The sequence below is a fragment of the Salvelinus alpinus genome, chromosome 21 (genome assembly GCF_045679555.1).
Source record: "Salvelinus alpinus chromosome 21, SLU_Salpinus.1, whole genome shotgun sequence".
Classification (NCBI taxonomy): Eukaryota; Metazoa; Chordata; class Actinopteri; order Salmoniformes; family Salmonidae; genus Salvelinus; species Salvelinus alpinus.
In genome coordinates this window covers 16938181-17005641 of record NC_092106.1, presented here as the reverse complement: position 1 = coordinate 17005641, position 67461 = coordinate 16938181, and the positions used below count along the sequence as shown (strand labels likewise).

General features: G+C 42.4%; 2 protein-coding genes and 3 pseudogenes across 2 annotated transcripts in view; 2 read left to right on the top strand and 3 right to left on the bottom strand.

Moving 5' to 3' along the window:
- The first annotated feature begins 7757 nt into the window (after positions 1-7757).
- Positions 7758-12186, top strand: LOC139547516 (olfactory receptor 10A6-like; annotated as a pseudogene).
- Positions 12187-12484: 298 nt separating this feature from the next.
- LOC139547515 (olfactory receptor 6N1-like) lies at positions 12485-13417 on the bottom strand. The gene has a single exon (XM_071356381.1). The coding sequence runs from the start codon at positions 13415-13417 to the stop codon at positions 12485-12487; it is 933 nt and encodes a 310-aa protein (XP_071212482.1).
- Positions 13418-27584: 14167 nt separating this feature from the next.
- LOC139547514 (olfactory receptor 8I2-like) lies at positions 27585-28387 on the bottom strand (annotated as a pseudogene).
- A 6069-nt stretch (positions 28388-34456) lies between these two features.
- Positions 34457-50384, top strand: LOC139547513 (olfactory receptor 11A1-like; annotated as a pseudogene).
- A 12924-nt stretch (positions 50385-63308) lies between these two features.
- LOC139547512 (olfactory receptor 6N1-like) overlaps positions 63309-67461 on the bottom strand; it is a 6517-nt gene continuing 2364 nt past the window's right edge. Inside the window, exons 2-5 of the mRNA XM_071356380.1 lie at positions 64174-64306; positions 63767-63832; positions 63525-63651; positions 63309-63476 (exon numbers count right to left, since the gene is read on the bottom strand). Coding sequence (XP_071212481.1) covers positions 63309-63476; positions 63525-63651; positions 63767-63832; positions 64174-64306 — 494 coding nt within the window. The remainder of the gene's footprint in view (positions 63477-63524; positions 63652-63766; positions 63833-64173; positions 64307-67461) is intronic.

Here is a 67461-nt window from a genome sequence, read left to right as displayed (position 1 = left end):
TCAGACTGTATCCTACCCATCAACTCAAGATGGAACTTTGTATCCATTCACTGATTGTTATAAAAAACTGCAAAATTTACCTGAGCTCTATAGACTGGTCTTCCCTTGCTGTCTGATCCTGCTAAGACATGATGAGAATAGTGTTGTGTACTGACTGTGCACCATGACAGTGAAGCCTGTAGAGCTGTTTATACCGTGTCAGTGTGAAAAGTAGGTCATTATATAGGGAAACTGACAGATCAATAACGTTACATTGCTATACTAACTCTAATAAAAACAACCACTTCGGAAGAAAATTCATAATTTCATTCATGCAATAATAATAATATGCATGTGAAAGTATGGTTGAATATAGGCTACACATTTAGAGTGATATAACACGCATAAACAAGATACAAGAAATACCGAACAGAAATATCACATTCTGAATTTCTGAAAGTCGAAATTACGTTTTTTTTTAAACAGTTTTATGGTGGTATGAATGATTGTTTTAGAAATGGCACAAAGTAGGCTATGTATAGCTTCAGGCAGTAAATCAAATGATTTACACTTGTCATTTGACAAACCTTGAGTTGGATTGACATATTGACCAGCCAACCATTGATTGTAGCTTTGTTGGCCCTTCCCTCTCTGATGTAGTGGTAGTATTATGCTTTTTTTCTTCTAGCACAACAGGATGGAAAATAGCCTACTATACAGAGCTACATTGTTTCAGTATCGGGTTCAACGGAAGTGCAAAGTTCAATAAGAGACAACTCAAACTAGTTTGTAATTATTTTATTTCAGTGCCAGGGTTAGCTATGTCTGTTTTGCAACAATGTTTGTTTTGCAACAATAGAGTAGCACATACAAGTGCAAGTAAAATGAAAAGGTTTTCAAATTCTCTGCATTGAGTTTCTTGTTAAAGTTACATATTTTGTAGTAATTCACCTGTATTCAACCACCACTGGGGGATCTAGCCTTGAATGGATAGAACCTCTAACAAAGATTTAATTCTACAGTCGTGGCCAAAAGTTTTGAGAATGACACAAATATTAATTTCCAAAAAGTGTGCTGCTTCAGTGTCTTTAGATATTTTTGTCAGATGTTACTATGGAATACTGAAGTATAATTACAAGCATTTCATAAGTGTCAAAGGCTTTTGACAATTACATGAAGTTGATGCAAAGAGTCAATATTTGCAGTGTTGACCCTTCTTTTTCAAGACCTCTGCAATCCGCCCTGGCATGCTGTCAATTAACTTCTGGGCCTCATCCAGACGGATGTCAGCCCATTCTTGCATAATCAGTGCTTGGAGTGTCAGAATTTGTGGGTTTTTGTTTGTCCACCCGCCTCTTGAGGATTGACCACAAGTTCTCAATGGGATTAAGGTCTGGGGTGTTTCCTGCCCATGGACCCAAAATATCAATGTTGTGTTTCCCGGGCCACTTAGTTATCACTTTTGTTTTATGGCAAGGTGCTCCCTCATGCTGGAAAAGGCATTGTTCGTCACCAAACTGTTCCTGGATGGTTGGGATATGTTGCTCTCGAAGGATGTGTTGGTATCATTCTTTATTCATGGCTGTGTTCTTAGGAAAATTTGTGAGTGAGCCCACTCCCTTGGCTGAGAAGCAAGCCCACACATGAATGGTCTCAGTGTAACGATCTTCGTCTTCATCGGATGAGGAGTATGAAGGATCGGACCAAAATGCAGCGTTGTAAGTGTCTAGGATCATTTATTATATCAGAACATGAAAAATACAAAATAACAAAGTGAAGGAAAGAAATGAAAATCGAAACAGTTCTGTATGGTGAAAACACAGACACAGAAAACAACCACCCACAAACAAAAGTGGGAAAACAGGCTACCCAAGTATGGTTCTCAATCAGAGACAACGAATGACAGCTGCCTCTGATTGGGAACCATACCAGGCCTAAACATAGAAAACAACACCTAAACATACAACATAGAATACCCACCCACATCACACCCTGACCAAACAAAAAATAGAAACATACAAAGCAATCTACGGTCAGGGCGTGACACTCAGGATGCTTTACTGTTGGCATAACACAGGACTGATGGTAGCGCTCACCTTGTCTTCTCCAGACAAGCTTTTTTCCGGATGCCCCATTCAATCGGAGAGGGGATTCATCAGAGAAAATGACTTTACCCCAGTCCTCAGCAGTCCAATCCCTGTACCTTTTGCAGAATATCAGTCTGTCCCTGATGTTTTTCCTGGAGAGAAGTGGCTTCTTTGCTACCCTTCTTGACACCAGGCCATCCTCCAAAAGTCTTTGCCTCACTGTGCGTGCAAATGCACTCACACCTGCCTGCTGCCATTCCTGAGCAAGCTCTGTCCTGGTGGTGCCCCGATCCCGCAGCTGAATCAACTTTAGGAGACGGTCCTGGCGCTTGCTGGACTTTCTTGGGTGCCCTGAAGCCTTCTTCACAACAATTGAACCGCTCTCCTTGAAGTTCTTGATGGTCCGATAAATGGTTGATTTTAGGTGCAATCTTACTGGCAGCAATATCCTTGCCTGTGAAGCCCTTTTTGTGCAAAGCAATGATGATGGCACGTGTTTCCTTGCAGGTAACCATGGTTGACAGAGGAAGAACAATGATTCCAAGCACAACCTTCCTTTTGAAGCTTCCAGTCTGTTATTCGAAATCAATCAGCATGACAGAGTGATCTCCAGCCTTGTCCTTGTCAACACTCACACCTGTGTTAACGAGAGAATCACTGACATGATGTCAGCTGGTCCTTTTGTGGCAGGGCTGAAATGCAGTGAAAATGTTTTGGGGGGATTCAGTTCATTTGCATGGCAAAGAGGGACTTTGCAATTAATTGCAATTCATCTGATCACTCTTCATAACATTCTGGAGTATATGCAAATTGCCATCATACAAACTGAGGCAGCAGACTGTGAAAATTAATATTTGTGTCATTCTCAAAACTTTTGGCGACGACTGTACATATCCAAATGATGCTGCGTACTATTTTGCTCAACGTCACTGTCGGTGTGATGGAAGGGTTAAAGTCACACTCACAGGCTCTATAGTTTAATTTGTGAGCACTGGACTGGCCTCATCCTCTCTCCACTCAAGTGTTTGCTCATGCAATGAAGTTTCATCTTGCTTGTGCACACCATATCACACCCGTTGTACTTTTGAATCAGATTTGACACCATAGTAATCAGTGATGAGTTGGATTTGCCCCAAACATAATTACTTTCTATTCAGGACATACAGTGCTTTCGGTAAGTATTTAGCCCCCTTGACTTTTTTCAAATGTTGTTACGTTACAGCCTTATTCTAAAAGTAAATTGTTTTCCCCCTCATCAATCTACACACAATACCCCATAATGTAACGTCTGTTTTCCTCCTCTTCTTCTGAAGAGGAGGTGTAGGGATCGGACCAAAATGCAGCGGGTGATGAATACATGATGAATTTATTTAGACAAGACGAAAACACGAAGTACACTTGAATAAATTACAAAATAACAAAAGACGACGTAGACGACCTGAACATGAGAACTTACACAAAACGAAGAACGCACGAACAGGAACAGACTAGACAAACGAAACAGTCCCGTGTGGTACAAACACTGACACGGAAGACAATCACCCACAAACAAACGGTGTGAACAGCCTACCTTAATATGGTTCTCAATCAGAGGAAACGTCAAACACCTGCCCCTAATTGAGAACCATATCAGGCAACACATAGAACCCAACATAGAAACACATAACATAGACTACCCACCCAGCTCACGTCCTGACCAACTAAACAAAGTTAAACAAAGGAAAATAAGGTCAGGAACATGACACATAATGACAAAGCGAAAACAGATTCTTAGATTTTTTGCAAATATATACAAAAAAAACAGAAATATGACACTTACATAGGTATTCAGACCCTTTACTCAGTACTTTGATGAAGCTCCTTTGGCAGCGACTACAGCCTCGAATCCACTGCTATTTTCAGGTCTCTCCAGAGATGTTCAATCAGGTTCAAGTCGGGGCTCTGGCTGTGCCACTCAAGGACATTCAGAGCCTTGTCCCAAAGCCACTCCTGCGTTGACTTGGCTGTGTGATTAGGGTCGTTGTCCGGTTGGAAGGTGAACCTTTGCCCCAGTCTGAGGTCCTAAGCCCCCTGAGAAGGGGGCTCTGGATCAAGTTTTCATCAAGGATCTCTCTGTACTTTGCTCCGTTCATCTTTCCCTCAATCCTAACTATTCTCCCAGCCCCTGCCGCTGAAAAACATCCCTACAGAATGATGTTGCCACCACCACGCTTCACCATAGGCATGGTGCCAGGTTTTCTCCAGACGTGACGCTTAGCATTCAGGTCAAAGAGTACCAAAATCCCATAGAAACACATTCATAAATGGAAAAAGGAGAGTCTAAAAATAAATCATAAGGAATAAAATTTTGTAGTGTCTGTCCTATATCTAGGAGATATAAGAAAGCTCAGGAAAACCTTTTTTTTATGACATATTTAACCCCTTTTTTGGGTAAGCACAAAACCACTTCCATTCATTTTTTAAACCCAGTACCGGTGACAATCAGACGAGTCCCGTGACACTTGTGGGGGCCATAGAGCAAAATCTCCCCTTTCCACAGTGGGGTCACATTAGTTTGTAGCCCACACGGTTCAGACGCTAAAACAGAAGTTGGCACATCGATTGTACCGACTTCAGATGAGTCCACTGACACTTCTCATCTTTCCATAGAGTGGTCATAATAATTTCAAGGCCAAATCTTTCAGACTCTAAATAAGTTTTCGTGAGAAGACCGATTTTCGGGATGTCTCATGGTCTGACAAACAGTGCCACCTTTCACCGCAGTCGTGAAAGTTTGACATCAGTGGATGTGGTGGATTGAGACGAATCAAATTTCACGTTGGTCTCTGTAATTACTCTGGCTGCTTCAGTGCTAAAGTTGTATTACAAAAGTAGTTTGAAATGTTTTGTCAAAGTTTAGAGGTAATTTTTTATATATTTTGTAGTGACGTTGCGCAAATTGGAAGCTGATTTTTTTCTGGATCAAACGCGCCAAATAAATTGACATTTTGGACATATATGGACGGAATTAATCAAACAAAAGGACCATTTGTGATGTTTATGGGACATGTTGGAGTGCCAACAAAAGAAATTCGTCAAAGGTAAGGCATGATTTATATTTTATTTCTGCGTTTTGTGTTGCGCCTGCAGGGTTGAAATATGCTACACTCTCTTTGTTTACTGTTGTGCTATCATCAGATAATAGCATCTTATGCTTTCGCCGAAAAGCCTTTTTGAAATCTGACATGTTGGCTGGATTCACAACGAGTGTAGCTTTAATTTGGTATCTTACATGTGTGATTTAATGAAAGTTTGATTTTATATCTTTTTTTTTTATTTGGCGCTCTACATTTTCCCTGGCTATTGGCCAAGTGGGATGCAAGCGTCCCACATACAGTGGGGCAAAAAAAGTATTTAGTCAGCCACCAATTGTGCAAGTTCTCCCAGCAGCTACAGGCTGCTGCCTACATTGAGACCCAATCACTGGCCACTTAAATAAATGGATCACTAGTCACTTTAAATAATGCCACTTCAGCCTTTTACATATCTTACATTACTCATATCACATTTACTGTATATACTGTATTTTATACCATCTATTGCACCTTGCCTATGCCACTCGGCCATCCCTCATCCATATACTTATACTGTATGTACATATTCTCATTCACCACTTTAGATTGTGTTTATTAGGTAGTTGTTGGGGAATTGTTAGGTTACTTCTTAGATATTACTGCACTGTTGGAACTAGAAGCACGAGCATTTCGCTACACTCGCATTAACATCTGCTAACCATGTGTATGTGACCAATACAATTTGATTTGATTTGAAAGTAAAGATACCTTTTATAGTAAATGACTCAAGTAAACGTGAAAGTCACCCAGTAAAATCCTACTTGAGTAAAAGTCTAAAAGTATTTGGTGTTAAATATACTTACATTTCAAAAGTAAAGGTATAAAACATTTCAAATTCCTTATATTAATCAAACCAGATGGTAACATTTTCCTATCTTTTTTATTTACGGATAGCCAGGGCACAGCAGGTTGGTGGCATCTTAATTGCGGAGGACGGGCTTGTGGTAATGGCTGGAGCGGAATAGGTGGAATGGTATCAAAATCAACAAACACATGGAACACCATCGAAAGTGTCATTAAAAACTTCACCATGCTCAAAGGGATATTCAATGTCTCCTTTTTTTTACCCAACTACAGGGAGGTTTTCCAATGCCTCGCACAAAGAAGTAGATTCTTTGTGCGAGGCATTGGAAAACCTCCCTGGTCTTTGTGGTTGAATCTGTGTTTGCTCGACTAATGTAACTTACAGATAATTGTGTTTGTGGGGTGCAGAGATTAGGTGGTCATTCAAAAACACAATTATTGTACACAGAGTGAGTCCATGCAACATATTATGTGACTTGTTCAGCACGTTTGCTCCTTAACTTATTTAGGCTTTCCAAACTGTAACAAAGAGGTTGAATACTTATCGACTTAAGACAGTTCAGCTTTTCATTTTTCATTAATTTGTAAACATTTCTAAAAGCATAATCCCACATTGTCATTGTGTAAAATCTCTATTTAATACATTTTTAATTCAGGCTGTAACACAACAAAATGTTGAAAAAGCACTGTACGTATATGTATGCATGTATTATTATTATTAAATGGGGGGGGGGGGGGTTGTAGACCTATGTCTACACCACAGCTGTTTTGACTCTGTCTTACTGTCTGGAATAAATCAGAGGGGGAGACAGGCAAGTGGGACAAACAGTGAGCAAGGTGGACACAGGGAATGAACCCTGGTCTCTGGCAGGGAGTTGTATGTGGCTTATGATGATGAGTGTTACCACACTACAGCTCTGCATGACTAGCATCCTGTTTAATTACATTTACATTTAAGTCATTTAGCAGACGCTCTTATCCAGAGCGACTTACAAATTGGTGCATTCACCTTATGACATCCAGTGGAACGGCCACTTTACAATAGTGCATCTAAATCTTTTAAGGGGGGGGGGTGAGAAGGATTACTTTATCCTATCCTAGGTATTCCTTAAAGAGGTGGGGTTTCAGGTGTCTCCGGAAGGTGGTGATTGACTCCGCTGTCCTGGCGTCGTGAGGGAGTTTGTTCCACCATTGGGGGGCCAGAGCAGCGAACAGTTTTGACTGGGCTGAGCGGGAACTGTACTTCCTCAGTGGTAGTGGTAATTCGCACACTACGATTGGAGTGTATGTAACTGTAACAGTAGAGCAAAAACTAGTAAGCAGAGACAGTGTGTCAATTGTATTTGCTAATCAAAATGTGAATATTATTGAACTACAGTAAGGATGAATAATGTTTGCTGTATGTTCTGATCAATGTCCATTACAGTCACAGGTAACAATGTTTTTCCATGGTGATGCCTAGGGGGTATGTCACGTTCTGACCTTAGTTCTTTTTTTATGTCTTTGTGTTAGGTTGGTCAGGGCGTGAGTTGGGGTGGGTAGTCTATGTTCTATTTTCTATGTTGTTTTATTTCTATGTTTGGCCTGGTATGGTTCTCAATCAGAGGCAGCTGTCGATCTTTGGCTCTGATTGAGAATCATACTTAGGTAGCCTGTTTTCCCCATTTTGGTTGTGGGTGTTTATTTTCTGTTTAGTGTCTGTTTCACCGTTCAGAACTGTTTCGTTTTCTCATTGTTGTTATTTTTTGTGTAGTGTTCAGTTTGCTATTAAAATATGATGAAAACTTACCACGCTGCATTTTGGTCCTCTTCTCCTGCACCAGACGAGAATCGTTACAGGGTAATAACTTTGAAGAGTAATACTGTGGCAATAATGCAAACAGTCTTGATAATCGATGGCAATTCTAAGTATGAAGCAATTATGAGATGTCAATAAGAGATTGATCATTTTTGTATTTATTTATTTCACCTTTATATAACCAGGTAGGCCAGTTGAGAACAAGTTTCACCTGATAGACACTGTTATCCTAGTCTGTGAACCAAATATATCTAGAAATACTTCTATAGGTATTATTAGGAAAATGGAGAACTCAACGCAATTCACTTAATTTATCCTAGCTGGATATGAAGACAGTGGACACCTAAAGTAGGCCTACTTGTGTTTCATTATATTAACTGTCTTATACGTCTCCATAGTTTTTGCGAACACAGCGCTTATTGTGGTTATATGTATGGAGAGACGCCTTTCTACATGAATCCATGTATCTGTTTCTGTGCAGTTTGTTTGTAAATGACTTGTATGGGAGCACTGGTTTGTTTCCTGCTCTCATGACTCATTTGGTTTCAGATGACCATACAGTTTCCACTGTGTACTGTTACCTACAAATATTTTGCATATACACACATGGAACTATTGAATTCAGCAATTTGTCCTATGACAGGTACCTTGCTATATGTTATCCACTACAGTATAACAACATCATGACACTCAATAGGGTGTGTATTTTAATTTGTGTAATATGGTTGTACTCTTTTGCTAAAAGCATCAAAACACTGTCTTTAACCATTAATTTGCAATTGTGTGGGAACGTTAGACAAAGTGTAACTTGCCAGTTCAACTTCAAACACGACAGTTAATAACATCTATGGACTCTGTGGTATTATTTTGACTGTCACTGTCCCTTTAATTACTTTTGTGTTCTCTTATATTAAGATTCTGACTATTTGTTTGAAATCGTCCATCGAGACCAGACAGAAAGCTTTCAGCACCTTCCTTATCTGGCCTCGCTGCTCAACTTCTCTTTTGGCTGTTTCTTAGATCTGCACCAGAGTAGATTTGATAGGCCTACTGTACGAACGATTTTCCAACAGTATTTTATCAGTGTACTTTCTGTCGTGCCAGACACATTTAAGTACTCTTAGTCTAGTAAACTCGACGAGAACCACCGGATTGTACTCTGAAAGATCCATTCTAAAGAACATTTCCCTATCAAACGACCATTGGTACGTCTGATGTACCCAATATAACAGAGGCCGCTGAACAAGCCACAACTTCGAAAGACTTTGATCTCTGGTGGACAAACCACAGGTTTCTGTCGAATTACTCCCCAGACGGACCGGTAATTTCAACAGAGAGACAACAAGACATACACACGTAAATATGTATATAGCAATTCTTATTGAATGAGCGGCCTTTCATGTGCAAAGTATTCCTTTGTCTCTTCTCCCACTCTTTCTTATTTGTGTGTTTATATAATTCTGTGTGATTATTTAGTTAGTAAATAAATAATTAAGCCAATTTGTATATCGTTGATTCATCATTTATGCTAGGTTCGTGCATTTTTTAAGTCAACAACGTTCAGAATGAGACTGAAGTTAAATAAGAAATAATGAATTGACTGTGACTGATGTAAGAGATCGGTATATCTTTAAGAGTTAATTAGTGAAAATGGTAACTCGTTAAATAAACTTTTTCAGTGGTGCCTCAGATTACTAATTAATTAATTGTTATATGGTTAATTTAAACGCGTAATAATGAAACGTAGTTAATTGATTTTATAAAATAACAGTCAAACACATTAATGACAGCAAAGACACATGTGCGCATTCTTACTAAACATTGACACGAGAGTTTCAAACACAAAACAATGAATAAATTGACAAAACTAGTAAATGGAATGGAATAAACCAAAACTTGTTTCTCACAAGTGTATCAAAGGTTGTGAGTTCTGCAAAAGACATGGCTACTCCGACATTGAGAACGGTAAATGACTGGAATAATAATATATTCAATGCATTCACAGAAAGTACCGTAACCAAATAGACATTGCAGATGAGTAATTATGGGAATTGACAGTAAATGCAGGCTACTATTAGTGAAATTTGTAATGTGGAATTAATAGACATAGCAAACAATGCACACAATGAATACCCACGAAATGGCGGGAGAGAGCTCATTCTGGAGAGAGACGTGCCTTCTTCGTCTGAGCCACAATCCCCATATTCTTGGACCGTGGCAACCCTGCGGCCTCCTCATTGAGACAGTGTCTCATGTACCATGAAAAATATATATATATTTGTGACTATTTGACAAGAATAAATAGAATGTTTTTAATATAGACCCATTTCTGCTTACAATTTTCCATAAGGCACTCAGAATGTGGGGGGGGTCACGTCCCCCCCATCCCCAGTGAAAGTTGTGCCCCTGCCTATCGTCATCTTCTGTGATTTACAAATATTACAAGAATAGAGTAATTGTAGCAGACTTTCAGAGCACGAAAACACTTGAAGGCATCCCAAATGGTACCCTATTCCCAGTATAGTGGACTATTAATTTTATAGCGTGAAATTGATAGAACAAATCTGTGACTCCTTCTGTAGTTAAGAACTTTCTAAAGAAGAATAACAACATGGAAAGCTACTCTTTCAATATATATTATTCCCACTGGGTGCTTTATTCTTAATTCTGTCAAACAATAATGTCAATAATGATTGTGTTTACACAAATTCTATTTTTTTTAACATTATTTATAACGCATCTTTGTGTTTATAACCAGGCCTCCTCAGTGTATCTCAAAATAAATGGATAGTCACAAACACTTTGGAAGAAAATTCATAATTACATTCATGCAATAACAATAATATGCATGTAGAAAGTATGGTTGAATGTAGGCTACACATTTAGAGTGATATAACATGCATAAACAAGATACAAGAAATACTGGACAGAAATATCATATTGTGAATTTCTATTTAATTTAATCACTACATTTTTTTGAATCCAAGTTTATCATACTGTATATATTATATATTCATATTCTGACAGTTAATTTATGTTTTTTTGCTGTTTTATGGTTGTATGAATGATAGTTTTAGCAATGGCACAAATTAAGCTATGTAAAGCTTCAGGCAGTAAATCAAATGATTTACACTTGTCATTGGACAAACCTTGCATCTTGAGTTGGATTGACATATTGACCAGCCAACCATTGATTGTAGCTTTGTTGGCCATTCCCTCTCTGATGTAGTGGTAGTATTATGATTTTTTTCTAGTAGCTTAAATAACAGGATGTAAAATAGCCTACTATACAGAGCTACATTATTGCAGTATTGGGTTCAACAGAAGTGCAAAGTTCAATAAGAGACACCTCAAACTTGTCAGGTTTTGGCCAGGACTGTTCTGGTTTTTTGTCACTAGATGTCCCCATTGCACCTTTTTTGTACCTTTTGTTTTTCCCTTGCTCTAATTATTGTTTGCACCTGTATGTCGTTCCCTTGTTAGTATTTAATCCCTGTGTGTTCCTCAGTTCCTTGCTCAGTGTTTGTATGTTAGCACCCAGCCCCAGCCCAAGCCTTGTTGTGAACATATATTTTTCTCTTGTTGGATTTTCCAGAGGTTCTCTGGTTTTGTTCTTTTGTATTTTGTATTAGTCTTTTGAGGTTTGTTTTTCCCTTGCTGTTTTTACCACTTTGTGGATTTTCTTTGTATTTTGGAAGATATCTATTTTTTATTAAACCACCATCTCTAGTACTGCTGTGTCTGCCTCATCTTCTGGGTTCTGCCGATTTAGTGACTGTTTCTCGCACCGGGTCCTGACAAAACTAGTTTGTAATTATTTTATTTCAGTGACAGGGTTAGCTATATTTGTTTTGCAACAATGTTTGCTTTGCAACAATAGAGTAGCACATACAAGTGCAAGTAAAATTAAAAGGTTTTAAAATTCTCTGCATTGAGTTTCTTGTTAAAGTTACACATTTTGTAGTAATTCACTTGTATTCAGCCACTCCTGGGTGATCTATTGTATTCAGCCACCCCTGGGTGATCTAGCCTTGAATGGATAGATCCTCTAACAAAGATTTCATTCTATATGTAAAATGCTCACCTGCCATGCAAGTTCACCAAGTTTAAAAATGTAACTTTATTTTGATGGGGCAGTGCGGTTTTGAGAAAACAAGATCTACCACAAAGTTATTGTGAAGTATAGTATAGTATAAAGATGGCGCACAAAAACATGGCAGCTCTGCTTCTAGCGCCTAAGCAACTTTGCAGTATTTTCTTGTGTTATTTCTTACATTATTGGTGTTATTACATACAGTCAGAAATAACTTTTGGATTTCAGAGTGGTGGTAACTCACCAACATTACGACCAGGAATATGACTTTCCTGAATCGGATTCTTTGTTCGTACCCCCCAGGGCAATTGAACATTCCACGATATGTGCCTATGAAAATCACAACTCATAGGTTGGTAGAAATGGTAATATGAATAGGCACATCAGATGTGTACGTTTTAAAATCTACACAGATTGATGAGTCGAAAGAAAAGACTACGCTTGGTTGACCAAGATTTTTTGGTCACTTCTAAAACCAAAGTTGCGCCACTTGCGAAAGGTATCAAGAAATAGGGAGCCATTTTACATTGCAACAGTTTTGGCAGAATTTACCTTTTTTTTTATTGACTTCTGATATGAGGAAGTCTCCCTGTTGTGTAAGATCATGTAACTAACGTTTCATATCAATGATTTTATGTGCATTACACTCTCTAAAAACTGCCCGTCGAATCTGCTTGAGGTTAAGTCCATATATGAGAGGGTTAAAGACAGGTGGTATAACAAGGAATTGTACAGCCATTGCGTTACGCATATTTAGCGTAATATTTACATTATTCCACCCTTGCAATGTGTCAAACATGGTCACTGTGATGAAAATAACAATTGTTATTAAATGTGGCACACATGTCTGTGTGAACTTAATCCTTCCCTTAGCTGACTTTACACAAGTCCTTACAATCTGACAGTAAGAAAATACAATGAAAAGTATCTCTAAAACATGAACCAATATCATACATTTGTTCAAAAACTGATTAATGGTAATGGGTAAACATGCATGTTTCAGTATAGATGGATTGTCACAGAAGATCTTATCAATACGAGATCCACACAAAGGAATTCTGGCGGTTAAACTAAGTGCTATGAGTGATATAAATAAAGGATAACACCAAGAAAATAAGAGTAACTTTCTAACAGTTAAAGATGTCACAATGGTATGGTATAGTAGTGGTCTGCATATTGCCACATACCTATCGTAAGACATCACTGTAAGAGTAGAAATTTCACACATGACAGATGTGTATATTACATAGGCTTGAGTCAAACATCCACCATAAGATATCACCTGAACATCTGACTGAAGGTCCAGTAACAACTTGGGGTAGAAACCAGATGTTCCATACAATCCATTGACACATAAACTACACAGAAAGATATACATGGGCTCATGGAGACCTTTCTCCTGAATGATTGTTATGATCAGTGTCAAATTCACAGTGATGATGAGAAGGTATGTGATAAGAGACAAGATAAAATAAACCGATTTGTTAAATGTCTCTTGTAAGCTAAAGAGATAAAAGAACTTGACTTGGGTTGTGTTCTCCATAGCTTTTGCTAATTTTCTTCCTCTGGTCAATGCAAAAATTCTTAGTCCTTACAAGGCTTCAGTGTGTATGGAGGTGAATGAATTCAAGTGTGAATCATTTCATTCTGTTTAGGCTCAGACTAAACAATAGTTTTAACAAAACTAATTCAAATCCTCCCTCAAACTCTTATTTCTCAACAAAAAAGTTCCCAATAATACTGGTGCATGATCAGACTTCTGAGGTGTGAAAGAAAGAAAAAAACGTGTATCTATGAAATGTCTTCTGCTGCAAAAACTTGTCCTGTTAGCCTCTAAATATACCATAGTGTATGCTCACATGGGATTGGTTGCATCACTGCCTGTTATGGCAACTGCTTGGCCTCCGACCGCAAGGCATTACAGAGGGTAGTGCCTTGCGGTCGGAAGTTATGTGTCAGACGTTATCAATGACCACAAGGAGATGTTGCATGATTGTCAAGGGGATGTCACATGATGGTCGTTTTCAGGATGTTCTCCGGACTTGTCTAGTTCCCTCTAAGTTACTATGATGTCACTGAGGAGCATATCATGAATTTCTCAGGACTTAAATTTGAGTCATTAGGACATTGTGTGATCAAATCAAATCAAAGTGTATGAGTCACATGCGCTGAATACAACAGGTGTAGATCTTACAGTGAAAAGCTTACTTACAAGCCCCTAACCAACAATGCAGTTAAAAAAATATGAGTAAGAAGTAAGTAAGAAATAAAAGGATCAAGTAATTAAAGAGCAGAAGTAAAATAACAATAGTGAGACTATATACAGGGGGTACCAGTACAGGGTCAAATGTGCGGGGGCACCGGTTAGTCGAGGTAAAGGAGGTAATATGTGCATGTAGGTAGAGTTATTAAACTGACTATGCATAGATAATAACAGAGTAGCAGCGGTGTAAAGGGGGGGGGGGGGGGTGATGCAAATAGTCTGGGTAGCCATTTGATTAGATGTTCAGGAGTCTTTTGGCTTGGGGGTAGAAGCTGTTTAGAAGCCTCTTGGACCTAGACTTGGTGCTCCGGTACCGCTTGCCATGCGGTAGCAGAGAGAACATGGCGATTTTTGGGCCTTCCTCTGACATCGCCTGGTATAGAGGTCCTAGATGACAGGGAGCTTGAGCTCGGTGATGTACTGGGCCGTACGTACTACCCTCTGTAGTGCCTTGCGGTCGGAGGCCAAGCAGTTGCCATACCAGGCAGTGATGCAACCAGTGAGGAATCTCTCAACGGTGCAGCTGTAGAACCTTTTGAGGATCTGAGGACGCATGCAAAATATTTTCAGACTCCTGAGGGGGAATAGGTTTTGTCGTGCCCTCTTCACTACTGTCTTGGTGTGCTTGGACCATGTTAGTTTGTTGGTGATGTGGACACCAAGGAACTTGAAGCTCTCAACCTGCTCACTACAGCCCCGTCAATGAGAATTGGGGAGTGCTCGGTCCTCCTTTTCCTGTAGTACACAATCATCTCCTTTGTCTTGATCACGTTGAGGGAGAGGTTGATGTCCTGGCACCACATGGCCAGGTCTCTGACCTCCTCCCTATAGGCTGTCTCATTGTTGTCTGTGATCAGGCCTACCACTGTTGTGTCATCGGCAAACTTGATGGTGTTGGAGTTGTTCCAGGCCGTGCAGTCCTAAGTGAACAGGGAGTACAGGACTGAGCACACACTCCTGAGGGGCCCGTGTTGAGGATCAGTGTGGCAGATGTGCTATCACCTACCTTTCCCACCTGGGGCCGGCCCGTCAGGAAGTCCAGTTTCAGAGGGAGGTGTTTAGTCCCAGGGTCCTTAGCTTATTGATGAGTTTTGAGGGCACTATGGCTTTGAACTCTGGACTGTATTCAATGAATAGCATTCTTACATAGGTGTTGCTTTTGTCCAGGTGTTAAAGGGCAGTGTGGAGTGCAATAGAGATTGCATCATCTGTCGATCTGTTAGGGCAGTATGCAAATTGCAGTGGATCTATGGTTTCTGGGATAATGGTGTTGTGAGCCATGACCAGCCTTTCAAAACACTGCTACGGGTCGGTAGTCATTTAGGCAGGTTACTAGTGTTCTTGGGCACAGGGTCCCAAGAGAACGTCCCTGCAAACAAAAATAAGTTAGGACATCTCTGGAATCCCACAAAATGGTCATCTAAAGTTGTCAGAACGTTTCGTCATGGGCTGCTTAAGGCTGTCTAGTTCCCGGTTTGTCCCAGGATGATGTGAAATGGTTCCTTGGAGTTCTAGTTTCCGGATTGTCCCAGGGATGTCCCTGAGTATATTTAAGACGTTCTTGGGAAGTTGTCATGGTCCCCTTGAGGTTTTTGCCACGAGATGCTCCCAGGTGTCCCAAATCATTATAAAATCAATGGTATGGTTGTTCAGGTAAGTGGTACGCTGGTCAGCTAAAAATAGTTTTCAAATCTTTGACAGGATTACTTAGTACTGACTTTTCATCATGATTTGAACTTGGGGTATACTGATGTTTCTGCTTTGCCACAAAGTCTGTTGAATTTCAGAAGTCCCCCCGCTGCACATCCATTACCTATAATACATCTCTGTGCAGCAAAACAGTGCCAGCTTCAAAGTCATTTTAGTTATCTGTATAACGTATACCCGGAGAGTCAGGAAGCGGATACAGAATGTATGTTTAATAATAATATACATGAAGAAAGTACAAAAGAGGAGAAGTGTACTGAACGTAACCAAAAATGCCTCACTGCGGTGGCGGTCCACCAGATCCTTCTGACGGCGGGCTGGAGCCTCATGTGAGCGGCGTTCCACACCTCTGCTCGCCGGAACCACTCATCGACTGCAGGGGCCGCGGTCTGGTTCAGAGTCCTCGGAGCCAAGGCCAGATAATATCCCAGAACGCACTGGAAGGGAGTCAACCCGGTGTAGGTGTGACGAAGTGAGTTCTGTGCGTAATACACCCAGAGAAATTACTGGGGCATCTCACCCTACCGGTCCTGGCAGTGATTCCTCAACAACCTCCCCAGCTCTTGGTTGGTCTTCTCAACCTGCCTGTTAGACTGAGGCCTGTACCTGGATGTGAGGCTTACCGTGGCCCCCAGCTTCTCCATAAAGGCTTTCCAGACCCGCAGCGTGAATTGGGGACCACAGATGGAAATAATGTCCTCCGAAAGATCATTGAATACATAACGAACATGAGTTGACATAGTGGGCGATGTCCTGTGCCAAGGTGGGCCACCAGTATTTCTCAGAGATGGATTAGATGGTGCGGGGTGATGCCTGGGTGTCCAGCAGCGAGGGATGTGTGTACCCAGTTCAACAACCGATCACTCACCCCTGTGGGGACTTAGATGCGCTCTGGAGGGTAGGTGGCAGGAGCGGGTTCCCTCCAGAGCCTGACGGATGTCCACATCTACGTCCCAAAACACGGGGCCAACGGTACTGGAGGACACTCACAGGACCCTCCACTAATGTGGAACCACAGGGTGTGGTAAAGCCGGTCCTCTGGCATCCTTGTCCCCAGGCGGTGATTCTCATCTTTGACCAGGAGATGGTAGGGTTATGAAGTTGGAGCCACGGGAGGCTGTGAGCCACGGGAGACTGTGTACGAGTGGTGATGAAGTGAAGGCTTTCCTGGTGCTTGCGTCCCACTGTGAGGGGGTACTGTGACAAGCGAAATTATGTTGGATCCTAATGGTCACATATCCAGAGCTTGAACAGGAAAAGGAGAGGGGTATGAAGTTAAATTCAGAGAGAAGGCAAAGGCCTGGTCGATAAAGTCCTCTAGAGTTGTAGAGACAACACTTCAGGGACAGCCAGCAGTGAAATGGGAATCAGCAAGGGTTTGGCAGAAAACAATGATTTTATTTATTTTATTTTTTCACCTTTATTTAACCAGGTAGGCTAGTTGAGAACAAGTTCTCATTTCAACTGCGACCTGGCCAAGATAAAGCAAAGCAGTGTGACACAGACAATAGAGTTACACATGGAGTAAACAATAAACAAGCCAATAACACAAAAAACAAGTCAATGACACAGTAGAAAAAAGAAAGTCTATATACAGTGTGTGCAAAAGGCATGAGGTAGGCAATAAATAGGCCATAGGAGCGAATAATTACAATTTAGCAGATTAACACTGGAGTGATAAATGAGCAGATGATGATGTGCAAGTAGAGATACTGGTGTGCAAAAGATCAGAAAAGTAAATAAAATAAAAACAGTATGGGGATGAGGTAGGTAGATTGGGTGGGCTATTTACAGATGGACTATGTACAGCTGCAGTGATCAGTTAGCTGCTCAGATAGTTGATGTTTAAAGTTGGTGATGATAATGGATTACTCACACCTACCTTGGGATACGGAAGGTCACAGGGCCGCCCCTCTACTCTAGTGGACCCCAGGGTTAGGAGGCACCGGATACAACTGAAGCTGGTGCCGCTCCTGGCCACAATAGGGACAGAGTGCTAGCTGTCTCCGGCGAAGGCTACTGCCATGGGTTCAGGCTCTGCCTCAGGACAGCCAAAGGAGGGAGGTGAGTGGCGAGGTCGACACCGGCACACCCGAAGAAGGTTAAGATAAATGGCCATTGTGATGAGAATGTCCAAGGATATGTTGTCTGCTGAATAGAGTGCGGGGCACATGTTCATTCCATCCGCTGGAGGCTGCTACAGTCCGAAAGGTGAGGACGTACTCCGCAGCGGTCTGAGCACCCTGCTGGAGTTGGCCGTGGCACACGCCAACGCCTGTCCGGTTAGCAGAGAAATTACTGTGGCAACCTTTGACCTCTCTGTGGCGGGGGCTCCCATCTGATAGGCGGAATAGACCTGGGCGAATGGCTGGGTAGGCTGGGGGACTGGCTCACTGTGATGACCCGTGGTAGGAGGCCCTCCATCAGAGGTATGGAGAACCTCGCTGGTGGTGTCGAGCAAGTGGAGAACCTCCTTCATGGTCGTACACAGTAGAGCCAGCTGGTCGTGGGGTTGGTTGAGTAGAGGACCCTGTTCCTCGACCGTCTGGAAGATGGTGTAATCTTCTGCTGCTTCCATAATATCTGAGGCAGTATTCTGTAACTTTTACGCAGGGAGTCAGGAAGCATGTGCAGAAGCTGAGTTTAATAATAATAAACATTTAGAAAATACAAAACAGGAGACTCATACTGAACTTAACAAAAACCAATCCTGAATGAGGCTGCTGAGGGCTATATGAAGGGAGAGAAATCAGGGTGGTGATGAAGTCCAGGTGTGCTTAACGATGGGGCGCAAGTGTGCGCAATGATGGTTGCCAGCTGTATGTGTCACGATCGTCGTATGGTGAAAGAGAGGACCAAGGCGCAGCGTGATAGCAATACATCTTCTCTTTTTTTAATGAAGACGAAACAACCACTTTTACAAACTAACAAAAACAATAAACCGACGAACGTGAACCTATACAAACAAAATGTGCTGACACTAAACACTACACCTAGACAATATCCCACAACCTATTTAATGACTATGGCTGCCTTAAATATGGCTCCCAATCAGAGACAACGATAGACAGCTGTCTCTAATTGAAAACCAATCTAGGCAACCATAGACTTTCCTAAACACCTACAATGAACACAATCCCATGAACTCTACAAAACCCCCCATGTCACACCCTGACCTAACTAAAATAATACAGAAAACAAAGATAACTAAGGCCAGGGCGTGACAGTACCCCCCCCCCCCCCTCCCAAAGGTGCGGACTCCGGCCGCAAAACCTGACACAGAAGGGGAGGGTCCGGGTGGGCCTTCCTACGGCGGTGGCTCGGGTGTGGGACGTGGACCCCACTCCACCATAGTCAATACCCGCTTAGGTGGCCTCCCAGGAACGAGGACCCTAGCAGCGAGTCCCGGACTGAAGACCATCGTAGAGGGCGCCACTGGACGGAGGGGCAGCTCCGGACTGAGTGGTAGCTCCGGACTGATGGGCAGCTCCGGACTGGGGGGCAGCTCCGGACTGGGGGGCGGCTCCGGACTGGAGGGCGGCTCACGACTGGAGGGCGGCTCACGACTGGAGGGCGGCTCACGACTGGAGGGCGGCTCACGACTGGAGGGCGGCTCACGACTGGAGAGCGGCTCACGACTGGCGGGCGGCTCTGGCAGCTCACGGCTGGCGGGCGGCTCTGGCAGCTCACGGCTGACTGACGGCTCTGGCAGCTCACGGCTGACTGGCGGCTCTGGCAGCTCACGGCTGACTGGCGGCTCTGGCAGCTCACGGCTGACTGGCGGCTCTGGCAGCTCACGGCTGACTGGCGGCTCTGGCAGCTCACGGCTGACTGGCGGCTCTGGCAGCTCACGGCTGACTGGCGGCTCTGGCAGCTCACGGCTGACTGGCGGCTCTGGCAGCTCAGATGGCGCTGGGCAGGCAGGCAGCTCAGATGGCGCTGGGCAGGCAGGCAGCTCAGATGGCGCTGGGCAGGCAGGCAGCTCAGATGGCGCTGGGCAGGTAGGCAGCTCAGATGGCGCTGGGAAGGCAGGCAGCTCAGATGGCTCTGGGCAGACAGGCATCTCAGATGGCTCTGGGCAGGCAGGCTGCTCAGATGGCTCAGGACGTGCAGGGCGTGCAGGGCTAGGGATGTGCAGGGCTAGGGATGTGCACAGGAGGCCTGGTGCGTGGTCCTGGCACAGTCTTCACCAGAAGGCTAGCACGCACCTCAGGACGAGTATGGAGAGCTAACTCAGGTGACATCAAGTCCCCGACTCGCTCCGTCGGGCAGATGTCGTGCCTCAAGCACCAACACAGCACCTCCCTCATAACTCTCTCCTCCAATTTCCCCATTAGCTCCTTCACAGTCTCTACTTCACTCGCCCTGCTCACCTCCAACTCCACCCCGACTGGCTCCGGTTCCATCCTTGGTTCCTCATGGTAAGCACGGGGAGCTGGCTCAAGTCTCCTACTTGCCCCAGCTACACTCCCCGTGTGTCCTCCCCCAAGAAATCTTTGGGGCTGCCTCTCGGGTTTCCAGCCGCTCTGCCTTGCTAGCTCCTCATACCGGCGCCTCTCTGCTTTCGCTGCCTCCAGCTCTGCCTTGGGGCGGGGATATTCCCCCTCCGCTGTCTAATTCCTCCTCCCAAGACCAGGAGTCTTGTGTCCTTGGCCACTGCTGTTGTTGCCCGTCATCACGCTGCTTGGTCCTGGTATGGTGGGATATTCTGTCACGATCGTCGTATGGTGAAAGAGCGGACCAAGGAGCAGCTGACACTAAATACTACACCTAGACAATATCCCACAACCTACCTAATGACTATGGCTGCCTTAAATATGGCTCCCAATCAGAGACAACGATAGACAGCTGTCTCTAATTGAAAACCAATCTAGGCAACCATAGACTTTCCTAAACACCTACACTGAACACAATCCCATGAACTCTACAAACCCCCCCTAGACAATACAATCACCCAAGACGAGACAAACACACACAAACATCCCCCATGTCACACCCTGACCTAACTAAAATAATACAGAAAACAAAGATAACTAAGGCCAGGGCATGACAGTATGCAATGTGGGTTGCCATCTTCAGGTGGGTTGCCAGGACCGGTGGTTGACAATCAGTTAATCTGACTATTCTCTTATCATTGATTTCATTTTCTTTTTTCAACTATTTGAGTTTGGGTTTTCAGTATAGTTGTCTAATGTTGGTGGGGCATATTACTTGGTTTTAATCGTACTCCAGAATCACTATTATAGTATAATAGTTTTACTTGAGTGTATTTTTAACAGAGCTGAGATTTACTTTGAAGTGTAAAGTGTAGGAATAAAAGTGAAATCAGTCATTGACAGACACGGTGGCATTGCAGAAATATGGGAATGCTATGCAGGAATATCGGAATGCTATGCAGGAATATGGGAATGCTATGCAGGAATATTGGAATGCTATGCAGGAATATGGGAATGCTATGCAGGAATATCGGAATGCTGTGCAGGAAGTGGTTGAGAGTTCAAGTCCCAGGTGAGGACATATTTGAATAGTAATTACTGTATGAATGAACATGCACAATGTAATCATTTACAGTATGTCAAATATGTTAGTTGAAAACATATGGTATGTTTTATATGGTAAAAGCACTGTGTAGGGGGGTTTCCCTAACATTCCAAAAGACAAAGAGCTGTGAATGGATCAGTGGTTCACAAATCAGGGACTTGATGGGCTTGACAACAGTAGCAAGGGGTGATGTGTAATGAAACAAGGGTATGCATGCTCTGGATATATACAGTGGGGAGAACAAGTATTTGATACACTGCCGATTTTGCAGGTTTTCCTACTTACAAAGCATGTAGAGGTCTGTCATTTTCATCATAGGTACACTTCAACTGTGAGAGACGGAATCTAAAACAAAAATCCAGAAAATCACATTGTATGATTTTTAAGTAATTCATTTGCATTTTATTACATGACATAAGTATTTGATACATCAGAGAAGCATAACTTAATATTTGGTACAGAAACCTTTGTTTGCAATTACAGAGATCATACATTTCCTGTAGTTCTTGACCAGGTTTGCACACACTGCAGCAGGGATTTTGGCCCACTCCTCCATACAGATCTTCTCCAGATCCTTCAGGTTTCAGGGCTGTCGCTGGGCAATACGGAGTTTCAGCTCCCTCCAAAGATTTTCTATTGGGTTCAGGTCTGGAGACTGGCTAGGCCACTCCAGGACCTTGAGATGCTTCTTACAGAGCCACTCCTTAGTTGCCCTGGCTGTGTGTTTTGGGTCGTTGTCATGCTGGAAGACCCAGCCGCGACCCATCTTCAATGCTCTTACTGAGGGAAGGAGGTTGTTGGCCAAGATCTTGCGATACATGGCCCCATCCATCCTCCCCTCAATACGGTGCAGTCGTCCTGTACCCTTTGCAGAAAAGCATCCCCAAAGAATGATGTTTCCACCTCCATGCTTCACGGTTGGGATGGTGTTCTTGGGGTTGTACTCATCCTTCTTCTTCCTCCAAACACGGTGAGTGGAGTTCAGACCAAAAAGCTCAATTTTTGTCTCATCAGACCACATGACCTTCTCCCATTCCTCCTCTGGATCATCCAGATGGCCATTGGCAAACTTCAGACGGGCCTGGACATGCGCTGGCTTGAGCAGGGGGACCTTGCGTGCACTGCAGGATTTTAATCCATGATGGCGTAGTGTGTTACTAATGGTTTTCTTTGAGACTGTGGTCCCAGCTCTCTTCAGGTCATTGACCAGGTCCTGCCGTGTAATTCTGGGCTGATCCCTCACCTTCCTCATGATCATTGATGCCCCACGAGGTGAGACCTTGCATGGAGCCCCAGACTGAGGGTGATTGACCGTCATCTTGAACTTCTTCCATTTTCTAATAATTGCGCCAACAGTTGTTGCCTTCTCACCAAGCTGCTTGCCTATTGTCCTGTAGCCCATCCCAGCCTTGTGCAGGTCTACAATTTTACCCCTGATGTCCTTACACAGCTCTCTGGTCTTGGACATTGTGGAGAGGTTGGAGTCTGTTTGATTGAGTGTGTGGACAGGTGTCTTTTATACAGGTAACGAGTTCAAACAGGTGCAGTTAATACAGGTAATGAGTGGAGAACAGGAGGGCTTCTTAAAGAAAAACTAACAGGTCTGTGAGAGCCAGAATTCTTACTGGTTGGTAGGTGATTCCTTCTCTCACAGTTGAAGTGTACCTATGATAAAAATTACAGACCTCTACATGCTTTGTAAGTAGGAAAACCTGCAAAATCGGCAGTATATCAAATACTTGTTCTCCAAACTGTATATTTTTTTGGGGGGAGAATCTTTTCTACCGTCAACTAAAGTCCCCGGGAAAAACTGGGAACTAGACCACAGATCCAGGGGACAATGACACAATGTCCCAAGAATGTCCTAAAAACGCAGTGGCGAACCGAGACTATTCAACCTAGGCCTTCAGATGGAACAAAGGTTTTTCAATATTCTACGTTGAATCAAAACAAAAAATCTAGAAAAATAACAGACAACATAGCTTCACTTAATGAGCTGAAATTCGAAAGGCATGGCCAGCATAGATGGGTGGGATGGAATGAGGGAAACCGAGGGTTGGAATCTGGAACTGAAGATGAGAGAGAGTGAAGTTGCTCCATAATATGACGGTTAAAAAAATACAAAAACAAAAAATCATCAATGACACGAAAAAGGTTGTAACATCCAATGCCTGGGCTGGTTGCTCCTGTGGGTCCACTGGATGGGCGCATCTGCTAGATGACTAAAATGTAATGTAAATGTTGAGAAGCTTCACTGCAGGTGGATTGTACGTTTAAAAGTTTAAAAAATAATAATATTAAAAAAAGATTACAACATCATCCACCTTGAAGTTGATAACATCTGCTGCTGATTCGGTTGTCGTCACCATTGTCACACTATTAAAACACACGCTAGCTACTAGCGTGGGAAGATTACTGCTTGCTATTTCCTCCGATTCGTTACTCTTGCGCACTCAGTAGTGACATACCTAGATAAGTCACTTATTTGTTTTGTACAGTACCACTCATTGCAAGTCAAAATGTGGTTGGTTCATTCCATTCTCACTCCAAAATTTTGCTCTAATACAGTTGAATGACAGGGAAAGGGGATACCTAGTCAGTTCACAACTGAATGTATTCAACCAAATTGTGTCTTCCGCATTTAACCCAACCCCTCTGAATCTACATCATCAGCGCCCAGGGAGCAGTTGTTGTCGGGGGTTAACTGCATTGAATGGGAGATTTTTGCACCTTACCAGCCTAAAGATTCGAGTCAGCGACCTATCGGTTACTGACTCACTCGGTTACTGCCACCCAGCTTCTGAAGGCCTAGGCAATGGCTGGCTGAACTAGCTGGATTTTTCTACCCAGAGACCACCAAAGAAAATATCCTGATATTTTCGCTTCAGTATTAATCCTACTCTTTCCAAAATGAATAAAAAAACTGAAGAGATGCAATCAGAATATCATTACATTATTGATAAGATGAATTAGAATTTAAAACGAAATCTAAAAAGTCATCGGGGAAGCCACCAGGATAAACCGGGAACTAAACAAAACCTCTAGGGGACCATGACACAACGTTCTGACCAACAATTTTGTGACATTCCGGGGACGTCCCAACAACTAATTTTTGTTTGCAGGGAACCAATCCAAACATCTGCCAGCAGAACATAAATGTTCACCCCAATTCTGAATACTGTATAAAACCAGAATGGTTCTAAAACAGCCTAGGGAACACCATATTTAATTGGTGAATTATAAAGATCAGATAGCTAATATTATGTAAAACATTCTCAGTGACAATAGACAATACCATTTTTTGAATAATCTTTGGGCTACAGAGAAACTATGCCAAAATGCCACATTTGTAGGGTCAATTATAGCAACTTAAAAAACACAGAACACTAAATTCAATATTACAAAAATAGGTTAAGGCCTAGTTCTTTTTTACAAGCCTGCCTGGTTTTAATGATCCTAATGCCATACATAATAGGATTTAAAAATATAGGAGGACAATGTGCAGTATCATGTCTGCCTTGTAGAATCACATATAAACAGCCAAAGGAGAAGTTCAGCAATGAGTCTATATGTGGTGTACAAGTGTTAAACACTTTCTGTTTTGTCTCTTTTGAAGACTTTAAACATATTTTTAGAATTCTTACATATGAGTATATGTTAGGAAAATAGTACATGCCAAAGAAAGCACAGTTACAACAAGACCCCATATGATATTTTCGTGTAATATTTGAACAGGCAAGCTTGACTACCGACTAGTTATCACAATACACTCTGTCTATAACATTACCGCAAACTCAGGGATATAGGGATGACATCCATGAAAAATAATACAACCAGGACAGCAGAATTAAGCCACAAATTATTATAAGTTTTTGTAATATTGTTATACAGTAGAGCGGTGGTTCCCAAACCTTTTCACTCGGTCCCCTCATCACTGGGGAACATGTCTTATGTGTGTTCATGTGATATCTGAACCATCAAACGGGTAAAGCGTCAATACAGGACTAAGATTGAATCGTACGACACTGGCTCCGACACTCGTCGGATGTGGCAGGGCTTGCAAACTATTACGGACTACAAAGGGAAGCACAGCCGAGAGCTGCCTAGTGACATAAGCCTACCAGATGAGCTAAATTACTTCTATGCTCGCTTCGAGGCAAGTAACACTGAAACATGCATGAGAGCATCAGCTGTTCTGGACGACTGTGTGATCACGCTCTCCGCAGCCAATAAGAATAAGACCTTTAAACATGTCAACATTCACAAGGACGCAGGGCCAGACAGATTACCAAGACGTGTACTCTGAGCATGCGCTGACTAACTGGAAAGTGTCTTCATTGACATTTTCAACCTCTCCCTGTCTGAGTTTGTAATACCAACATGTTTCCCTCAGACCACCATAGTCCCTGTGCTCAAGAACACTAAGGTAAGGATTCCATATCTGTTATTTCATAGAATTGATGTCTTCACTATTATTCTATTTCAGCAAACTTCACATGTGTAAATATTTGTATGAACTTAACAAGACTCATAAATAAACATAAACTGAACAAGTTCCACAGACATGTGACTAACAGAAATGGAATAATGTGTCCTTGAACAAAGGGGGGGGCTCAAAATCAAAATTAACATTTAGTATCTGGTGTGGCCACCAGCTGCATTAAGTACTGCAGTGCATCTCCTCATCATGGACTGCACCAGACTTGCCAGTTCCTGCTGTGAGATGTTACCCCACTCTTCCACCAAGGAACCTGCAAGTTCCCGGACATTTCTGGGGGGGAATGGCCCTAGCCCTCACCCTCCGATCCAACAGGTCCCAGATGTGCTCAATGGGTTTGAGATCCGGGCTTTTCGCTGGCCATGGCAGAACACTGACATTCCTGTCTTGCAGGAAATCATGCACAGAACGAGCAGTATGGCTGGTGGCATTGTCATGCTGGAGTGTCATGTCAGAATGAGCCTGCAGGAAGGGTACCACATGAGGGAGGAGGATGTCTTCCCTGTAACGCACAGCGTTGAGATTGCCTGCAATGACAACAAGCAACAAGTTCATTCCTTTGACGATAAACGTGAATCCGACCATCACCCCTGGTGAGACAAAACCGTGACTCGTCAGTAAAGAGCACTTTTTGTCAGTCCTGTCTGGTCCAGCGACGGTGGGTTTGTGCCCATAGGTGACGTTGTTGCCAGTGATGTCTGGTGAGGAGCTGCCTTACAACATGTCTACAAGCCCTCAGTCCAGCCTCTCTCAGCCTGTTGCGGACAGTCTGAGTACTGATGGAGGGATTGTGCGTTCCTGGTGTAACTCGGGCAGTTGTTGTTGCCATACTGTACCTGTCCCGCAGGTGTGATGTTCAGATGTACCGATCCTGTGCAGGTGTTGTTACACGTGGTCTACTACTGCAATGACGATCAGCTGTACGTCCTGCCTCCCTGTAGCGCTTTCTTAGGCGTCTCACAGTACGGACATTGCAATTTATTGCCCTGGCCACATCTGCAGTTGTCATGCCTCCTTGCAGCATGCCTAAGGCACGTTCACGCAGATGAGCAGGGACCCTGGGCATCTTTCTTTTGGTGTTTTTCAGAGTCAGTAGAAAGGCCTTTATAGTGTCCTAAGTTTTCATAACTGTGACCTTAAATGCCTACCGTCTGTAAGCTGTTAGTGTCTTAACGACCGTTCCACAGGTGCATGTTCATTAATTGTTTATGGTTCATTGGACAAGCATGGGAAACAGTGTTGAAACCCTTTACAATGAAGATCTGTGAAGTTATTTGGATTTTTACGAATTATCTTTGAAAGACAGGGTCCTGAAAAAGGGTTTATATACTATATACTGCTATATACAGCTATTTTCACTTAGTTGGCCAATGTAAGCCACACACCTGAATCTGTCATTAACAACAAATGAGAGGGTCAAAGTTTTTCCACATGATGTCCATGAAAAATTATTCTGACGAAGGCCATTGACGGCTAAAACATCATGATTTTAATATTTAGACAAAGTACCAAGATTTTAATTGTGAGCGAGTTGCACCTTTTCCTTCCTAATGTCCTAATTGCACATAAAAATTGTTAATATAGCTTTATGTAAAATACAGTGTATTGCACAATTTAGATCAACAAGAAAAATATGTTGATACACACAAGTGCATCACTACAATACATTTAGCTTAGGGCAGGAACTTTACGGTTGAACATCTATACAACTCTATTCCGAATCTGAGTGAGTTTCATTCCATATATGATAAGCTTCACAAGAGGAGGCACAACAAGGAACTCCACCGCCATGATATTCCTCAGGGCCACCAGGCTGGTGTTGCTGCCGTAGCGAGCGTACATCACATCCAAGGTGATGGATATGGTGAAGTTAGACAGCGTGATTAGATGAGGTCTGCATGAACTTCCTCCTCTCCGCCTGGGAATGCATAGGAAATCAGGATGAGTAATGTTTGAGAGACGTGAGAAAACGTGACAATGAAGCAGCATAGGTTGGTAGGAGTGGTGTCCACGCATGAGAGCTTCACGACCGCCCAGTTTGAGCAGTAGAGTTTATCGATGTAGACGCCACAGTGCGGTAACCTAGCTGTTAGTCCCATTACAAGAAGCAGTCCACACTTTTAGAGTAGTCATGATAGAGTGGTATTGTAACGGCTTGCAACATACCTGTCATATGCCAGCTGGTGAATTCACAGAAAGCATAGGAGTAGATGACACATATCTGGGTCATACAGCCAATGTATGTTATCACATGAGAGTCAAATAAAAGGTCATAAAGTATCGTCGGGTAGAAAGCTGAAGCGCCATAGATACCATTAATACACAGATTACAGAGGAATAAATACATAGGTTCGTGCAACATTTTCTACAGAAAAATGGTAACGATCAGTGTCAGATTGACAGAAATGGTGAAGAGGCATAGGGTGAGAGTCAATCCGAAGTAGATATGTCACGTTCAGTCCATGCAGCACTAACACTATCTCCTGGGAGGAGTTTAACACCATTTTTTTGGGGCACCTTGCTACATTTTGAACAGAACTTGTTGAGAGCATGGCCATATTTCTAATTGGAAATTAGGACCACATGGGTTAATTTTCTTTGTCTTTAAAGGCTTTCCACAAAATGCTCAGATATCAGCCAATTTTAGCTCATATCTGAGCAATTGTTTTTTTTACCACTGCTCAGCTCGAGCATTCTTAAAGGGCTAGACTTTGGTTGTAGATAGTTTTTGCATGAATGAATTCTTCAATAAAATGTTATGAAAAACATTTCAATTGCAAAATGCACTGTAAAATATTGCCAGAGCGTATAAAAACGGGTCTTTGTACAAAGTACAATCTACGCCCCAGCGGACTGTTCACAGGCCCCATGGCCGATGACCTCTTGATTGGCACAACACATCCAGCCAGGGGCACCTGTACATAGCCCATCTATAATTTAGCCCAAACAACTACCTCTTTACCTACTGTATTTATTTATTTATTTTGCTCCTTTGCACCCCATTATTTCTGTCTCTACTTTGCGCTTTCTTCCACTGCAAACCAACCATTCCAGTGTTTTTAGTTTTATTTTACTTGCTGTGTTGTATTTACTTCGCCACCATGGCCTTTTTATATTTTTATTTATTTATACATATATTTGTTTGCCTTCACCTCCCTTATCTCACCTCACTTGCTCACATTGTATATAGACTTATTTTTTTTTCACTGTATCATTGACTATATGTTTGTTTTTACTCCATGTGTAACTATGTGTTGTTGTATGTGTCGAACTGCTTTGCTTTATCTTGGCCAGGTCGCAATTGTAAATGAGAACGTGTTCTCAATTTGCCTACCTGGTTAAATAAAGGTTAAATAAAAAAATAAAAAAATCATCCTCCCCAAAATGTTGAGGGGGCACTGATGAGCAAAATGTATATCTTTGAATGTACCCACAAGTGTCACGGAACTCGTCTGAAGTCGATATCTCTGATGTGCCAACGTATTTCTGTACCGCCCGAACCGTTTCAGCTATCTACTAATACATTTATGACCCCACTATGGAAAGGGGAGACTCTCACAAACTCGATGGTGTTCTCTGTTTTGCTCAGTGTCACAGGACTCATCTGAAGGTAACCCATACAAACAAATGGAAGTACGGAGGTAGTTTTGTGCCAACAAAAATAAGGGGTTAAATATGTGTCCAAAAAAACACAAATATTTCCTTAGCTTTCTTATGTCTCCTAGATATATGCCTGACACTTATTCGTTGTGATTTATTTTTGGATTTTCTTTTTTGACATTTACGAATGTGTTATTAATTATGTTTCGATGGGCTGTAGTAATAAAGGCCAAATTCAATATTTTATCTAATAATTTGTCAATGTTTATTTTTCATATACCTAAAGATCCTACACCTGTAGTACACAGGCCTGACTAATATTAGGCTTAGGGATGACTGAAACACAATACCCTTATGCCTGCAACTTGACAGATGGCCACTTGTTTTAGTCTTGCTAGAAATTGCAATCATTACAAAGATAACTAATTTGGGATTTCAGTGTTTTGAAATGCACTCTATTTATAGGGAATTCTTCAAGGGAAGGTAAAACATTATATGTAATATTGTGTGTTTGAGATATAACATAAAGTGCATACCACATGGAAACGCAGAGACATTGGGATGTTAAGTAACGACTTGGATGCCTGTCCATTATCCTAATGCCTTAGGGTATGTCGAAGCTGGTCTATTGAGCAGGAAAACGTGTTTACTGTATTTGTTTGGCCATCAGTCTTCAGAAAACAGGTCATTAGTCCACTGTATCTCTCAATTCCCTTGAAAACCTTATAGCAACACCTACCTGTGAGATCAGAGAGACTGAAACAACAACAAAGGTCAGCCTTGTTACTGTCTCTTGTCTCTCGTTAGGCCAATTGCAGGGTTAGTCCCAGGGAGGTTTAGAGTGGCATTAGGCTTAATAGCCTCCCTTCAGACTGGTCTGATGTGAATGATGCAACAATATTGAACTGGGCCTAACAAGAAGTTGGCTGCACCGGAAAGATACTACAAACACATATTGTTGATCATACTATGTTGACCTGTGACCTGAGAGTGAAAATTATGATAAGGTCAAGAATATGTAAAATGGTGTTAGCTTCTCAAGCTTGATCTATCTGCTAGGAGAATAGAAAATAGAGACCATTTCAACCAATGTGTTAAACTTTGGATTGAACTGTGCGTCATCAAAAAGCTTTGTCACAACTACTCAATAGGGAAATTGGCATGTTCAGATATCTTGTACGTTAACATATACACCTCAACTATAAAGATTATTAGAATCTATTCCTACACCATAATCATTGCAGTTTGCCTAAATGTAACAAAATCTGGACAAACTAAAGTGATGACAATGTCTCAAATGTAGTAACTTTTAAAAATGTTATACTTGGTTGTTCATTTGAGCTGTTCCACAGCAGATTTGATATTGAGTCATATATCACACCAAATTGGGGTGAAACTATCTGTATTTTTTATTTATTTCACCTGCTGTAAATTCAATCAACTATGGAGATAGAACACAAAAGATTGTCATTGCAATACAGAACAAGATATTTGTAAATTTTGGAGGATACATTTTTTTTATTTTACAAATTTTACAGTGGGAGAAAAACAATTTATTAAATATAGTATATATTTTGTTATTAAATGTAAAATGTGTATTTTGATACATTTGTAGTTGATATAAAGTTCTACACTTAATCTTGAGAAAAATAAAGTGCATCAACCATTCAGGACAACTAAAAGCTAGGAAAAGGTTCAGCAATCTTTCTGTGTAGTGTTCTCAAGATTAAGCATTGATGGATCAATTCCATTTGACCTATACTGTATTATTTAAATTACACAGTAGCTGTTTTTCACATGGTCAAATAAAATTCACAGAATTGTTAACCTTGTCAATCACCTCCCCAGACATGTCAGTAATCTCCATCAACCAATCATTTGCCTAAGCACTTACCTAACCCCCCAGGGTAGGCTGAGAGTCACACCATGACAATTTAATTATTTGTGTCATTGGAGTTCAAGTGAACACACTGCTGTATACTGGGTGTTTTCTTCCTTTAAAAGGTCAGTGATGTGATAGTAGATTAGTGTGGAATAGTCCACTGACACTGTAAAGGCTTTTGTTGGTGGAAGGAGTGGAGGACCAAAATGCAGCGTGGTACGTATCCATAATATCGTTTAATCGAGAATCAATACAAAATGAACAAGCGAATAAATGATAACCGACACAGTCCCGTATGAAACACTGAAACGGAAAACAACCACCCACAACGGAAAACAGGCTACGTAAATATGGCTCCCAATCAGAGACAACGATAAACAGCTGTCTCTGATTGGGAACCACACCAGGCCAAATACATAGAAAACAAACAACCTAGAAAAAAGAACATAGACTGCCCACCCCAACTCACGCCCTGACCAACCTAACACAAAGACAAAAAGAAGAAACTAAGTTCAGAGCGTGACTGTACCCCCCCCCCCCAAGGTGCGGACTCCGGCTGCAAAACCTGAACCAATAGGGGAGGGTCTGGGTGGGCGTCTGTCCGCGGTGGCGGCTCTGGCGCGGGACGTGGACCCCACTCCACCATAGTCTTTGCTCGCTTAAGTGGCGCCTTTGGAGCGGCGACCCTCGCCGCCGACCTTGGACAGGGGACCCTTGCAGCGGGCCCCGAATAGATGGGAGACTCCGGCAGCGCCGGGGTGAAGGGCGGCTCCTGACTGACGGGCGGCTCGGGCAGCTCCTGACTGACGGGCGGCTCGGGCAGCTCCTGACTGACGGGCGGCTCGGGCAGCTCAGGACAGACGGGCGGCTCTGGCAGCTCAGGACAGACGGGCGGCTCTGGCAGCTCAGGACAGACGGGCGGCTCTGGCAGCTCAGGACAGACGGGCGGCTTTGGCAGCTCAGGACAGACGGGCGGCTCTGGCAGCTCAGGACAGACGGGCGGCTCTGGCTGCTCAGGACAGACGGGCGGCTCTGGCAGCTCAGGACAGACGGGCGGCTCTGGCCGCTCAGGACAGACGGGCGGCTCTGGCAGCTCAGGACAGACGGGCGGCCCAGGCAGCTCAGGACAGACGGGCGGCCCAGGCAGCTCAGGACAGACGGGCGGCCCAGGCAGCTCAGGACAGACGGGCGGCCCAGGCAGCTCAGGACAGACGGGCGGCCCTGGCAGCTCAGGACAGACGGGCGGCCCTGGCTTTTCCGGACAGGAGGGAGACTCTGGCTTTTCCGGACAGGAGGGAGACTCTGGCCTCTCCGGACAGGAGGGAGACTCTGGCTTCTCCGGACAGGAGGGAGACTCTGGCTTCTCCGGACAGGAGGGAGACTCTGGCTTCTCCGGACAGGAGGGAGACTCTGGCTGCTCCGGACAGGAGGGAGACTCTGGCTGCTCCGGACAGGAGGGAGACTCTGGCTGCTCCGGACAGGAGGGAGACTCTGGCTGCTCCGGACAGGAGGGAGACTCTGGCTGCTCCGGACAGGAGGGAGACTCTGGCTGCTCCGGACAGGAGGGAGACGCTGGAGGCTCCGGACTAGAGGGCGTCGCTGGAGGCTCCGGACTGACATCCTTCGTTGGAGGCCTCATGCCATGGATCCTCACAGGAGGCTTCGTGCCATGGATCATCACTGTAGGCTTCGTGCCATGGATCATCACTGGAGGCTTCGTGCCATGGATCATCACTGGTGGCTTCATGCCATGGAATATCACTGGAGGCTTCTTGCCATGGATTATCACTGGAGGCTTCGTGCCATGGATTATCACTGGATGCTTCTTGCCATGGATTATCACTGGAGGCTTCTTGTCATGGATCATCACTGGAGGCTTCTTGCCATGGATTATCACTGGAATGGAGAGACACACAGGAGGCCTGGCTCAGGGAGAAGGCACAGGACTCACCAGGCTGGGGAGACATGCAGGAGAGTTAGTGTTTAGCACAGGCACAGAACTCACCAGGCTGAGGAGACATGTAGCAGGCCTTGTCCTTGGCCGAGGCACCGGATGCACTGGACCGTGGAGGCGCATTGGCGGTCTCGAGCGCAGAGCTAGCACCACTCATTCTGGCTGGATCTCCCCTGTAGCCCGGCAAGTGCGGGGAGTTGGAACAGGCCGCACTGGGCTGTGCTGGCGAACTGGAGACACCGTGCGTAGGGCTGGTGCAGTATACCCCGGGCCGAGGAGACGCACTGGAGACCAGATGCGCTGAGCCGGCATCATCCCTCCTGGCTCGATGCCCGCTCTAGCCCGGCCGATTCGAGGAGCTGCGATGTAGCGCACCGGGCTATGCGTGCGCACTGGGGACACCTTGCGCTTCTCCGCATAACACAGTTCCTGCCCAGTCACTCTCTCGCCACGGTAAGCACGGTGAGTTGGCTCAGGTCTCCTACCTGAGTCCGCCAATCTACCCGTGTGCCCCCTCCCCCAAAAAATTCTGGGGCTGCCTCTCGTGCCCGTTACCTTGCGCCAATTCCTCGTAGTGGCGCCAGCTCCGCTCTAGCTGCCTCCAGCTCCTCTTTCGGACGGCGATACTCCCCCGGCTGTGCCCAGGGTCCTTCCAAATTTCCTCCCATGTCCAGGAGTCCAGAACCCTCTGCTCCTGGTTACCACGCTGCTTGGTCCTTTTCTGGTGGGTGGTTCTGTAACGGCTTTCGTTGGTGGAAGGAGAGGAGGACCAAAATGCAGCGTGGTACGTATCCATAATATCGTTTAATCGAGAATGAATACAAAATGAACAAGAAATAAATGAAAACCGACACAGTCCCGTATGGTGCAAACACTGAAATGGAAAATAACCACCCACAACACACAATGGAAAACAGGCTACCTAAATATGGCTCCCAATCAGAGACAACGACAAACAGCTGCCTCTGATTGGGAACCACACCAGGCCAAACACATAGAAAACAAACAACCTAGAAAAAAGAACATAGACTGCCCACCCCAACTCACGCCCTGACCAACTTAACACAAAGACATACAAAAGAAACTAAGGTCAGAACGTGACAGACACAGAACATACATTAGATCTATGTCCACACAATGGCAGTCTGGAGAAATATACCAGGTGATCTAGACTTACATCCTCTTTTAGACTTAAATCCTGTTTTAATTTTTATATACTTCTATAGGTACTATTAGGAAAATGGAGAACTCAATACAATTCACATAATTTATACTAGCTGGATATAGTGACAGTTAGTGTCATAAAGTACTTGTATTTCATTATATTAACTGTCTTATACGTCTCCATAGTTTTTGCGAACACAGTGCTTATTGTGGTTATATGTATGGAGAGAAGCCTTCATGAACCCATGTATCTGTTTCTGTGCAGTTTGTTTGTAAATGACATGTATGGTAGCACTGGTTTGTTTCCTGCTCTCATGACTCATTTGGTTTCAGATGACCATACAGTTTCCACTGTGTGCTGTTACCTACAGATCTTCTGCATATGGAACTATTGAATTCAGCAATTTAGCAGTGATGTCCTATGACAGGTACCTTGCTATATGTCATCCACTACAGTATAACAACATAATGACACCCAATAGGGTGTGTATTTTAATTTGTGTAATATGGTTGTACTCTTTTGCTAAAAGCATCAAAACACTGTCTTTAACCATTCGTTTGCGATTGTGTGGAAACGTCATTGACAAAAGGGTATTGTGACAACTACCTGGTAGTAAAACTTGCCTGTTCAACTTCAGACACGACAGTTAATAACATCTATGGACTCTGTAGTATTGTTATGAGTGTCCCTGTACCTTTAATTACTATTGTATTCTCTTATATTAAGATTCTGACTATTTGTTTGAATCTTCTATAGAAACCAGACAGAGAGTTTTCAGCACCTGTACTCCTCATCTGGCCTCGCTGCTCAACTTCTCTTTCAGCTGTTTCTTAAATCTGGTCCAGAGTAGATTTGATAGCTCTATGAAAAATGTTCCAACTGTACACACTATTTTATCGGTGTACTACCTCATGTGCCAGCCACTTTTAAATCCTATTGTGTTTGGAGTTAGGATTGTATTGTGTTTGGAGTTAGGATGGCTAAAATCAGACAGGCTTGTAAAAACATACTACCTGTAGGTCTGTACCCAAAACATAAGCTAAACATTAGTGTGACCTTTCCTGTCCTGATTGTTCGATTTTTGTTATGTTGACTTGTGTGTTGTTTACTTATAGGTGCAATAATGAATGGGGGTGAGGATGGTGAAAATCAGACTTGTAAAACATTTGCTGATTTGTATAAAATTGTCATTTACCTTTTATTCACTTTCTGATCTCCATTGACTATCTGTCCCTCAAAGAATTTACTTTAAAATGCACTTCCTTGTTTACAAATCCCTGAATTGAATCGGACCCGCCTACCTGTAAGACCTACTCTTCCCCTATGAACCTCCATGTACCCTAAATGTAAGCCACTCCAAGCTGCTCCATGCCAGCAGGCCCTGTATTAACACAATGGTGGAACGTTTCTTTTGCTCCCACACAATATGCCTTTGTAATTCCCTTCCTGACAATCTCAGGGCTGCTCAGACTGTTGGGCCTTTAAAGCAGGCCTTAAGACTCATCTCTATAAACCTTCCCTTCCTCCGAGACTTTGATTGTTGCTTTCATGATTTGGTTATATATGTTTTGTACTCATTTTTTAGTACATTTTTTATTTTCTGCACTTTGAAATTACAATTTTCTAAATTATTATTATTAATTTTTTTTTAAAGTTAATTAGTTTGAAATCCTTATTTGAATTGACAGTTTAGCCAGAGGGTGCTGTATCTAAGTATGTAACAAATCTAGAAAGGCTAAACTGTCTGGATCGATACACTGGATGTAAATATGTAAAAGGTACCCTTATCTGGCACCCTTACATACTGTACATCACTAATGGAAAATAAGCCCTGTAGGGTACATACAAGCTTGGGGATTGTTTGACATTTTGAGAGAGAAATCTAAGGAAATACAGATCTCAAACTATATTCTGCCTGAGATCTGGATGCATGTCATGTTTTCTGAGGGACAACTGTTCTATGTAACATGATATCTGTGTGACAGCTATCTGACAGATGGCCAGCTTTGGTATTCCTCAGAAATGTTGAGTCATACCAGAAAGTCAACTACCTGGGACACAAGAAGAACCTGTTGCCTAATTTGGATCTCTTATTCTGTCCTAACAAACTCCAGATAATTATTTGAAAATAACAAATATACTGCATATACTGTGTTTAGTTTTATTGAGAAATCAGAGGACCAGATATACATTTACATTTTAGTCATTTAGCAGACACTTGTATCCAGAGCGACTTACAGTTAGTGTATTCATCTTAAAATAGCTAGATGGGACAACCACATACCAATCTAGTTTTTCCAGGGTCACTGTGATATATGTTTGACCCATAGAATAAAATAATACAGTAAGGGTAATGATGATGTATTGTATGTATAACAAACATTGGTCATGTACTCCATTCATCCTGTAAAAAGCTGTAGAAAGTTTTGTAGTTCTGTCAATGAAAATGATGTGCAAAACACCAGTATCTTTTTTTTACTCCCTGTATACCTGAACATTGGGAAAGCAGAAGCCAATAACAAGAGCATAATAAACATGTTTATTGAGTCATTAGGATAGCCTAGGATAGCCTAGAGTGACAATAAGGTGACAATAAGTGTCATCACTTTTTTTTAAATTTAACCTTTATTTAACTAGGCAAGTCAGTTAAGAACAAATTCCTAATTACAATGACGGCCTACTTGTAACCCCCCCCCCCCCCCCCCCCCCGGCTTTAAATGTAATCAATTTACTACTTTTCCTTTGAATGTAAGAAGTAATGTTTTAAGGAACTCAGTCGGGCTTTCAACTTGCTCTTGAAAGTTATAATAGACGAATGCACAAGGTGCAATTTCGATATTGGGTAGTGCAGTTTACCTAATGTCATGTCAGTCATTGCAGACCGTAGACTGCTATTTATACTATAACTTGTCAGAAATGTCCAGATCGACTAGCTCATGTCCGCTAACATGTTTTAGCCCATTGATTTTGTTGTAATGTTTGAGTCACCAGATATCACATGAACACACATGAGACACGTTCCCCAATGATGAAGGGAGGCCCGAGTGAAAATGTTGGGGAACCACCGCTCTACTGTATAACAATATTATGAAACCTAAAATAATTAGTGGCTTAATTCTGCTGTCCTGGTTGTATAATTTTTTCATCAACGTCATCCCTATCTCCCTGAGTTTGTAACTGTAATTTTGTGGTAATGTTATAGACAGAGTGTATTGTGTCAACTACTCGGTAGTCAAGCTTGCTAGTTAAAATCTTACACAAAAATATGATATGGGGTCTTGTTGTAACGGTGCTTTCTTTGGCTTGTACTATATTTCCTAACATGTACTCATATGTAAGAATTCTAGAAATATGTTTGTCTTCAAAAGAGACTAAACAGAAAGTGTTTAACACTTGTATACCACATATAGCCTCTTTGCTGAACTTCTCCTTTGGCGGTTTATTTGTGATTATGCAAGGCAGATATGATACTGCACATCTTCCACCTGTACTTTTTACACAGGCACATCAGAGCATAGAATCAGTGGCAAAAGCAAGCAGTAATTTTCCAACGCTAGTAGCTAGTGTGTGTTTTAATAGTGTGTAGGATGACGACTTCTGCAGCAGCAGGTGTTATCAAGTTTAAGGCGGATGATGTTGCAAAAAATACAGTTGAAGTCGGAAGTTTACATACACCTTAGCCAAATACATTTAAAATCCGTTTTTCACAATTCCTGACATTTAATCCAAATTAAAATTCCCTGTCTTAGGTCAGTTAGGATCACCACTTTATTTTAAGAAAGTGAAATGTCAGAATAATAGTAGAGAATTATTTATTTCAGCTTTTATTTCTTTCATCACATTCCCAGTGGGTCAGAAGTTGACATACTCAATTAGTATTTGGTAGCATTGCCTTTAAATTGTTTAACTTGCGTCAAACATTTTGGGTAGCCTTGCACAAGCTTCCTACAATAAGTTGGGTGAATTTTGTCCCATTCCTCCTGACAGAGCTGGTGTAACTGAGTCAGGTTTGTAGGCCTCCTTGCTCGCACACACTTTTTCAGTTCTGCCCACAAGTTTTCTATAGGATTGAGGTCTGGGCTTTGTGATGGCCACTCCAATACCTTGACTTTCTTGTCCTTCAGCCATTTTGCCACAACTTTGGAAGTATGCTTGGGGTCATTGTCCATTTGGAAGACCCATTTGCGACCAAGCTTTAACTTCCTGACTGATGTCTTGCGATGTTGCTTCAATATATCCACATAATTTTCCATCCTCATGATGCCATCTATTTTGTGAAGTGCACCAGTCCCTCCTGTAGCAAAGCACCCCCACAACATGATGCTGCCACCCCCATGCTTCACGGTTGGGATGGTGTTCTTCGGCTTGCAAGCCTCCCCCTTTTTCCTCCAAACATAACGATGGTCATTATGGCCAAAGAGTTCTATTTTTGTTTCATCAGACCAGAGGACATTTCTCCAAAAAGTATGATCTTTGTCCTCATGTGCAGTTGCAAACCGTAGTCTGGCTTTTTTATGGCGGTTTTGGAGCAGTGGCTTCTTCCTTGCTGAGCAGCCTTTCAGGTTATGTCGATAAAGGACTCGTTTTACTGTGGATAGATACTGTAATATTCATATGTGTAAACATACTGAATTGTAATTGGATGCATTTTAAAGCCGTATCATACTGTGCTATGATTGGTTAAGACCACCCATAGGGTTAGGTCATGGTCAGTTGATCATGGTTGGAGATACCTGAACATGCCAGTTGTAGCTAGCTAATAAAGACCTACGTTAAGAAATATCCTGTAGTAAAGCATTTTATTATTTTTTACAAAGCGGGCAAAACAAGACAGATACTTTTATACCTGTTTCCTCAAGCATCTTCACAGGGTCCTTTGCTGTTGTTCTGGGATTGATTTGCACTTTTCGCACCAAAGTACGTTCATCTCTAGGAGACAGAACGCGTCTCCTTCCTGAGCGGTCCCATGGTGTTTATACTTGCGTACTATTGTTTGTACAGATGAACGTGGTACCTTCAGGCATTTGGAAATAGCTCCCAAGGATGAACCAGACTTGTGGAGGTCCACAATTTTTTTCTGAGGTCTTGGTTGATTTCTTTTGATTTTCCTATAATGTCAAGCAAAGAGGCACTGAGTTTGAAGGTAGGCCTTGAAATACATCCACAGGTACACCTCCAATTGACTCAAATGATGTCAATTAGCCTATCAGATTCTTCTAAAGCCATGACATCATTTTCTGGAATTTTCCAAGCTCTTTAAAGGCACAGTCAACTTAGTGTATGTAAACTTCTGACCCACTGGAATTGTGATACAGTGAATTATAAGTGAAATAATCTGTCTGTAAACAATTGTTGGAAAAATTACTTGTGTCATGCACAAAGTAGATGTCCTAACCGACTTGCCAAAACTATAGTTTGTTAACAAGAAATCTGTGGAGTGGTTGAAAAACAAGTTTTAATGACTCCAGCCTAAGTGTATGTAAACTTCCGACTTCAACTGTATATACACTACCGTTCAAATTGATCAGAAATACAGTGTAGACATTGTTGTAAATGAATGTGTTGTAAATGACAATGTTGTAAATGACTATTGTATCTGGAAACAGCTGATTTTCTACATAGGGGTACAGAGCCCATTATCAGCAATCATCACTCCTTTGTTCCAATGGCACGTTCTGTTAGCTAATCCAAGTTTATCATTTTAAAAGGCTAATTGATCGTTAGAAAACCCATTTGCAATTATGTTAGCACAGCTGAAAACTGTTGTGCTGATTAAAGAAGCAATTAAACTGGCCTTCTATAGACTAGTTGAGTATCTGGAGCATCAGCATTTGTGGGTTCGAATAACAGGCTCAAAATGGCCAGAAACAAAAATAATTATTCTGAAACTCGTCAGTCTATTCTTGTTCTGGGAAATTAAGGCTATTCCATTCGAGAAATTGCCAAGAAACTGAAGATCTCGTACAGCGCTGTGTACTACTCCCTTCACAGAACAACGCAAGCTGGCCCTAACCAGAATAGAAAGAGGAGTGGGAGGCTCCAGTGCACAACCGAGCAAGAGGACAAGTACATTAGAGTGTCTAGTTTGAGAAACAAATGCCTCACAAGTCCTCAACTGGCAGCTTCATTAAATAGTACCCGCAAAACACCAGTCTCAACGTTAACAGTGAAGAGGCGACTCCGGGATGCTGGCCTTCTAGGTAGAGTTGCAAAGAAAAAAACATGATCCATTCACAGATCTTTGTCCTTTGGCAATGTTAAGGACACCCCCCCCACACACAAAGTGCTTTTACCATATAATGGTTTAAATGTATATATTTGGCATACTGTTCATGATTATATTGTGCATGTTCATTTATACAGTAATTATTTTTTAAACATGTCCTCACCTGGGATTTGAACCTCTTCCTTCATGATATTACAACATTCCTGCTATGCCACCTTGTCTATGTCAATGACTGATTTTGCTTGTATTCCTACACTTTGCACTTCAAAGTAAATCTCAGCTCTGTTAAAAATACACTCAAATAAAACTATTATACCTGTAGTTATTCTGGAAAGTGCTTTTACCATATAATGGTTTAAATGTATATATTTGGCATACTGTTCATGATTATATTGTGCATGTTCATTTATACAGTAATTATTTTTTAAACATGTCCTCACCTGGGATTTGAACCTCTTCCTTCATGATATTACAACATTCCTGCTATGCCACCTTGTCTATGTCAATGACTGATTTTGCTTGTATTCCTACACTTTGCACTTCAAAGTAAATCTCAGCTCTGTTAAAAATACACTCAAATAAAACTATTATACCTGTAGTTATTCTGGAAAGTGCTTTTACCATATAATGGTTTAAATGTATATATTTGGCATACTGTTCATGATTATATTGTGCATGTTCATTTATACAGTAATTATTTTTTAAACATGTCCTCACCTGGGATTTGAACCTCTTCCTTCATGATATTACAACATTCCTGCTATGCCACCTTGTCTATGTCAATGACTGATTTTGCTTGTATTCCTACACTTTGCACTTCAAAGTAAATCTCAGCTCTGTTAAAAATACACTCAAATAAAACTATTATACCTGTAGTTATTCTGGAATATGATTAAAACCAAATAATATGCCCCACCAACATTAGACAACTATACTGAAAACCCAAACTCAAATAGTTGAAATAAGAAAATGAAATCAATGATGGGAGAACAGTCAGATGAACTGATTCCTAAAATGTTAGTGCAGATGGCACTCTTTTGATGTGCAGATATGTATTATAGGTAATGAATGTGCAGAGGGGGGACTTTCCACAGACTTTGTGGTACAGCAGAAAGATCAGTATACCCCATATACAGATATTGGGAATTCAAATCCCAGGTTGGGTCATAATGAAAAGTCAGTACGAAATAATCATGTCAAATGTAGTCATAGTGTCACTGATTAAATATTTGTACACTATTTTAGCTGAACAGCGTACCACTTACCTTAAAACCCCAATACCATTTAATTATTTTACTTATAATGTTGTGGGACACCTGGGACCATCTACTGGCAAAAACCTCCACAGGACCATTTCACAACATCCCAAGAACGTCCTAAAAGCGTCCCCGGGACAAATTGGGAACTAGACAAATCGTACAGGAGTCCAAGACAAATCGTCCTGACCTCTTTAGACGACCATTTTGTGACATTCCAGGGACGTCCTAACGACTTATTTTTGTTTGCAGGGACGTTCCCTTGGGACCATCACGCAACGTCCTAATGACTATTAAAATGAAAGTCCTAAGAACGTCCTAAGAAAGTCCTGATATGGTCCTTAGTGACGTCCTAGTAACTTAGCAAGAACTAGACAAAGGTCCCCCAGAGAAACTTCCCTTGGGACCATCATGCAACGTACGGAAGACTAGTAAAATTAAGTCCAGAGAATGTCCTAAAAAGTACCTGACATGGTCCTGATATGGTCCTCGGTGACGTCCTAGTAACTAACAAGGGAGCTAAAGGTAACCCAGAAAACATCCCTTGGGACCTTCCCGTAACATCCTAATGACTAGTAAAATAAAAGTATTGAGAATGTCCTAAAATGGTCTTGACATGATTCTCGGTGACGACCTACAGGGAACTAGACAAAGGTTCCCCAGAGAAAGTTCCCTTGAGACAATCTCGTGATGTCTTAAAGATTAGTAAAATGAAGCCCTGACAAGGTCCTAAAAAGTACCATCAACGTCTCCTTATGGTCATTGAATGTCTCATGGATAACGTCAGACAAAAATAGGAACCTTTTCATAATGTTCCCCAATGGACATCAAAATACACTGAACAAACATGTAAACGCAACATGTAAATTGTTGGAAATTAAAGATCCCAATAATTTTCCAAATGCACAAAAAGTAAATTTTTCTCAAATTTGGTGAACAAATTTGTTTACATCTCTGTTAGTTAGCATTTTGTCATTTAGCTAGATAATCCATCCACCTGACGGGTCTGGCATATCAAGAAGACAGCATAATAATAATTATACATGTGCATCTTGTGCTGGGGACAATAAAAGGCCACAACAAAATGCCATAGGCCGCTCAAATTTTGTGGGAGGTTGTAATTTGCATCGTTACTGCAGGAATGTCCACCAGAGCTGTTGCCAGAGAATTGAATGTTAATTTCTGTACCATAAGCAGCCGCCAACATTGTTTTAGAAAATGTGGATGACGGTCCAACCGACCTCACATCTGCAGACCACTTGTATGGCGTCGTGTGGGCGAGCGGTTTGCTGATGTCAATGTTGTGAACATGGTTGTGGAGTTATGGTATGGGCAGGCATAAGCTATGAACAACGAACACAATTACATTTTATTGATGGAAATATGAATGCCCAGAGATGCTCTGATGAGATCCTGAAGCTCATTGTCGTGCCATTCATCCGCTGCCATCACCTCATGTTTTAGCATGATAATGCATGGCCCCATGTTCCAAGGATCTGTACACAATTTCTGGAAGCTGAAAATGTCCCAGTTCTTCCATGGTCTGCATACTCACCTGTCATGTCACCCATTGAGCATGTTGGGGATCATCTGGATAGACTTGTACGACAGAGTGTTCCAGTTCCCGCCAATATCCAGCAACTTTGCACAGCCATTGAAGAGGAGTCGGACAACATTCCACATTCCACAATGAACAGCCTGATCAACTCTATGTGAAGGAGATGTGTCACGCTGGATGAGGCAAATGGTGGTCACACCAGATACTGACTGGTTTTCTGATCCACACCCCTACCTTTTTTTAAAGGTACTGTATATGTGACCAACAAATGCATATCTGTGTTCTCAGTCATGTGAAATCCACATATTATGGCCTAATTAATTTATTTGAAATTACTGATTTTCTTATCTTTTAAATTGTTGCATGATACATTTACATTTTTGTTCTGTATGCCTTATCATAACGTTATACTGCAACCAAACCGGTATCTGTACTGAACTCCCTCTTATGGTCCTGAGGTTAATGTCATATTTTAATGTTCCTACAATGTTCTCAGAACATCGGTGGGATAACGTCTTGCTGAAACCCTTAAAGCAGCAATTCCCAAACTTTGACTTGGGGAACCAAACGGGTTTTGAGTTTTGCCCTAGCACTACACAGCGGATTCAGCTTTAATTATTTGAATCAGCTATGTTTATTTTGTTATTTTTATTTAACCTTTATTAAAATAGGCAAGTCCAGTGCTAGGTCAAAAAAATTCACGTGCAACCCTTGTGCTCCCCAAGACAGAGTTTGGGAAACACTGCCTTAAAGGGACCAAAACAGAGTAAATAGAATCTAATGAGTTGCTTATCATAAACTCAATATAGTTCCATCTCTATGGAGTGGTTACATGGTGACACTGAAACTACAATCCCATGTGATCATACACTATGGTATATTTAGAGGCTACCAGGACAAGTTATTGGAGTAGTCTCCTCTGTCAAGCAAGAAGACATTTGTGATCATACACTACGATATATTTAGAGGCTAGTAGGGCAGGTTATTTTAGCAGTAATCCCTCTATCAAGCAAGAAGACATTTCATGGACACAAGTTTCTTTATTTTTTTCACTCCTCAGAAATCTGATAATGTACAGATATTATCGGGAACGTTTTAATTTTATTATGATAAGAGTTTGAGGGAGAATGTGAATTTGTTTTGTTAAAACTATTGTGTTTAGTCTGAGCCGACACAGAATCAAATTATTCACACTTGCATTCATCCACATCCATACAAGCTCAAGCCTTGCAAGAACTAAGAATTGCTGCATTGACCAGAGGAAGAAAATTAACAAAAGCTATGGAGAACTCAACACAAGTCAAGTTATTTTATCTCTTTGGCTTACAAGAGACATTTAACAACAAATCGGTCTATTTTATCTTGTCTCTTATCACATATCTTCTCATCATCACTGTGAATCTGACTCTGATCATAACAATCATTCAGGAGAAAGGCCTCCGTGAGCCCATGTATATCTTTCTGTGTAGTCTATGTGTCAATGGATTGTATGGAACTGCTGGTTTCTACCCCAAGTTGTTACTGGACCTTCAGTCAGATGTTCAGGTGATATCTTATGGTGGATGTTTGACTCAAGCCTATGTAATATACACATCTGTCCTGTGTGAAATTTCTACTCTAACAGTGATGTCTTACGACAGGTATGTGGCAATATGCAGACCACTACTATACCATACCATTGTGACAAATTCAACTGTTAGAAAGTTACTCTTATTTTCTTGGTGTTATCCTTTATTCATAGCACTCATAGCAGTTAGTTTAGCTGTCAGAATTCCTTTGTGTGGATCTCGCATTGATAAGATCTTCTGTGACATTCCGTCTATACTGAAACATGCATGTTTACCCATTACCATCAATCCGATTTTGAACAAATGTATAATAGTGGTTCATGTTTTACAGTTACTTTTCATTGTATTTTCTTACTGTAAGATTGTAAGGAATTGTGTAAAGTCAGCTAAGGGAAGGATTAAGTTCACACAGACCTGTGTGCCACATTTAATAACAATGGTTATTTTCGTCACAGTGACCCTGTTTGACACTTTGCAAGGATGGAATAGTAATGTAAATATTACGCTAAATATGCGTAATGCAATGGCTGTACAATTCCTTGTTATACCACCTGTCTTAAACCCTGTCATATATGGACTTAACCTCCAGCAGATTCGACTGGCAGTTTTTAGAAATTGTAATACACATAAAACCATTGATGTGAGACGTTAGTTACATGATCTTACACAACAGGGAGACTTCCTCATATCAGAAGTCAACAAAATAAAGGTAACATCTGTAACAACTTTTGCAAGTTTAAATGGTGCCTCATTTATTGAGACCTATAGCACTTTGGTTTTAGAAGTGGGGGGGTCACTCTGGCAGGGGGTCTGGGGTCCTCTCTACATTTTTTGGGATATCTAATGCTAATTTCCTGCATTTCTACTAATGCTGTACCCGTCTAACAAAAATGTTTGTCGACCAAGCATAGTCTTTTCTTTCGACTAATTGATTTGTCAACATTTTTAAACATGTATTTTCCCATATATGGACATATCCTATGTAGCTATGTATGTTACAATTTCTACCAATCTGCGTGTCAGTTGTGATTTTCATTTAATTTATAATAGTCTTTGTATTTCAAAAGCAATCTCTGTGGTTAATCTACATTCTACAATCGTAATTTAAATGAAAATTACACAGATCTAAAAGTAACATTTATTGCCACTGCCAACTATGTAAAAATAGTTTACATCAAGCCAACACATAAAAACATTGCAGCCTGCAGGCAGAAAATATAATGATAAAAATAAATATCCAATAAATCATTGGCTACGCATGACCTGTCTGCAACTAACTCTAAACATTGTATCAACTATCAACTGGGTCAGGTATTTTATGACTTTTCCACTGGATCAGAGCATTACATTTTTCCATTTCATGCCAAGTGATTATCGAAAGGGAGAGAGCTGGAAATATTGTTAAAATACTTTGAAGTACTATTGTCATTCTTAACTGATTCTATAAACAGACTTTGTTTACTTGCTGTTTGAGGTGAAGAAAAAATACTTTGAGAAGCTAAACAGCTCATTAGTGGTGGTGAGTTAAGACAATCATAAATAGTATCAGACATCACCAACTGGGCACATTTATAGGCCTACATTTGCCCGAAGGCCAGGTAGATTGGTCCTACTTCTATATCTGTAATCAGGTGCACGTCCTCAACCAAAATTTACAGAAGTGTTTCAAACAAAAAACAATGAATGGATTGACAAAACTCAAATGGAATGAAATAAACAAAAACTGGTTTCTCACAAGTGTAGCATAGGTTGTGAGTTCTGCAAAACACATGTCCACTCCGACATTGAGAACGGTAAATGACTGTAATAATAATATATTCAATGAATTATCAGAAATTACCGTAACCAAATAAACATTGCAGAATAGACATTATGGTAATTAAGGGGAAATATGAACTACTACTGGTGAAATTTGTAATGGGGAATTGATAGACATAGCAAGCAATGTACACAATGAAGTTAAGAAACAATGAATACCCATGAAATGGCAGGAGAGAGCGCATTCTGGAGAGAGACATGCCTTGTGCATCTGAGCCACAATCCACATAGTCTTGGACCGTGGCTTCCCTGCGGCCTCCTCAATGGATAAGTCCACTGAGACATCAGAAAATATCAGAAAATATATATATATTTGTGACTGCTTGACTAAAAATGTTTTATGTTTTCATTACAGACCCCATAAGGTACCCAGACCTTATCAAAGTTGTACAGTATACCCTTAATCTAGTAAAAAAAACTAATCTAGTGATATATAATTTGACATTTCTGCCATCCGTTGTGACATTGTGGGAGGATGACCAACCTTCCAATGAAGGTTAGCTGCTATAAATACTATGGTTACACAGTTTCTTCTTAAAAAGCCTCCAGTATCAACATTTCCAAGCAAACAAAAACAGGGAAAGTGAGAATCTGTAGACATGCTGAGACAAAAGAACATAGTCTTTGCCAGAATTCAGCCAGCCTTCACACTGTCACGCCCTGACCTTAGTTATCTATGTTTTCTTATTATTTTGGTCAGGTCAGGGTGTGACGAGGGTGGGTATGCTTGTTTGTCTTGTCTAGGTTTTTTTGTATGTCTAGGGGTGTTTGTTAGCCTAGGTATATTGCAGGTCTATGGTGGCCTGAATTGGTTCCCAATCAGAGACAGCTGTTTATCGTTGTCTCAGATTGGGGATCCTATTTAGGTTGCCATTTTCCATTTTGGGTTTGTGGGTAGTTGTCTATGTGTAGCTGCATGTCAGCACTCAGTTTAAATAGCTTCACGTTCGTTTTGTTGTTTTGTTGTTTTGTTGTTTTGTTGTTTTGTTAGTTTGTGAAGTGTTCTTCGTTTAATGAAAAAGAAGAATGTATTAAAATCACGCTGAGCCTTGGTCTCATCGTTATGACGAACGTGACAGAACTACCCACCAAAAGAGGACCAAGAAGCGTGGTTACCTGGAGAGTTGGACATGGGAGGAAATCCTGGAAGGCAAGGGACCCTGGGGACAGTCAGATTGTAGACCTGAGCCAACTCCCCGTGCTTACCGGGTGGAGCGTCGTACTGGTCAGGCACCGTGTTATGCGGTGGAGTACACAGTGTCTCCAGTGCGCGTTCACAGCCCGGTACGCTACATCGCAGCTCCTCGCATCGGCCGGGCTAGAGTGGGCATCGAGCCAGGAAGGATGGTGCTGGCTCAGCGCATCTGGTCTCCAGTGCGTCTCCTCGGCTCGGGTTATCCTGCGCCAGCCCTACGCACGGTGTCCCCGGTTCGCCAGCACAGCCCAGTGCGGCCTATTCCAGCTCCCCGCACTTGCCGAGCTACAGGGGGTATCCAGCCAGGACGAGTTGTGCTAGCTCCACGCTCCAGACCTCCGGTACGCCTCTACGGTCCAGGGTATCCTGCGCTGGCTCTGCGCAAGGTATCTCCAATGCGCCTGCACAGCCCAGTGCGTCCCGTGTCGGTGCCTCGAACGTCCTGGGCTGAAGTGGGTATCCAGCCAGGAGGGGTTGTGCCCGCTCCACGAACGAAGCCTCCAGTGATGATCCATGGCACGAAGCCTCCAGTGATGATCCATGGCAAGAAGCCTCCAGTGATGATCCATGGCATGAAGCCTCCTGTGTGTCTCTCCACTCCAGAGACGGTCTCCAGTCCGGAGCCTCCAGCGACACCCTCCAGTCCGGAGCCTCCAGTGTCGCCCTTCAGTCCGGAGCCTCCAGAGAAGCCCTTCAGTCCGGAGCATCCAGCGACGATCCCCAGTCCGGAGCCTCCAGCGTCGATCCCCAGTCCGGAGCCTCCAGCGACGATCCCCAGTCCGGAGCCTCCAGAGACGATCCCTAGTCCGGAGCCTCCAGAGACGATCCCTAGTCCGGAGCCTCCAGAGACGATCGCCAGTCCGGAGCCTCCAGCGACGGCCTCCAGTCCGGAGCCTCCATCGACGATCCCCAGTCCGGAGCCTCCAGAGACCATCCCCAGTCCGGAGCCTCCAGAGACGATCCCCAGTCCGGAGCCTCCAGCGACGATCCCCAGTCCGGATTCTCCAGCGACGATCCCCAGTCCGGGGCTTCCAGCGACGGTCCCCAGCCCGGGGCCTCCAGCGACGGTCCCCAGCCCGGGGTCTCCAGAGATGGTCCCCAGTCCGGGGTCTCCAGCGACGGTCCCCAGCCTGGGGTCTTCAGAGATGGTCCCCAGCCCGGGGTCTCCAGCGGCGGTCCCCAGCTCGGGGTCTCTAGCGACGGTCCTCAGCCCGGGGTCTCCAGCGATGAGCCACGGTTCAGCTTTACAAGGGCGGAGGGACCAGTGTAAAGATGGGGGGCGACGTCCAGAACCAGAGCCGCCACCGAGGGTAGATGCTCGCCCACCCGGACCCTCCCCTATAAGTTCAGGTTTGCGGTCGGGAGTCCGCACTTTTTGGGGGGGGGGGGTACTGTCACGCCCTGGCCTTAGTTATCTATGTTTTTTTTTATTATTTTGGTCAGGTCAGAGTGTGACGAGGGTGGGTATGCTTGTTTGTCTTGTCTAGGGTTTTTTGTATATCTAGGGGTGTTTGTTAGCCTAGGTATATTGTACGTCTATGGTAGCCTGAATTGGTTCCCAATCAGAGACAGCTGTTTATCGTTGTCTCTGATTGGGGATCCTATTTAGGTTGCCATTTCCATTTTGGGTTTGTGGGTAGTTGTCTATGTGTAGTTGCATGTCAGCACTCGGTTTAAATAGCTTCACGTTCGTTTTGTTGTTTAGTTAGTTTGTGAAGTGTGCTTTGTTTAATAAAAAAGAAGAATGTATTAAAATCACGCTGCGCCTTGGTCTCATCGTTATGACAAACGTGACAGAACTACCCACCAAAAGAGGACCAAGCAGCGTGGTTACCTGGAGAGTTGGACATGGGAGGAAATCCTGGAAGGCAAGGGACCCTGGGGACAGCCGAGAGAACATCGCCGTCCAGAGGAGGTGGCATAGCGGAGCAGGCACGAGAGGCAGCCGCCTAACTTTTTGGGGGGAGGGACACGAGGAGTTTGGCTCAGTCAGATTGTAGACCGGGTGGAGCGTCGTACTGGTCAGGCGCCGTGTTATGCGATGGAGTGCACAGTGTCTCCAGTGCGCGTTCACAGCCCGGTACGCTACATCGCAGCTCCTCACATCGGCCGGGCTAGAGTGGGCATCGAGCCAGGAGGGATGGTGCCGGCTCAGCGCATCTGGTCTCCAGTGCGTCTCCTCGGCTCGGGTTATCCTGCGCCAGCCCTACACACGGTGTCCCCTGTTGTCCTCCTTGTAGCGTCGCCGCTCCGCTTTAGCTGCCTCCAGCTCCTCTTAAGGACGGCGATACTCTCCAGTCTGTGCCCAGGGTCCCTTGTCGTCCAGGATTTCCTCCCATGTCCAACTCTCCAACAAATGCTGCTCCTTCCTACCACGCTGCTTGGTCCTTTGGTGGTGGGTAGATCTGTAACGGCGTTCGTCTGAGGAAGAAGGAGAGGACCAAGGTGCAGCGTGGTACGTGTTCATGACTTTTAATAACACACGAACACACGAACAAAAAATAACAAAATGGAACAAACAAAACAGTCCTGTCTGGTACAGACGCAGAGAGAGAAAACAACTACCCACAAAACACAGGTGGGAAAAGGCTACCTAAGTATGGTTCTCAATCAGAGACAACGATAGACAGCTGCCTCTGATTGAGAACCACATCCGGCCAAACACATAGAAATAGACAACATAGAACAAAAACATAGAATGCCCACCCCAACTCACGCCCTGACCAACCAAAATAGAGATATAAAAAGGATCTCTAAGGTCAGGAAGTGACATATGGGTGATTTTCCAGTATCTAGACTGTTCTCCCAGAAGTAGTAAGCAGATCTATTAATGAATAGACATGTGCAAGCAGAATAAAGGCTGAGCTCAGGTGAATGAACAGAGCTGGGTCAACATGGAGTTAATCACTAGACATGTAAAAACAGAACATACGCAGAAAATGTATGCCTGTGCTGTTATAGGCCTGAGGGAAGTCATTGCCTGGTCGTGCGACTGGCTTTAGGGCATGTAGTTGTATTGTATATGTATGTCTGTGCCATTACAGGCTTGGGGAGAGCCATTGTGTAGTCCTATGAGTATCATTGGACAGACACCTGCATTATGTGTGTGTCTTATTTGTTGTATCATTGCTATGGATACGCCACCAATAGAATCTGTAAACAAGCAAGAATTGAGGCAGAAAGATAATGGTGGCGAGAGGCCACCGGGGTGTTAATCATCTACATAGAGGGGAGTGACCATGTATGTTATCTGAAGGCGGAAACCTATTAGGGCTGAGGTCTGTGGCAAGAGAATTTAGTCGTTCCATGGAATTACTCGGCTTTGTTACTTTTTGTAATAAAGTCTATTTGAATTCACAAGCTCCGGTATTTGAGAAATATTTTATTCAATATTTCCACGACGCTACTCTCTGTTGTTATCATCTATGCATAGTCACTTTAATAACTCTACCTACATGTACATACTACCTCAACTAACCGGTGCCCCCACACATTGACTCTGTGTCTGTACCCCACTGTATAGTCTCGCTATTGTTATTTTACTGCTGCTCTTTAAAACTTTTTAGGGATAGGGGGCAGCATTTTCACTTTTGGATGAATTGCGTGCCCAAACTGAACTGCCTCCTACTCTGTCCCAGATGCTAATATATGCATATTATTAGTAGTATTGGATAGAAAATACTCTGAAGTTTCTAAAACTGTTTGAATGATGTGAGTATAACAGAACTCATATGGCAGACAAAAACCTGAGAAGAACTCCAAACAGGAAGTGAGAAATTGAATTTCAAAACAGTGCCAATTGAAATCCCTGTTAGTTATGGATGTGCATGCACTTCCTAGGGCTTCCACTAAATGTCACCGACTTTAGATACTGGTTTTAGGATTCTACTATAAAGGAGGGGCTCATAGGAGCTATTTTACTGAGTGGTCTGGCAGAGAGCCTCGGGCTCATGATGCGCGGTCACGAGAGAGTATGCTCTCGTTCCAATGCTTTTCTTCAGACAATGAAATTCTCGGGTTGGAACCTTATTGATGAGTAATGTTAAAAACATCCTAAATATGGATTGCATACATCATTTGACTTGTTTCTACGACCTGTAATGGAACTTTTTGAGTTTTTGTCTGGAGGAAGTTCTCGTGCCTCATGAAGATGGATTACTGGGCTGAACATGCTAACAACAAGTGGCTAAATGATGGGCTTTATGGAATAAATCAGTCATTTATTGTCGAACTGGGATTCCCGGGAGTGCCTTCTGATGAAGATCATCAAAGGTAAGTGAATATTTATAGTGTTTTTTATAGCTTCTGTTGACGCCAAAATGGCGGCTATTTCTTTGGCTATTTTGGGTTCTGAGCGCCGTTCTCAGATTATTATTTTTCCGTAAAGTTTTTTTGAAATCTGACACAGCGGTTGCATAGAGGATAAATCTATCTTTAATTCTGTGAAAAGCACTTGCATCTTTTATCAATGTTTATTATGAGTATTTCTGCAAAATCACCGGATGTTTTGGAATCAAAACATTACTGCACGTAACGCGCCAATGTAAATTGAGTTTTATTTATATAAATATGCACATTATCGAACAAAACATATACATGTATTGTGTAACATGATGTCCTATGAGTGTCATCTGATGAAGATCATCAAAGGTTAGTGATTCATTTTATCTATATTTCTGCTTTTCGTGACTCCTATCGTTGGCTGAAAAAATGGCTGTGTGTGTTTGTGACTTGGCTCTGACCTAACATAATCATATGTTGTGCTTTCGCTGTAAATCATTTTTGAAATCTCTGGCAGAGTTCCTCTGTCCAGTGTTTGTGTTCTTTTGCCCATCTTAATCTTTTATTTTTTTTGGCCAGTCTGAGATATGGCTTTGTCTTTGCAACTCTGCCTGGAAGGCCAGCATCCCGGTGTCGCCTCTTCACTGTTTACGTTGAGACTGGTGTTTTGCGGGTACTATTTAATGAAGCTGCCAGTTGAGGACTTGTGAGGCATCTGTTTCTCAAACTAGACACTCTATTGTGCTTGTCCTCCTGCTCAGTTGTGCACCGGGGCCTCCCACTCCTCTTTCTATTCTGGTTAGAGCCAGTTTGCGTTGTTTGAGATCTTCAGTTTCTTGGCAATTTCACGCATGGAATAGCCTTAATTTCTCAGAACAAGAATAGACTGACGGGTTTCAGGAGAAGATTCTTTGTTTCTGGCCATTTTGAGTCTGTAATCGAACCCACAAATGCTGATGCTCCAGATACTCAACTAGTCTAAAAACATTAACAACAATGTATTATTTTAATAATAATGTTTTCTTTCAAAAACAAGGAAATGTCTAAGTGACCCCAAACTTTTGAATGGCAGTGTTTATAGAAAACGTTTATTTTTCATATTTTTATCAGATTTGTACTGTGTACTTGAGCTTGTGTCATCAAAAGTGACTATACCTCAGCAATTTATACGTATTTTACAAGAAAGGAGTCATTTTAAACTTTATTGGATTATGCAGCACTACTTTGATTATGGCCCTATGAGTGTTTCTGTAGATTACATTTTAGATTACATTTAGTTATTAATTTACACTGAGTGCACAAAACATTAGGAACACCTTCCCAATATTGAGTTGCACCCCCTTTTGTCCTCAGAACAGCCTCAATTCATTGGGGCATGGACTCTACAAGGCGTAGAAAGCCACATTTGTGTCAAGTTGTCCGGATTACCTCTGGGTGATGGATAGGGCTGTGGCGGTCACACAATTTTGTCAGCCTGTGATTGTCAAGCAAATAACTTCTGGTCTCACGGTAATTGGCCGTTAAATAACATAAACACATTTAGCATCTCCGGGCTTCCACACATATTCCACAAGCCACTGATGCAGACCTTTGGAACATCTACATTTTAAAAAGTCTAATAAATCCATGTAATATAGCCTACACCATCACAATAAATTCATTATTATTATAGAAAATGTAGTCTATTTCAGAAGAACAGAATAGTAGATTCTGATATGGGCAGGCATAAGCCTGCCCATAAGCTATATTGTTAGGCCCTGAACTGGTTATGCCATATGGCTGTGGGCTACACTAGTTCATTTATCAGACAAGATTTGCTTAGAATTCGTGGCATTATTTTATATTATTTTATAGTAGAAAGAATACAATTGAAAATGGATGAATAAAAGAGAAATTATATTTTCTCCAAAAGATTTGAGGGGAGTGCGCACATGCGGCTATTCTGTGTTGAGGCTATTCTGTGTTGAGTGGTTAACAAAGAAACAGGTTGTCCTACATGCTTAATTTAGAGTTGTTAATGTAACTTTAGTTGTGATAAAAACATTGGGCTATATGTTTTGATTTCTAATGCATTCTAAGTCTGCATGATGCGACTCTAATGATGATTTGAAGTCGCATGAAAGGCATGAACTCTGCTTTGATTTTTGTGCAGGCTTTACACACTCATGCACAATTTTACAAGCACTTGATAATGCCTCGAATTTCGCGGCGGAATTGTGTGGCTGTAAAGCCCCCTAAACAAATCCATGCCTTTTGTGGCCAGTGGCCATTGTGCCCTTGGGATGAATATAATAATTATAATTCCCTTCTCCCAGCTGGAGCTCCGAAGAACCTCTCACTCACATGGCTCTCCGTCACGTGATCGGGTCTTTCTCACAGGCTACAAGTGAAGACAGACACATCGTGGACACAACTGCGTGCGTACTTATCCAATTCCGAGAATCATATTGACGATATTGGAAGAACTGTCCACATTTACATTTCGTCAGCCAACAAGATGACTAGGCCTAATAAACAGCAAAAGCACTAAGTTATGTCAATCTACTTTCCCCCATAGTACAAAAGTTGACCTATTCTGTGCAATAAATAAATATTCCAAACATACTCAGGGACAGTTGTGGGGTGCAATAGATCCCAAATTAATACAACCACTTGCATCAACAAACCTTTTTTAAGAAATGAGGCTGACCCAACAAATCAGAACATTTAGCTTAAAATGTTGAAAAACTATTAGGCTATTTCTTCACATTATAATTAAACCTTTATTTAACTAGGCAAGTCAATTAAGAACAAATTCTTATTTACAATAACGGCCTACCGGGGAACAGTGGGTTAACTGCCTTGTTCAGGGGCAGAACGACACATTTTTACCTTGTCAGCTCTATAAGGCAAATTAGCAGGAAAACACCATTCCCAAAAATGACCCAAATGCGATTATGCATGTAATGCTGATATTTTAAAGGTGCATTTTTTTATGGTGAAAATGATCTTCCCCAAACGTAAAACTCATGCACTGCATATGTACGTCAGTTAGACTCTACACCCATTGTAAAATTGATTGTGCTTAATTTTAAGAAGTTATTTGGCCAATTTGGTTGTGATGCAAAACTTATCAAAACATATAGGCCTGTGGGTTAGGCTACATGAGGATACGCTGTTTCTTGCCTTAAGCCGGGCATCATTCACAAGTGAAAATATATAATTCACAAGGGATATGCTAATATTGTCACCCATGAGACTATTCTTGATTTCACCTTGTCTTTACATATACTAAATAATATATGTGTGAAATTTGTTTTGATTTAGAATGGACCAAATATCATGCAGCTGTCTCTAAACAGGGGCAGGGGGAAAAATACATGCCATCTATGTACTTAAATAGCGAATGGAGGATGCAATTCCTGTGGTTCATTTAAATGCAAGCCAGGTAAGCTATACTCCTACTGTAAAGAGAAGCAATGTGCTTAATATTAGGAAAGTTGCAAAATAATATAGTAAGCCTATAAACAGCTGATGGGATCCTCCTCTTTTTAATAGAGGACATCATTCTGTTTTCTCAAGCAATTATATAGCCTAAAGAAATCTTGTGCAACATTGATGCCATAGTATTTAGAGTGACAATAGAGTGCTGAGTACCAGGCAGTTAGCAAGTTTGGTAGTTTGGCATCAGAGCTTGGAGAAGCCTAATTACCGTGGAATTTGACTGCCATCATGACTCATAACCGCTGTGTGGCATTAATATGGTCACCATAACAGGCCTAGTGGTGGAACAATTACTTTTATTACATTTTTTATGAACCATTTTTTTATTTTATTAACTCTGCATTGCTGTTCTTGACACACTCAGAATGCTCCTGGCACCTACTACCATACCCTGTTCAAAGGCACTTAAATATTTTATCTTGCCCATTCACCCACAATGGCACACATACACCAACCATCTCTCAATTGTCTCAAGGCTTAAAAACCCTTCTTTAACCTGTCTCCTCCCCTTCATCTACACTTATTGAAGTGGATATAACAAGTGCCATCAATAAGGATCATAGCTTTCATCTGGATAGTGTATGTCATGGAAAGAGCCTGTCTCCTGAGAACAACTGGAGTGAGAGAGAGAAAAATAAGATGTCAGGGTTCAATTGGATTTGAAATGTTTTAACATCTTAATGTTGCATTCAAGGTAACAGTCCATTATAAGACTGCTGTAGCTGTATCAAAAGAGCCAACTATGGATAATCATTCAGCCAAATAAGTGACAACACAATATTTGAGACTGGACTGACCCGAGGTGTAGGGCAATTCCAAAGTACAGAGTGATGCTGACAATCAGATTTTTCACTTTAAAATGTATGTCAAACGAAAACAATGACTTCAAAGTGAAACAAACCATACAACTCTATGCACAAGGACTACTTTTAACAATTTGTAATCATTGGCTTGTTTGACATACTGTATATACTGAACAAAAATACTAATGCAACAATGTCAAAGATTTTACTGGGTTACAGTTCATATAAAGAAATCAGTCAATTGAAATAAATTCATTAGGTCCTAATCTATAGATTTCACATGACTGGGAATAAAGATATGCATCTGTTGGTCACAGAGTCCTTTAGTGGCGTGGATAAGAAAACCAGTCAGTATCTGGTGTGAAAACCATTTTCCTCATACACATCTACGTCTTATAGAGTTGGTCAGTCTGTTAACTTTGGCCTGTGGAATGTTGTTACACTCCTCTTCAATGGCTCTGCAAAGTTGCTTTATATTGGCAGGAATTACAATAATCTGTAGTACACATCGATCCGGAGCATCTCAAACATGCTCAAATGGTTGACATGTCTAGTGAGTATGCAGGTCATGGAAGAACTTGGACATTTTCAGCTTCCAGTAATTACAGTTGAAGTCAGAAGTTTACATACACCTTAGCCAAATACATTTAAAATCAGTTTTTCACAATTCCTGACATTTAATCCTAGTAAAAATTCCCTGTCTTAGGTCAGTTAGGATCACCACTTGATTTTAAGAATGTGAATGTCAGAATAATAGTAGATAAATAATAATATTTCAGCTTTTTTTTCTTTCATCACATTCCCAGTGGGTCAGAAGTTTACATACACTCAATTAGTATTTGGTAGCATTGCCTTTAAATTGTTTAACTTGGGTCAAACATTTTGGGTAGCCTTCCACAAGCTTCCCACAATAAGTTGGGTGAATTTCGGCTCATTCCTCCTGACAAAGCTGGTGTAACTGAGTCAGGTTTGTAGGCCTCCTTGCTCGCACACACTTTTTTAGTTCTGCCCACACATTTTAAATAGGATTGAGGTCAGGGCTTTGTGATGGCCACTCCAATACCTTGACTTTGTTGTCCTGAAGGCATTTTGCCACAACATTGGAAATATGTTTGGGGTCATTGTCCATTTGGAAGACACACTAGCGACCAAGCTTTAAATTCCTGACTGTTGATTTGAGATGTTGCTTCAATATATCCACATAATTGTCCTACCTCATGATGCCATCTATTTTGTGAAGTGCACCAGTCCCTCCTGCAACAAAGCACCCCCACAACATGATGCTGCCAACCCCGTGCTTCACGGTTGGGATGGTGTTCTTCGGCTTGCAAGCCTCCCCCTTTTTTCCTCCAAACATAGCGATGGTCATTTTGGCCAAACAGTTCTATTTTTGTTTCATCAGACCAGAGGACATTTCTCCAAAAAGTATGATCTTTGTCCCCATGTGCAGTTGCAAACCATAGACTGGCTTTTTTATGGCTGTTTTAGAGCAGTGGCTTCTTCCTTGCTGAGCGGCCTTTCAGGTTATGTCGATATAGGACTCGTTTTACTGTGGATATAGATACTTTTGTACTTGTTTCCTCCAGCATCTTCACAAGGTCCTTTGCTGTTGTTCTGGGATTGATTTGCACTTTTCACACCAAAGTACATTTATTTCTGAATGCGTCTCCTTCCTGAGCAGTATGACGGCTGCGTGGTCCCATGGTGTTTATACTTGCGTACTATTGTTTGTGCAGATGAACGTGGTACCTTCGGGCGTTTGGAAATTGCTCCCAAGGATGAACCAGACTCGTGGAGGTCTAGAATTGTTTTCTGTCTTGGCTGATTTATTTTGATTATTTCATGATGTCAAGCAAAGAAGCACTGAGTTTGAAGGTAGGCCTTGAAATACATCCACAGGTACACCTCCATTTGACTCAAATGATGTCAATTAGCCTATCAGATTCTTCTAAAGCCATGACATCATTGTCTGGAATTTTCCAAGCTGTTTAAAGGCACAGTCAACTTAGTGTATGTAGACTTCTGACCCACTGGAATTGTGATACAGTGAATTGTAAGTGAAATAATCAGTCTTTAAACAATTTCTGGAAAAATAACTTGTGTCATGCACGAAGTAGATGTCCTAACCGGCATGCCAAACCAATAGTTTTTTAACAAGAAATTTGTGGAGTGGTTGAAATCGAGTTTTAATGACTCCAACCTAAGTGTATGTAAACTTCCGCCTTCTGTATGTACAGATCTTTGTGACATGTAGCTGTGCATTATCATGCTGAAACATGAGGTGTGGCGGCGGATGAATGGCATGACAATGAGATCATCATGCTATCTCTGTGCATTGAAATTGGCATTGATAAAATAAATTCTGTCGGTGGTCCGTAGTTTATGCCTGTCCATACCATATCTTTACCTTGACCATGGGGAACTCTGTTCACAACTTTGACATCCGCAAACCACTCACCAACATGACGCCAAACACGCTGTCTGCAATCTGCCCGGTGCAGTTGAAACCGGGATTCGTCCGTGAAGAGCACACTTCTCCAGCATGCCAGTGGCCATCGAAGGTGAGCATTTGCCCACTGAAGTCAGTTACGACGCTGAACTGCAGCGTCCTGAGACGTTTTCTGACAGTTTGTGAAAAAATTTATCGTTTGTGTAAACCCACAGTTTCATCAGCTTTCCGGGTGGCTGGTCTCAGACGATCGCGCAGGTGAAGTAGCCGGATGTGGAGGTTCTGGGCTAGCATGGTTACACGTGGTCTTGGAGTTGTGAGGTCGGTTGGACGTACTGCTAAATTCTACAAAACAGTGTTAGAGGCGGCTTATGGTAGAGAAATTAACATTCAAGTATCTGGCAACAGCTCTGGTGGACATTCCTACAGTCAGCATGCCAATTGCACATTCCCTCAAAACTTGAAACATCTGTGGCATTGTGTTGTGTGATAACACTGCACATTTTAGAGTGGTCTTTTAGTGTTTCCAGCACACGGTGCACCTGTGTAATGATCAGTTTCTTGATATGCCACACCTGTCAGGTGGATGGATTATATTGGCAAATGAGAAAGGCTCAATAACAGGGATGTAAACATATTTGGCCACAAAATTTGACATAAATACATATGGAAAATGTATGGAATATTTATGGGATATTTTATTTCAGCTCATGAAACATGGGACCAACACTTTACATGTTACATTTATATTTTTGTTCAGTGTATTTGAAAGTGAAAAATCTGAGTCTCTGCATCACTCTGTTATCAGGGGGAATTGCCCTGTACCAATCCATGCCACTTGTCAGTCAGCATGGCTCAGTATTGAACAGCATGCTGTCATTTCATGCCCAACCCACCTTGTGGAGAGCTATCCTCCAATAGGTTTTAATTTCATCCTTTAGCTTCACTACTCATATTGTTTAGCAAAGACTATCACATTCATTCAGTATAGAACTATCTTTCCAACCAATAGAAAGCAGCTGGTCATCATCTTCTCTGTGACAAATGTCCTTTGCACAATGCCTTTATATAGCGTCAAAGAAATTAGAGGAACTCTCAGTACCACTAAGGATTAAGTTACGGGGTGATGTCATGGTTACCTGCAGGAAGTGCTTTGCAAAGAGGAGAGCCAAGGTAATTTACTTGGAACAGAATGGACTCCTGTATCTCCTGTCTCTGACAGCTGATCAGAGAACAACTTCACCACCACGTATTCGTGACAGTGGATTTGCATGGAAAAATGGATGGAGAGAGAGAAATGGTTTAAAACTTCTTATGGCTGCAAGGGCAGTATTGAGTAGCTTGGATGAAAAGGTGCCCAGAGGTGCCCAGAGTAAACTGCCTGCTCCTCAGTCCCAGTTGCTAATATATGCATATTATTATTAGTATTGGATAGAAAACAATCTGAAGTTTCTAAAACTGTTTGAAAGATGTCTGTGAGTATAACAGAACTCATATGGCAGGCAAAAACCTGAGAAAAAATCCAACCAGGAAGTGGGAAATCTGAGGTTTGTAGGTTTTCAACTCATCGCCTATCGAATACACAGTGGGATATGGGTCAGTTTGCACTTCCTACGGCTTCCACTAGATGTCAACAGTCTTTAGAACCTTGTCTGATGCTTCTACTGTGAAGTGGGGCCGAAGGAGACGGGAATGAGTAAGGTCTGCCAAACATCCTAAAGATTGATTCAATACATCGTTTGACATGTTTCTACTGACTGTTACGGAACTTTTTGACATTGTCTGCTTTTAGTGAACGCGCTTCGTGACTTTGGATTTGTTCACCAAACACGCTAACAAAAGTAGCTATTTGGACATAAATGATGGACATTCCCGAACAAAACAAACATTTCTTGTGGAAATTGGAGTCCTGAGAGTGCATTCCGACGAAGATCAGCAAAAGTAAGTGAAGATTTACAATGCTATTTTTGTTGACTCCACAATTTGGCGGGTAACTGTATGGCTTCCCTTTGTGGCTGAACACTGTTCTCAGATTATTGAATATTGTGCTTTTGCCGTAAAGCTTTTTTGAAATCTGACACAGCGGTTGCATTAAGAACAAGTTTATCTTTAATTCAATGTAAAACATGTATCTTTCATCAAAGTTTATGATGAGTATTTCTGTTATTTGATGTGGCTCTCTGCAATTTCTCCGGATATTTTGGAGGCATTTCTGAACATGGCGCCAATGTAAACTGAGGTTTTTGGATATGAATATGAACTTTATCGAACAAAACATACATGTATTGTGTAACATGAAGTCCTATGAGTGCCATCTGATGAAGATCATCAAAGGTTAGTGATTAATTTAATACCTATTTCTGACTTTTGTGAGCCTCTCCTTGGCTGGAAAATGGCTGTATGGTTTTCTGTGACTAGGTGCTGACCTAACATAATCGCAAGGTGTGCTTTCGCCGTAAAGCCTTTTTGAAATCAGACACTGTGGCTGGATTAAAAAAATCATAACATGCAATTAAAATTATCCTTACTAATAGCAGTGTTGGGCGATTTGGAAAGACATAGTCAGTCAATAAATAATATAATAATAATCATAGGAAAGGTTTATCTTTAGCTCACAATCTGTGGATAAAATACGAGTAGAAAGGTTTAAACATTTTGTAAAACATCACAGCACAATTGATAAATATATGGCACATGGAAATCAAACAAGGGTGGTCTATGGTGATAGGTGGGATGGGCTGAGAGTGGCTGAGTGTTGGGATTAAAGAGTTTATGTTTCGTGTATGAAATGGAACCAGCGGCCAAACAATTGAAGACCGATACTGTGAAGTTTTCTGACAGTGCAATGTGAGTTTTTATTAGTCAGTATAGCAATGTAACATTATTGATCTGTCAGTTTCCTATATAATGACCTACTTTTCACACTAACATGGTATAAACAGCTCTACAGGCTTCACTGTCATGGTGCACAGTCAGTACACAACACTATGCTCATCATGTCTTAGAAGGATCAGATGGTGACCGGTGTCCCAGCAGGGTCAGACAGCCAGTGAAGACCAGTCTACAGAGGTCAGTTGAAATTTGCGGTATATTATAACAATCAGTGAATAGATACAAAGTTCCATCTTGAGTTGATGGGTAGGATACAGTCTGAGATCTGGGAACAATGGTCATTTCAATTATTGAACCATTGATTCTATTCTTGGATAATATAATGTTTAAATGTACTTCAAGGCAATTCTTTGTCATGCCTCATCTGAGCAGGATCAGATGGAGACAGGGGTCTCAGGAGGGTCAAGCAGCCAGGGAAGACCAGTCTGTGGCCGCTGAGATCAACTTTTTCAGATGCAACACTTTATTCTCTCGGTACAATACACACTGGACAAGCCAGAAGCTTCAAAGATTTAAACTATTTTAAGGCAGTCTGACAAACCTCTGAAGTTGATTTCCAAATTATATCAAGGTTTGATAGAGGCTTTTCCTGATGACACAAAACATGTCAAACACAAATGTGAGGAAGACCTGGGAGACACTATTGACGATGTTGGATGGATACAGACATGTATGAATGCACAGTCATGTTCATATAATCTCAGACATAAATCACTGCAGTGTAAAACCATCCATTAAACATATTATATGCCAGTGAAACTGAAAATCAAGCACTCAGAAATGTAACTATTCTGCTGGAGGTGTAAAACACAAAAGGGGACATATTTGAATATGTCATGATCGTGTGTGTCACGTTCGTCATATCGATGAGACCAAGGCGCAGCGTGATTTGAATACATTCTTCTTTTTTATTAAACAAAGAACATTTCACAAACTAACAAAACAACAAAACGAACATGAAGCTATTTAAACCGAGTGCTGACATGCAACTACACATAGACAACTACCCACAAACCCAAAATGGAAAATGGCAACCTAAATAGGATCCCCAATCAGAGACAACGATAAACAGCTGTCTCTGATTGGAAACCAATTCAGGCCACCATAGACGTACAATATACCTAGGCTAACAAACACCCCTAGACATACAAAAAACCCTAGACAAGACAAACAAGCATACCCACCCTCGTCACACCCTGACCTGACCAAAATAATAAGAAAACATAGATAACTAAGGTCAGGGCGTGACAGTATCCCCCCCCCAAAGGTGCGGACTCCCGACCGCAAATCTGAACTTATAGGGGAGGGTCCGGGTGGGCATCTACCATCGGTGGCGGCTCTGGTTCTGGACGCCGCCCCCCATCTTTACACTGGTCCCTCCGCCCTTGTAGAGCTGAACCGTGACTCAACCGTGGCTCATCGCTGGAGACCCCGGGCTGAGGACAGTCGCTGGAGACCCCGGGCTGGGGACCGTCTCGGGAGACCCCGGGCTGGGGACCGTCTCGGGAGACCCCGGGCTGGGGACCGTCGCCGGAGGCTCCGGACTGGGGACCGTCTCGGGAGACCCCGGGCTGGGGCCCGTCTCGGGAGACCCCGGGCTGGGGACCGTCGCCGGAGGCCCCGGGCTGGGGACCGTCGCTGGAGGCCGCGGACCGTCGCTGGATGCTCCGGATGGAGATCGTCGCTGGAGGCTCCGGACTGGAGGCCGTCGCTGGAGGTTCCGGACTGGGGATCGTCGCTGGAGGCTCCGGACTGAAGGGCGACACTGGAGGCTCCGGACTGGAGGGCGTCGCTGGAGGCTCCGGGCTGCAGACCGTCTCTGGAGTGGAGAGACACACAGGGGGCTTCTTGCCATGGATCATCACTGGAGGTTTCTTGCCATGGATCATCACTGGAGGTTTCTTGCCATGGATCATCACTGGAGGCTTCTTGCCTTGGATCATCACTGGAGGCTTCTTGCCATGGATCATCACTGGAGGCTTCTTGCCATGGATCATCACTGGAGGCTTCTTACCATGGATCATCACTGGAGGCTTCGTGTCATGGATCATCAATGGAAGCTTCGTGCCATGAATCATCACTGGAGGCTTCGTTCGTGGAGCGGGCACAACCACTCCTGGCTGGATACCCACTTCAACCCGGCACGTTCGAGGCGCTGACACAGGACGCACTGGGCTGTGCAGGCGCATTGGAGATACCTTGCGCAGAGCCAGCGCAGGATACCCTGGACCGTGGAGGCGTACCGGAGGTGTGGAGCGTGGAGCTAGCACAACTTGTTCTGGCTGGATACCCCCTGTAGCCCGGCAAGTGCGGGGAGCTGGAATAGGCCGCACTGGGCTGTGCTGGCGAACCGGGGACACCGTGCGTAGGGCTGGCGCAGGATAACCCGAGCCGAGGAGACACACTGGAGACCAGATGCGCTGAGCCGGCACATCCTTCCTGGCTCGATGCACACTCTAGCCCGGCCGATGCGAGGAGCTGCGATGTAGTGTATCGGGCTGTGAACGCACACTGGAGACACTGTGCACTCCACCGCATAACACGGTGCCTGACCAGTACGACGCTCCACACGGTAAGCACGGGGAGTTGGCTCAGGTCTACAATCTGACTGAGCCAAACTCCTCGTGTCCCCCCCCCCCCCCCACAAAAAAAAAATTGGGGCTGCCTCTCGTACCTGCTCCGCTGTGCCACCTCCTCAGGACGGCGATGTTCTCTCGTCTGTCCCCAGGGTCCCTTGCCTTCCAGGATTTCCTCCCATGTCCAACTCTCCAGGTAACCACGCTGCTTGGTCCTCTTTTGGTGGATAGTTCTGTCACGTTCGTCATAACGATGAGACCAAGGCGCAGCATGATTTGAATACATTCTTCTTATTCATTAACTTTTACTGCCTCAGAAACCCGGATCCGGGAGCACCCCCCACCCCCCACACACTGATTAGCATAGATAGCATAGCTTCAGAAGTAGATAGTAGCATCTAAATATCATTAAATCACAAGTCCAAGACACCAGATGAAAGATACAGATCTTGTGAATAAAGCCACCATTTCAGATTTTTAAAATGTTTTACAGGGAAGACAAAATATGTAAATCTATTAGCTAAACACGTTAGCAAAATACACCACTATTCTAACTCCATCAGTTTCTTACTCCTTCAGGTGCTATCACCAATTCGGCTCAACTAAGATATTGATAGCCAATAACCTATAAAAAAAACCATCAGATGACAGTCTGATAACATATTCATGGTATAGGATAGTTTTTGTTAGAAAAAAGTGCATATTTCAGGTAGAAATCACAGTTTACAATTGCACCGACCATCACAAATCCACTAGAATTACTAGATAGAGCAACGTGTATGACCAATTTACTCATCATAAAACATTTCATAAAAATAGACAAAGCATAGCAATGGAAAGACCCAGTTCTTGTGATTTCAGACCATATTTCAGATTTTCTAAGCGTTTTTCAGCGAAAACACAATAAATCGATAAGTTAGCATACTACATGTTCCAACGTTACCAGAGCATCGATTCCAGCCAAAGAGCGCTATAACGTAATCACCGCCAAAAGATATTAATTTTTTCACTAACCTTCTCAGAATTCTTCCGATGACACTCCTGTAACATCATTTTACAACATACATATACAGTTTGTTCGAAAAGGTGCATATTTAGCCATACAAAACCGTGGTTACACAATGAAAATACTAGGAAATCAAGCCTCAATATGTCTGACGTCATCTATCAGAGTGATCTAGTTTAATTAAAAGCTAATCATATACTTGACTAAAAAATACAGGGTTGACAGGAATCGAAAGACAAATTAGTTCTTAATGCAACCGCTGATTTACATTTTTAAAATTATCCTTACTTTTCAATACAGGGTTGGCCAAGTGAAGCTATACCAAACAAAATGGCGATGTATGCGTTTAAAATATTTCGACAGAAACACGGTTTATCATATTAAATATTGCTTACTTTGAGCTGATCTTCCATCATATTCTTGGGCAATGTATCCTTTCTATGTTATAAACGTCTTTTGGTCGATAGATGTCCTCTGTCCTTCGAAATGTCCATCACCAACGACCGACACCCTAAAGCGTGTCCAAACTTTCAGAGTGCACGACAAAGAAATTCCTCAAAATCGCACTAAACGGATATAAATTGATATAAAACGGTTAAAATTCACTACATTATGATGTTTTTAACAACTATAACGACTGAAAACATGACCGGAGAAATACTGCTGGTTAGAAAACGATTTGGAACGAGGCAGGTCCGATGGCCTTCACGCTTGAGGCGCACGTTGAGAAAGAGGGGTCTCTGTACATTTTTGTCATTTATAATGGCTGTGAACGTCCCATAGACTTCATTGAAAACGTGATGACGTACAGACACCCAGAGGAAGACGTAGGTAGTGTCGGTTTCTTCATAGCATTCACTGTGGCCTTATAAACAGACCCCAGATCAGAGGTAAAAATTTCTGAAATCTGAACCCTGTCATGAAAAGTGCTGTAGAAATTGTTCTGTACCACTCAGAGACAAAATTTCAACTCCTATAGAAACTATAGACTGTTTTCTATCCAATAATAACAATAATATGCATATTGTACGATCAAGAATTGAGTACGAGGCAGTTTAATTTGGAAATGTAAAAAAAAAAATAATGCTAACAGCTCCCCCTATTGACAAAAGGTTAAACGAAGAACACTTCACAAACTAACAAAACAACAAAACAACAAAACAACAAAACAACAAAACGAACGTGAAGCTATTTAAACCGAGTGCTGACATGCAACTACACATAGACAACTACCCACAAACCCAAAATGGAAAATGGCAACCTAAATAGGATCCCCAATCAGAGACAACGATAAACATCGGTCTCTGATTGGGAACCAGTTCAGGCCACTATAGACCTACAATATACCTAGGCTAACAAACACCCCTAGACATACAAAAACCCCTAGAGAGACAAACAAGCATACCCACCCTCGTCACACCCTGACCTGACCAAAATATTAAGAAAACATAGATAACTAAGGTCAGGGCGTGACAGTGTGAAGGCTGGCTGAATTCTGGCAAAGACTATGTTCTTTTGTCTCAGCATGTCTACAGATTCTCACTTTCCCTGTTTTTGTTTGCTTGGAAATGTTGATACTGGAGGCTTTTTAAGAAGAAACTGTATAACCATAGCATTTATAGCAGCTAACCTTTATTGGAAGGTTGGTCATCCTCCCACAATGTCACAATGGATGGCAGAAATGTCAAATTATGTATCACTAGATTTGATTTTTTACTAGATTAAGGGTATACTGTGCATCTTTGATAAGGTCTGGGTACCTTATGGAATACTTTATGACAAAATGGGTCTGTAATGAAAACATTCTATTTTTTTTGTTGTCAAGCATATACTGTATGTCTTTTTTATGGCACACGAGACACCTAT

Coding starts and splice junctions, on each gene's coding strand:
- LOC139547515 (XM_071356381.1), bottom strand. CDS start 13,417: ATGGAGAACACAACCCAAGTCAAGTTCTTTTATCTCTTTAGCTTACAA.